Genomic DNA, 68841 nt, shown 5'->3' with positions numbered 1-68841 from the left:
AAAGCCTGTCACAACACGGTCCCATGCCTTGAGTAGGTTACGCTGAAGCATGCAAAAGTCCCACCATGTGTTCACATTCTGGGGAATCCCAGATGGCCAAAACCAGGATTTATATTACCCTAACAAAAGCACAGCCCAGGGGATTATACAGGGGCTGTAAAACACTCCCATGCAGGTAGTATCTCACCTACTATCCAAAAAAAAAACCACTGTGAGAACAAAAAAAAGGAGAAAAGTGCAACCTTTGGATGCATTCAGCAGCTCGACTTAAGTTGGAAGAGGAAACCTGAACATCTGTGATTAATACCTGTCCTGTCACTAAAGATAAGAGTGGTACAACCAACCCCCTTTTAAAAATAATCAGCCGGCACTTCAGGTTAATTCTCACTGGCTGTTGCAGCCCTTCATGGGGGAGGATTTGGACAACTGTTCGCAATCAGACTAGAAGAGGAAAGTTCACCCCCCGTTAGGGCTCAGTGACCTGATTCCGTACCCAACCACCCAACACACAGTGATCTGCAGTGTTATAGCCAATATTACCCATTAATTGCTGTTCTATACCAATATTACCCCTCTTACAGGCACTCTCAACCTGCTCATTTTGTTCCTTTGTGTCAGAGTGAATATTTTGACGCGTTGATGAAAAACAGACTTCTGAGGGAGAAACAGAAGTCAACCTTTCCTCCTTATTCCTGGACACAAACAGCATAATTCCGTCAGGTTTTCTTTCAGCAGACGGAAACGCCTCATACCTTAAACAGCATCTCTTGCAGTCCTGTTTTTAAGGCTATTAAACACCCACGACTCCAAATGAAGTTACCGGGTCCTCAATAAACTGCAAACCTTGCCGACTCAGCCTTCCTGCCCTGCCCACACCTACGAGCACCCAGCAGTTCAATGAAAGGGAGTTCAGTTTTCCTGCCGTGCACATTCTGCCCGTGTTCCGTACACTTTCGGGTGTATTTTCCCTCGCACGTCTTGTACATCTGATCGGGGCACTACAATCCAATTTAGGAACAGGGTAGGGGGAAGAACTTGCACCGTTCCCAGTCTATCATCTTCTGCTCTGAATTTACTGTAAAATTACTGTACATTTGTACTGTACAAAACTACAGAATTACCGTAAAAGAGTGAAATGAGCTGGTTTTGTCACCACAGGGAAAGAACGATTGCCAAATTCCTAAACATGGACCCAAGTGCTAATGATTGGTTTGGCTCAACAAGTTGGGATGCAGAGACTAAAAGTATAATGTAAAATGACAGCAAGTGACAGTCACAAGTACTTCTCCTTCCTGTCATGTCTCACTTAAACTTCACGTTTCACCGGTGAGGGATGGCTAAGAGGAGACTAACACCTCAGCCTATGATATTGAGAGTTTGCATTTTGGAGTTAAAATGCAAAAATATTTGGTACTATCTGCGTTGTGTGCGTATTTACACTTAGAGATTATTCATCAGAGGATTACAATCCACAGCCTGTATGAGCTGCCCTGGACAGACAACACTCAGGGGTTTTCTGCAGAGAAAAAGGGAGGATGAACCGGTTGCATTAAGATTATGTAAAATAAGAAGAGTTTTTAGGTGTTGTTTCAAAATTCGCTAATTTAATCTCCCATGTATCATTAAAAGACAAAAAGATTCAGTACTAACCACAGCAGAAAGCACAAAAATTCTAAGATCATCTCAGTAAGATGCAAGTTTGAATGATTATGAACACAATTTATATTGTACATTCAAGACTTAAAAATTAGGGGGTTTTTTACACTTTAAGACCCTTGGATTTCCACAGGCTGGATTTTTTCCTGCGTTAGACACGTATGAATTTTGTCAAAGCAGGTTTTGTTCAGAGCACAACGTCAGATCACAGAACTGTCAGAGGAGGAGGGCTGGGGTGAGTAAAGGCGCTGGGCTGCAGATTTTCCTTGTTTCAGAAGCAGCAGGAGACAAGCTCAGGGCTCAGCCTCAACCTCACAGGTTAGAGACGACTCCCCTGCCCTATGCCAGAGCGAGGAGGCAAAGGGACCCAAAGTGAGCTGCTACCTCCCCTGAGAATGGCCCACAGAAATAGCCAAGACAACTGAGAATTTGCATCTAAATATTGATTTCACGTTGAGAGGAATTTCAGATGCAGATTCAATTTTTAAAGGTACCTAATTTTAATTAACCTAGGTTTTAAATTAATGTAAACTAGCTAAACACCGTTTGGAAATATGCTTCAGAGGACAGCACTTAGTTCAGTAAATCTCTAATGGGAGGAAATGTGCCTCCTTTAATAACAATTTGTTTTGAAGAATCTGAAAAATCATTCTGTAGTGATAAAGCAATGCCTAATACCTTAATGCAGTGCTGTCACAGACCAGGGTTTTAAAATAAGTCTTTCTAACTGGTAGTACAAGAATGTGACTGTAGAAGGACAAATATTTGTGGCCTACAAACACATATATCTTACTTTTAAGGAAAGGACCGGAATGGTGACAGCAGTGGTTCACTTACATGTGGAGCCTCGCAAAGGAAAAGACATTGTTGGAAGCAGAGAGCAAGCTTTCAAGTGTTAACAGCAAGAGTGCTAAATTTTCCATACGCTTTAAATCTTGACAGTGAAAACAAACTGTATTTTGGCAGACAGCAGTTGGAGGCTCTGATTGCTGGGGAAGTCACTATTTGAATTTTCTTGGTGAGCAGCGAGATAACAGATTTTTTTCCCTCGTTGGCGTTCAGAGATTTGCACCCACTGCCCCAAGGTTTGTTCCACTGAGCTACACGAGGAGGTGCTGTGGCCGCAGCCCCGATGTCTCACTCCATAAGCTGCCCCGTCAGTCACATACAGGCAGTTCTGCAGCCAAATGACATCACAATAGATGAGAGGTGGTTGTGCTGAAAAGCAGCTGCACAAGCAGAAGCTTAAGGATGCCACTAACTACAGACAGGGCAGGGAAAACGCCATTAAACCGAGAGAGGGAAGACAAAACCCTTGCTTTAATGGCGATTTCACCACGGAACCAGCGTCAGGCTGAAGCCCAGAGCTGACCAGCTCCCCGCCGTTCTGGCCCAGCAAGGCGCTGAGCGTGTCCTAGAGCCCACGGAATGGCACCTCTGATGTGTGGAGCAAATGTCGGGGTTTCAACCCCAGCCCCAAATTCAGGCTGACATCGGGGTGACTCCCCCAGCCCTTCCCAAAGGGGGGTGAGGTTCCCTTTAGGCTCCCCCCAGGGTGCTCTGGCCTGGCAGACAGAGCCATGGGGTAAAGGAGCCCCAGGGGTCCCGCAGTGAGTAACCCAAGGTCAGGTGTCCCGCGCAGGGAGAACAGCCGGGACCCCTGGCAGGAGGGGCAGTGTCTGTGTGTGAGGGGGACGCCCTGGGCAGAGTTCCCTGCTGGGGAAGGGCCTCCCGCCTCCCTGGGCTGGGCTCCAGGCAGGTCTGGCTTCTGTAAACGCGGGCTGTGCGGAGATTCAGTGTGTGGCTTCCTTGGTCTGATGTGTTGGGCTTGTTGACCCGGTTGTCTCCCGTCCCTTCTCTGGGAGATGCATGTCACCATTTACCCCACCCACTGCTGGTCCTGCGGTGTCGTTGTTGGGGGCAGTGGGATTGATGTCCATTATGTATAACCTGACTGACTTGTCCGTACCCCCAGCGCTCACCCATGTGCTGACCCTTTTGTGTCAAATACAATCTGGTTATTGGATCATCTTGATGCTGGCTGTGTCCTTTAGGCTCGGCCTGATAACTGGCAAAACAGTGGAGCAAATGCTGCATTTCCCAGAGGGCTCTGCAGCCTTTCCTTCACTGCAAAGGTTTCAGCTTCCTTGAAACAGCTAATAAAGAAAAATCTTAATGGAAACAAGGCAGTGGGCTGATTTGCTGAGTGAGCCCCTCACCTCTAGACCCCTGTTGGGATACTTGGCTCAGACAGGCAATAGATCCAGCCCCTGAAGGCCAGTCCCCGAGCCTGGGTTTGGCACATAAGCTCTCCCTCAAAAGTGAGATCCACACACGATGTAAGGAAAAGCATCTCAAACAGACTATAAATCTGAAATGAGGGCTTTTTTATTTCATAACCTGCCTGCTTGGACTTGGGCACCACATTGAGCCACTTCTCTGCAGCCTGCTTTCAGCAAGGATTCAAAACCTGGGACTAGGCAGCTTGAAGCGTATCTTTTCACATAATGAACAAGAAATCACTGCTATGGCCAAAAGAGATGCCTTTATGCAATAGCACTCATCTGGGAATGGAGGGATTCCAATCCATTTGTCCTTAACCGATGGCAGTCAAACACACGTGTCCTCCCACCCAGAAGACCCACCAGGCTGTTGCAAAACTCTTCCCTTTCCCTACTGACACTGTACCCTTTGCAGGAAAAAAATACATGGTTTTGCCAACTGAAGAAGTAGAAAATGGGAACAAGCAATTTGGGATTGATTTGACTTGACTAGAAGGGAAGAAATTTGGATCATGATGTTCGTCTTCCAGGGCAAGAATGCAAAGGCTGCCGTGTTGCTAATGGATGGTTGAATTTCTCTGAGATACTTGTGAGGATGAGTGGGATATGACAGATTACACCTCCCAGGGAATTAGCACATAATATATTCTATGGACTAAAAACTAAGCTACTGCCAGATCTTAAAGCACAGTTGGTAGGCAGATGCTACTGATTGGGGCCATTTTTAAGCCGGAGACACTTTTCCCTGATCCAATGTTGTCTGCTTCTCTGTGCCATAGTCACATGTTTAGGTGACATAAAAATTTGTGAAGCAGTAACCAAGAGATAGAGGAGTTATCATTACAGGATTACCTGAGCCGCCGGGATAAATGGTTGCAACCTGACAAAATGTGTTTTGGTAAGACCAAGTGTTTGAGATCCAAGAATGGCAGCTGCTTATATTTACATGATGGAAGACTGCTCTGAAAAACAGAGCCCAGAAAAGGATTTAGGGGTCATTATAGATAATCGCCTCAGTGTAAGCTGTCTGGGCAACGCTGTAGCAAAAAGGACTAATTAGATTCTTGAATATAGGAGGGGGGAAATAAAAAAGTAGTATGAAACAGAAATAATGAAGGATTCCAGCAACTCTGGGCAGCACTGCCAAGACCCCTACTAGGTTACTGAATCCTGTCCTGGCGTCTGCATTTTAAGGAGGATTTGAAGACATTGGACAGAGTTCAAGTGAGTGTCACAAATGAATTCCCTGGCTTTAACAAGAAAAGTCCAAGCCTTCCGGCGCAATGGGTAAGGAGCTCAACGTATTCAGCTCGCTGAAGAGAAAGCACAGACGTACCTTCATCACACCACGGAGGTAATTGCGCTCGGGGAAGATACACGTGAGGAGCTTTCCAATGTGGCTGACAGAGATCCCATGAATAAAAGTTGAAGCTAGATAAATTCAAACTTGAAATAAGGGAAAAATTCCCAGCGGTAATGAAAGACAGAAACCGCTTATCGGTGAACTAGCGAAACTACCGTTACTTGCAGCCTTTTAGACAATGACAGAAGCTCTGACCACACACCTTTGTCCTGGTTTCTGACTGGATGATTCTGGTTGCCCTCACGAGCTCTGTAAGCTGTGAACCCTTGGTTGCCCCATGCACCCCGTCATCTCCCCAGCCCTCGGTGAACAGGACTGCCTCCACGGGACTCAACGCGCTTGCGATGTTCCCACGATGGCTGGAGTGACAGCACCGGGGTTACGAGTGCCCGGGAGGCAGAGGTCACACTTGGGGCCACACTGGCCTCGTGGCCAGGGAGAAGGGGTGGGAGAGAGGGAAAGTGTTCCTGCCTGACATGCACGAGACTGGAACCAGAGAGCGGCATCGGGCGGATGAACCATTGCTGCCTCTCACCATGAAACAAAGATCTCTCTTTCCTTTTACCTCGTGTCTTCTAACAGATGCACCCACGGTGCAGCCCCAGACACAGCTGCGTAGTGACAGACATCCCACGGGGACTTGAAGCAAATTAACCTGCCATACATGGGAGGTCAGACTAAACAGCCTTACAGTCCCTGAAGTTGTTTCTTTTTCTTGTATTACTCCAAGTATGCTTTTTCTTCCTTTCACAGTTCACTGGAGCAAACGTATAAAAAGAGGGAAGAAAAAGTACTCACTTGGAATGTGGTTTTAACCTGGTGTCCCCTGGGGGTGACTGAGTGAATGCAGCGACTTCCAGGCTACGTAAGGTAAGCACGACAAAATGAAACCCTGTCAGTCGAGCAAAATTGCTTGTTTGTGAGCTCCAGCTTCCTCCACCCTCCTGTCCTGTTCGGATACAGGCAGTCACCCCTGACAGTCAGTTCGGATTTTGATAGCAAGTGTTTGAGAGATCCTGATCTGTTCCTAACGTAGCGACGAGCAATTGCCACAGCAGCAGCACGGCCATTAACAACTCTATTTTGCAGATGAAAAAAAAAAAAAAAAAAAGCAATACAGTATCTGGGACAGGATAAAAACAGAAAAGCACACGGAGTGTAAAATTTTGTTCTTGAATAGCAGTGGAGACTGCTCAGCCCTTACGAAGCTAAGAAAGCTTTCCCTTACACGCAGCCCAAAACTGTTTTGAAATGTTCCACTGCTTTCTTCAAGCTCACTCACGGAACAGTTAGAAAGCAGAACACGCCACAGACACGGTCAGATCTGGTCCCCATGTGCTTGCTGAGGGGTCACACTACTCAGCTTCACTTGCCCAAAAAAGTTGGGAGGCACCAGGTCTTGTAGGGTCCCTCTGCTCCTTCAGAGGCAGCGCCCTCCGGAGAAACTGCACACGCTGGAGGGCACTGCAGGCACGCTCTGCTCTCCCCATCGTCTATCCCGCAGCGGGTGCCAGCACCCCTGCCCCTATCACCTAAAGGTGGCATTTGAAATCAAAGCTATACTGCAGCCATACTCATAAATGCAACACATGAAGCAGCAACGAGTTTAGACCAGAAGCATCAGTGGAAATAAACACCAAGGTTCTTGACTCCGGTGAAAACCCGCTCAGCAGCTGGAATTAGAAACTTTAATCCCATGGCACCGCCCCAGATTAAAGGCTCCATCTACCAGCAAAGAGCTGTGTAGCCACTGCTGGCTGAACCTCGGTGCTCTGAAGCAGGGTTGGGATGAAATGAAAGGAAAAGCCAGCATCAGCAGGACAAGCAATACCTTCGCGTGCCTTGTACTGCAGTCACCAAATAACAAACAGGTTTATTGGCGTCCTTCTGCAGTTCTTGCTGAGAATTCATTCCCAGCAGAAATAAGAGCATGACGAATGAAACAGGAATTTGGGACTCGAAGCACATCAGCATCCTATTGCCCATCCTGCACTGAGCGTTTATTAACGTCTTCTTGCTGTAACTTTTCAGAGGCCTGAGTCTGCCACTGACTTACCATCACACGGAACACTGTTCCTCAGGGCGCCCAAATAACGAACTACCCAAAGAGGTGGTGATCTCTCCTTGGGTGTCTTTAAATGGTGCTGGCTGAAAACTGTCTGTAGATAGGGACAAACAACAAGATAGCAACAAGAAAGAGTCATCCTGTGGAGAAGGTGTCATATGGTACACAAATCCCATTAAGAGGGTTTAATTGTTATTTTAAAGCCTACAGACAGGCAGGACTAGAAGGAGTCCCAGTCCAGATATTCAGATGCTGATTTTTGTTTACATTTTGGACACACTGAGAATGGGAGATCCATCCCTCCTCCTGCTGGCAACCATTAAACACGACTGAAAGAAGGTCGAATAACTCCCAGTCGCTGTAAGCAAACACCAGTACGCCAGTGCTGGGCGTTCCCTCTCACTGAGGCACCAGGCTCCTGCAGAGGTAGCAGCCAGCCCTTTCACAGTCACATCGACACCTTATCTCAGAGAAGCTGGTTCATCTATAACGCAGTGATGGGATTTTCCTGATTTAAAATTTATTTGCATCTCTTTTCAGAAGTAACCCACCCTCCTGACGGAGCCATAAGGCCAGGGCTGCAAATGGCATTGCTATTCATACTTTTTCTTTTTTTTTTTCTCCCCTCCAAGTGATGGAAAATGAATTAACTGGGAGTTCTTTCCAGGCAAGGTAACTGTACCGTGACCAAGGAGTAGTCCTGGAGCTACAGAGCTGCAATCTGCATCGGCTCCCCACATCCCAGCCTGGGCTTCCTCGTCACCGGCATGTTGGACGTGCCACAGAAGAGGAGCTGGTTAAGTGCTGCCTCCAGCAATCAAAAATAGCGGCAAGGCGGTGGCTTGTCAGACTTCAAGCAGTGGAAAAAATCGACCTCTGATAATGTATCCTGGCTGTTCCGTCAAGGGGATAACTGGAGTGTCTAGTTTTATTTTATTAAATTGGTGTATGGAAATAGTACATAATTTAGAATCACAGGCTTTGGTTAAAGCTCTGATTGCAAGGTTTTTAAGCAGGTCTGAAGCCCAATTAAAAAAATTAACTCCACAAAATTTAATCCATCTCTACCTTTTTTGCTTCAATGTGACTCTTGTTAGCTCCCTAAAATTAGATTTTTAATCTCAGATTGGCACCCCATACTCCGCCACTCAAGTATCACAAACAGTGAGAAGATTATGGCCACTTATGTAGTATCTATTTTCCTATAATCCTTTTAGCACCATAAATGCTAAATATAGCATCCAGTTTAAATTAGCTTTAACCCCAAGTTGACTGCAGTTAACTCTACGCAGAAATGGCCATTTAAAAAAAAACAAAAAAAAAACAAAAAAACAAAAAAACCACCCCCCCCAAAAAAAAATCCAGCAGTATCCCCACACTTTCAAAAATTGTGTTAAGCTGTTCACAGTGCATATAAAGAGATCACCTCAACAGCGTCGAATTCCCCAACAGCTTTCTGGAAACCTGGGACTTGCAAGCTGTTAGTCTGCCACAGGCAGGCGGGTCGGTCACAGCTCTTACTCTCACAGAGAGCAGAAGGAACTGGGGCTGCTCGTGCAGCTCCTTTAGCCCTCTGCAAATCTAGCCAGGATAACACCGAACACAGAAGCATTTCTGTGAATCAAACTCCCACCAGTCTTTCCAGAACAGCCCTTTGTAGGTGCCCTGAGACCTTCACGAGGAGAACTGATACGTCCCTCGGGGAGGGGGGGACCGTCACGAGGGGATGGTCACTAGTAAGAGCTAGCACAGGCTCACAACCTAGAGCAGGAATGACTTTGGTGAAACAACCGCAGGGAGCTCTGGCTTTCGCTCAGCAGTTGCTTCAGGAAGAAACACGCTCTCGGGACCAAAGCAGAGGTTCAGGAGGCTGACAGGGAGCAGAGGTCTCGCCTTCAGACAGGGACACCCACCGCAGGTCCCCCGGAGTCAGCTCAGCTCTGCAGTGTCAGCCAGGGCCAGAGCCCACGCCGTGGACTGTAGCTCAGACATTTACAGGCCACATGCTCACTCGTTACCCGCTACGTTCCCTTTCTGTCTCCGCTGCCGCACTTACTCTGCACCAACTACACTTTTGCGTCAGCCAGTTTGCCCGAGGAGTGTAACAGCGAATGAATCACAATAACCGAATCACCCTGAAGTCAACAACCATCAGGTGCAACACCCTTAAAATTACAGGTTCAGCTCAAGGCTTAGTACTGGATTTAATAAGGCTGCGAGTTTCTCCATGTCTTACCTCCGCCCTTCAGGCACCACAATGGAGAGAAGCAAGCCTGGCATTTTCTCATGCTCCGGGGACAGAATGACCGCCAAACTCTACCCTGGCATGGGAAATGTCATACAAATGCAAATTAAATATATCTGATTGTGTGCCTGTCCATTTTGCTTCAGCTTGTTAGGAACAATTAAACAGATGCCTAAAGCCGAGCAGTAAAATGAGTACCCAGGAGCTCTTCCCAGAGAGTTTTCCTCCTTGGCTTGGAGGATCGCCACACACACAGACTGTGATATCCTCAATTGTTCATTACTGAGATACACTCATCTGTTAAATACAGATTGGAAGGAGAGGACAGATAGAGCTGGTCAAAGGAGAAATAATGAATCAGAAAATGTTCTTGTGAACTGCCATGACCACCACCGAAACGTTTTGCGAGCTTCTGTTTAAAAAGCCGTGAAATCCCAGCAAAATAAACAAACACACTGTAAAAATGGTATCAGGGTTCCACCTCAACAGCAGAATCAAACTGGCTGTAACCATGAAATCCAGAGCCCACAGCAACAAGCGCAGCCCTCATGCTGCTTCCAGAATGTTCTTCCTTCAGAAGCACCAAATTTATTTTATTTTCTGGACAAGTCGTATAGTAGAAGAGTAAACAAAATATTTTCTACTCCTGGATACAAAACCAAGGAGCAGTAAGATAGTAATCAATAAGGGAAACACCAGGAGGAAATGTAAGGTCCAGGTATTTATTTTGAGCCTTGTGAAGTTAGTCTGAGCACCTCCTGGACCCCAACAAGGGCATCGCTGCGTTTGGGGCACTTGGTCTCACGGAGACATGAGGGAAGAAGCAGCACCATAGAGAGGAGGGGGTGTACAAAGAGGAAGGACAAGGACACAGGGGTAGAATTACATATTTAAAAGAGAAATTTCTTCATTTTTTTCACGGTCCCACTGGCAGCCTCACACCTCTTCAGGCTGGCTTTTCCAGAGGCCTGGGGGTGGCTGCTGGAGGGCTGGGGAGGCACATTCCCACGGTGACCAACCATGAAGAGCACACAGTTCATCCATACTAATCACCTGGAACCCAAGCTACTGCCCCGTAAGTGCTGCTGGGGGAAGAACCAGTGGCAGAAGGTACATGAGAGACCAAAGGGTGTGCGGCCATTTGATCTGCTCAGCCCGACCAACGGCAGTGTCACAGCTGGGGGGGAAAAAAAAAAAAAAAAATCACTTGGCATCTCTCGGTTTTGCTTTTTCTGAGAAGTCACCATCCCTACCATATTATTGTTTCTCTCGTTACAGTGAGGAGATCACAGAGCCCACGGCTTCGGTTCCCCCAGCACGTGCACAGAGCACTCCGGGGTGCACGCTCAGATGTACCAAAGGTGTTGGCACGGCCTCTCCCATAGCCACCGGGACAGGTTTACCACGCCTGGGAAAAGGATTTGGGATTAGTATCCACGTGCCACCGCAGAGACAGATGCTTCTCCCAAGGATGGCAGGGCACCCGATGGCCCGTGCTGCTGTTTGACCGCCGGTGTTTATTTGGCACAACCAGCTGAGCAGCACTGGCCAAGTACACCGAGAGAAAAGCCCTTCTCTCCTACCTATCCTCTGGAGGGGAAAGGCATTGACAGCTTCTCTTGTCATCGGCTTTCCAGGCTGTCCCTCGCTCTGCAAGCACACTCACAGAGACGTGAGCCAACGACAGGGAGCTGCACCCACCCGGCTATTCCCTGCTCCCAGGTACCCAGGAGCCACTTCCAAGTAATGATAAAATAAAATCTTTTTTTCCCGATAGACTGTTTTCAGTAAGGAATGCTGGTGAGAGCAAAGTGCTGGAGAGAGAACAGTCCCTGCACCGCTCGCTGGGGAGATCTGCTGTCCTGAGCATCCCTTAGCCCATCCGACAGAGCGACCTGTCTCCATTTGCTGAATTGATTTGGCATATGAACGTCTACTCTACCGACTGTATTTAAACTAATGGCTGCTAAAGCAGCTTATGGGACTTTTTAATCTAGATTTTTCATACAGATATTTGTGGAATGACCGTTTGAAAGGGAAACAGGCAAGAAACTGGGGCAAAACTTCCCCTGACAGACTCTGACAACGGTCTGACGTGGCCACAGCAATGCAATTACACGGGGGGCTTGTGGCTCCCTCATCGCCACCAGGCCACTTCCCCCACAGCTGAGCGTTTCCACAGGCCACCCGACCAGAGGCACCCGCACACCCTCCGTGAGCAGCTCTCAGACAAGCCCTGAGCAGGCTCCACTTTACAAAATTAATTTCATCCTTTGAAGCAAAAAATGCAAAATTCCCCCACCAGGCGCCTTGCGCAGGGAGAAAGGGGATGAGTCCAGTTGCCCGGCCAGGTGGCTCATCCCCTGGGCTCTCTCTCAAGGGTTTTGACTGTCATTAAGCACCGAAGCAAAAGGAGTGTTGGTCACTGACAGAGTTTCAAGGGCCTGCTGCAGCATGCAGAGACCAGCCCTGATCACAGAGCGCCGGGTTTGCTGAGCGGGTGTAACACTCTGTGCCACGCTATGCTGGAAGCCTCTTTGTGCCGTTTTCCCTTAGAGAAAATATTGTTGACCTCTTACAAAACACTAAGATCCATTGATCTGTTACTAAATATATCTCTATCATACCGCTTTCCTTTTTAAGGACTTCCACACCTTTTTATAATAATTAAGCACACCACACCAAAAATCAAACCAGTGCAAAACCATGTTTATCCCCAGCACGTCACACAACTCATGTGGTTTCAGCATATGATAGAAAAAGCCAATCAAAGGGCAGGGAACAGTCTTTACGACAGTAATCATTAGACTGACTGCTAATGCGTCACACGTGACCTTCTGGTGATTCCCCTGCTCCCGTCGCGCCGGCTCACCTGCCCACCACGCTGCAGGGCCCCACGCAACACAGGACCATGTCTCGGCATCGGGTGTAACCCACACCCCCCTCACAGGTCCTCTGCCAGGAGCTGCCACGGCTCTTTTAAATATGGTCAGTAAATTGGCATAAAGTTCGAAGATGAGCATTGCCTAAGCCTGCTGTTCTGATGCTGATATCTTCTTACCAACAATGGTACAGACTCTGCTTCAAAATTAGAGACAAAACCCCCCGGTCCAAGACGTTCTCCTCTGAGGGGACTGGTGCTGCCCCCCCCAGCAAACACAATCCACCCGCTCACCCGCCAGAGCCGGGGCTGCTCCCACAGTCACGGGTCCCCTGTTACTGTCCCGCTGCACCCACAGCAGCCAGGCAGCACAGTTTGAGAGCCCCTGCTCAGAGCAGGGAGCTGGCGATCTGAGATATAAATATAGGAAAATGAGCCAGGAAGGGACACATAACCCAAACACAATTAGTGTTCCTGGGGAATAAACATGGTCTTTAGTTTCCTAAAGAAAACTCTATTTCATCGGCACGACTCCAAAGGTGAACAGTCACTGCCATCACCTGTCACAGCAAGAAAAGAAAAAAAATCACCTTTGGGTAATCTCATCCTGGGGATAATCAAGTTGGCTCAGCCTGGCAGGCGCTGCAGATCCACGAGGCAGCCGCAGCATCATGTGGCCAGCCCAGCTCCTTCCGAAAGTGCCTCCACCCTGGGCGGCTGGAGCCGTGCTCCTGGCAGGGGTCTCCGCTTCCCCGGGTATCCCACGGCAGCGGCAGCACCCGACTGTTGCTGCAGCTTCCAAAAGCTACAGAAGAAAACTGCACGATCTACTTGAATCACAAGATTCACCCGGTAGTGATTTCCGAGCGATTATCACATACCTCAGGTTGTCTCCGGACTTTAACCACCCAAGAAGTGAGATAATCGCCAAAGCACACGCCCGGCTGCGGCTGATCAGTGGCAGAAACCAACAGCGATGCGCAAACAAGGAGTTGTACTTTCTACACATGCTTGGATCTGGCGTGAATCCCGGGAATCCCATGCCCTCTTTTGGGTCAAGTGCAGCCAACAGCTCTCTTCTGCCCCTGCCAGCTCAAAGGCCTGTCACAAGGGCATCTCCAAACACACCGCGTCAAATATTTGCTGACTAGATACCTGCATGCACAGCTGGGGGATGGAAAGGTCATTCGGTGCTGTGCCTCCTCTTGAGAAATAACATTATGTGGAAGAAAGCTGCTGAATATAGACCATCAGTCCCAGACTGATGGCACAAAGTGGCAGAAAGCTGAGCAGTGAGAAGGGAAAGCCACGGGTCTCTGAGATAACTACTCCTTCAGTTTTAGAAATTGCTTTGATGAGCTCTCAACGGGGGGTAACTAACAGTTCCTTCAGTCTTTCCTGAAGCTTCAGTAGAGGCGTGGGCTGTTCCGGTTTGAATTAGAGAAGAAGTGGACTGTATGATTCCCTGCAGAAAAAAGGGCGCCCTCTCTCAGCACCCATCCAGAGCAGGGAGGCTGGATGAGGAAGAACAGAACCAACGGGGTGTTTAAGCTCAAAGATGGCACCAGAAGGATGCCTGAACACACAGGAAACATTCTTTCAAAGAACCCCAAGATAGAGGTGCACCTCGGGTTGTAGCTACAGAACAGGTGAAGCGTCTAAAGCCCTGGCTGGCCCCTCATTCAGCTACCTAAGGAGCCCAGCCGCCGCCCAGCCTTTGCTTTATTTTAGACTTAGAGGACAGAGCTGACTCTGAGCCAGAGGGATGTTCACTGCCCGGTCTCTCCAGGCCAAGGGCCGCTGGCAGCACCTCGCTGCAGCTTAATCTGCGCTAAGCAGCCCGGGCAGAGCAGCTGCCCTTCGCTTTGTGCTCTTGCATAAATGCTGCGGATTTTACCGTGAAATCTGGATTTGGCAAACTGCGAGCAAATAAAGACAGCTGATGAGGATACCCAAGCATCTGAGCAGATCGCCCTCCACGGAAACAAACTCTGCCAGAAAGAAATTTGTTTCTCTAATAAACTTTTATCTTTAAGATTCACGTATTTGTTTGCTGTTCATCAAACACATCATCTGAATAACATTCATCTCCTACATCGTGACACATCTTCACTGACATCATCCTAATGCATTACTGATGTTGCAGTAGAAAGAAGAAAAAAAAAAAAAGGACAATGTCACAACCAAATTAGTCTCTTCTTTGGTTATAAAACAGTGTACCCATCCCCAGAGAGAGGAAAACTTTATGATAAATATTTAGAGAACACAAAACTAAGATTTCCTCATACAAAACTCCTGTTGAAACCAGTTAGCTTTAAGGTAATTCTTATGTGAGGAGGAAGAAATTGCTAAATGCTCTGTCAAGCACAAAGATACCAGAGTTTGTCAAGGAATGCGTCACTGATGACAAAAATCCTGTCTTGTAATTCTTAATTCCTCTCAAATAATTCTACCACTAAGCACATACCATCACCCTATACAGAAACCAGTGAAAGTGTATAACATCGATTTATAAATTTTCTAAACATACACAACAGCCATCAGAGTCTGAGGCGTGAAATCAGAGAGACTTGCTGCCTCTGTGCAGAATCTGGTGTCAGCACACACCGGCCAAGAACAATACACGTTAAAGCAGCAAATCAGGGCTTATACTGAATGAAGTTTATATATCAAACACTCCGAGATGCAAGAGGAAATATTCAATAACTGAGCTCTGTCCTGAAGGTGGAATTATTTTTTTGGTATGCCGCGATGATGAGGTTCCTTCTCTCTTCGGAACAGCAAGTCTCTCACATGCACAAGGTGGCATCAGACCTTCGTGCTAAGGAATGAAAAGGCAGCAGTTGCTCCATAGCTCAAATATGAAAATAAAATATGTTTTCACGCCAAAAGGCTCTGCAGAAATGCTGTGCTGGCAGTAACAGTGATATACTATCTAGCAAACAGATGTGAGTTAAAGAGAAGGAATCCAGGCCCCCGAGAGGCTCCGTCTCCGCCGGCCGCTGCCGCGTGTGCGAAGCGGAATGAATTTGTGCCGCGTATCACAGGATCATCTAGGCTGGAAAGGACCCTGGAGATCATCTGGTCCAACCGTTCTCCTCGCACAGCTCCCACCTACAGCGTGTCCTTAAGCTCGAGTGAAGCGCCTCGGTCCGCTCCCACCCCCCCGCCCCGACACTCCCCGTTTCCTTCGCTCTCAGACTGCCCTGAATGCTGGGCAGGAGACCCCCAGACCTGGGGCCGAGATGAAAAAGGGCTTTTCCCCCCCGCCCAGTTCCGCGGTGCCTTCGCACCCTCTGCTGGGGAGAGCCCCGCTCCCGCGCAGCGCTGCGCAGGGACCTGCGCCCCGCCCGGGTCCAGCTCGAACGGGCATCGCTCCTGACCGCGCCACAACACCTCCCTGCTCCTGATAACCTCTACTGCCCTTAGTTGTGCTTGGTGAAAAGTTCACACGTAGCGTTAACGGATAATAAGGGAAGCGCGTGGAAATTCCTCGGTTTATGATCGCCGTCTTGTAGGGCCGCTCAGCCCTTTGCTTTTTGTAAAGAAGGAGACCCCTTGTGCTGGGTAGAAAAGCCAGATTAATACCAAAAAACCTGTTAAGCAGCAACGTATCATTAAATAATGTGTCGGGAGGACAAAACATTTGCTGGGTCCTGAACCCCCCTTGGGCGCTGCCATCCCCAGAGCATCGCGGCAGGGGCGAGTCCTCTCCTGGAACCCTGGAAGGTCGGCGGCAGCAGGCCACACTATGATTACTTTACCCTTATCAGTGGTTTTGGTTAACTTAAATAGTAATCCAAGGGAAATCGTTCATCTCACTCGGTAGAAAATGCGTTCAAAAAAAAAAAAAAAAAAAGTGTTCAGGAAAGCTACTAGAGAAGTTAGGTATTTCGTTATTCCAGTTTATCAAACAAAGATAACAAAAAGATAACAAGCCCATTTTTAAAGAGCATCTCTGCTGTTGTATTTATAACCAGAAGGTGGCATTAAATCGCCACAAATCTGCTCCAAGCGGCCTTTGCTGCCTGCCACAGCCTAGCAAGGAAGAGTCCTGGATAAAGGGAAGCATAACCCCCGTTTTTAAAAAGGGAAAAAAAGAAGACGCAGGGAACCACAGGCCAGTCAGTCTCACCTCTGTGCCCAGCAAGATCATGGAGCAGATTCTCCTGGAATCTGTGCTAGGGCACGTGGGAAATCAGGAGGTGACTGGTGACAGCCAGCAGGGCTTCACCACGGGCAAATCCTGCCTGACCAATCTGGTGGCCTCCTGTGATGGGGTTACAGAGCTGGTGGGCAAGGGAAGAGCAACCGGTGTCACCTACCTGGACTTGTGCAGAGCGTCTGCCACTGTCCTGCACAACATCCTTGTCTCTAAACTGCAGAGACCTGGAGTGGATGGATGGAGCACTCGGCGGAGGAGGGATGGGATGGACGGTCACACCCGGAGAGTTGGGGTCAGGGACTCGGTGTCCAAGCAGAGCGCAGGGACGAGTGGTGTCCTCAGGGGCGGGTGCTGGGACCAGCACTGGTGAACAACTTCGCTGGAGACAGGGACAGTGGGATCGAGGGGGACCGACACCGAGCTGGGGGCAGGGACAGGCCATCCAGAGGGACCGGGACAGGCTGGAGAGGGGGCACCTGCAAACCTCATGGAGTGCAACAGGGCCAAGGGCAAGGTCCTGCCCATGGGTCGGGGCGATCCCCAGCACAAACCCGGGCTGGGCGAGGAGGGGCTGGAGAGCAGCCCCCAGGAGAAGGGCTTGGGGGTTGTAGTGGATGGAAAACTGACTGTGAGCCACCAACGTGCACTCACAGCCCAGAAAGCCCCCGTGTGCTGGGCTGCACCCAGAGCAGGGTGGGCACAGGGCCAGGGGGGGATTCTCCCCCTCTGCTCCGCTCTGGGGCACCAACAGCAGAAGGACACGGACCTGCTGGAGCGGGGCCAGAGGAGGCCACGGAGATGCTGGGGGGCTGGAGCCCCCCCTGTGAGGACAGGCTGGGAGAGTTGGGGGGATCAGCTGGAGAAGAGAAGGCTCCGGGGAGACCTTAGAGCGGCCCCCCAGGGCTGAAAGGGGCTGCGGGAAAGGGGGGAGGGACTCGTCATCAGGGGGTGTAGGATGAGAGGTAATGGCTTTAAACTGAAAGAGGGGAGATTCAAATTAGATGGATGGAAGAAATTCTCCCCTGTGAGGGGGTGAGGCCCTGGCACAGGCTGCCCAGAGCAGCTGTGGCTGCCCCCTCCCTGGCAGGGCTCAAGGCCAGGTTGGACGGGGCTTTGGGCAACCTGGGCTGGTGGAAGGTGGCCCTGTCCGGGGCAGGGGGTTGGGACTGGATGGGATTTAAGGTCCCTTCCAACCCAAACCAGTCTGGGATTCTATGATGTTAGCAGTGGAGCAGAGCCCCAGAAACTCAGGGGAGTTCCAGAGGAACAGGTTCCCGTGATCCTTACCACTTACTCACATCATCTCCAATGAAAACATCACACTATGGAAACTGGGGGTTTGGCTGCACCTTCTCTTGGTTTGCCCCACGTCCGAGGGCCACACTGCCACCTTGCCTCTCCCGCAGCGTTTCTGTATAACTTCAGGGACGTGTTTCATGGATCTCCCAAGCAGAGGCTTTCTCTGAGAGAGTTTTTTCAGTAACTGCTCCACAACCTGAAGCCCTACCCAAGCGCAGTGGAAAGCGCTCTGCACGCACAGATGGTTCAAGTTTCAGGAAGAAACCCCACACACACACTGACACTAAGTTCCCCCCACATGGTTCAGTGAGCAGGAGGCTCAATTCCCCCCTGCGCTGCTCCCCCGGTCCCAGGGCCAATACACACCCCTCAGCGTGGGAACCCTGGGGCAGGCGCTGCCTGGGCTGGACCACCACTGCCTGCCAGGATGCCAAAGAGCTGTGCCATGACATAAAATGAAGGGATGCTGGGAATATCCTGGTAAATCTGCTGTTGCAGTGAAGAGCGGAGTGTTTGTGCAGCACCAGACACACGCACAGGCACAGCTTCCCTGCTCCAAGCCGCCCCTTGGCGCGGGATTTCCAGTCAGGCTGCAGCAAAGAGCAGAGCAGGCAGCGCAGGAGAGCGGGGGTGCTGCTCCCTTGGGCTGCCGCATCCCCGCACCAAGTCACCGCCAGGTCCTGCCTGGAGGAGAGGGCTGTGCTGCCACCGCGACAGATAACAGCATGCGAACGCACGGTGCTCTGCGCATCAACGTTCCCATCCCACACAATCTCTAGTGTGCTGTCAGAAAAGAACTTTAAAAGAAAAAAAAATATATTTTTTACTAAGATAGCTCAACATGGTTATTTCATTTCCCATTTTAAATTTGTTCATTATTAATTTTTAGTGAAGTCTTGTCTTATTTTATTCTAGCGTTACCGTACCCCCACCATAAAAAACACATTTAGGAGAAGAAATTGCCATTTACTAAAAAGCACAACAGAAAAAAAATATTTAAGTAGGCATCCGAAGTTGCAAAATGAAAGGATCAACATTCAGGGTATTTCAGCTCTAATGCAGGAGGAGATGACAAGGTGAATTCTGGGACTTTTTTCTTTCTGTGGTTGTTTCCACACAAACGCAAAAGGAGACTCCAGCAAGGAGGAATCCAGGTGTTGAGGTTACTCTGTACTTACACAGAGTAAGTAGCAATTCTCCCGGTGAGCTTTGTCCTTATCTCAAAGCCTATTTGTAGCTTTGCTTAGGAAAGAAATAAAGAACAAGATATAATATTTTTATCTCTGTCTTTCAGATAAATAATTCAGAAGTTTGCGCGTTTGGAGGTTCCTCTGTTTTGAGTAGAAGGACGGACCCCAGTGATGGACAGGGGGTCTTGCCAATACCCTTGTGGCAGCCCAGACACGACAAGCATGCGTGTGCACGCAGAGAAATAAGACTCAGGGCTGGAAGCAGCCTTGCCGTTTGGGTCGCCAGTCACGGGGCTCAGCAGAGCCTTCTGCCAGCCCACAAAGCGGCTCTTCCTTTGCCAAGGGCTCGGTGGCCGAGGGGCAGGGAGGACGGACTGAGACCGACCCTTGGACCGACACCAGTTACAAGTGGCCGAGGGCCATACCTGGACCCACCATAAAAACTGGGGACTCGTGTTTGTGAGCCCTATTACTGCTGCTTGAGGAAACGCGAGGCCGGGAAGGGTTGGAGTGAGCCGGCGAGGGCAGGCAGCTCTGATCAAAGCTCAGTGATGCTCTTCGTAACGCCTGGAACTGCCAAAGGATGGAGAGCTCAGACAGGGGGAAACGCAAACGGAGCCCCTGGGGGGGAAGCATTTTTCAGCAGGTCATGAGCAAGCCAATAATGATTTCCACTTCATTTGTATGTGTGCTAAACATACTTGGCATTACTTCAGAGACTGGGGTCAAAAGTTCGATGATTATAGATCTTTGCCGAAGGCATTGTGCTGGAAGAGGCATCTGGAGAGCTGCCGGGGGAGGGTCAGAGCCAGGTTTGCACTAACCCTTACCCCTGCCCTGTCCTGGGAGGGTTTCCCAGTTGAGATCCATTATATAAGTAACCAGCACACTGGAAAACAGCCACAAAGCTTATCTTGGCCATTGCCTCCTGACGGGATGCCTCAAACCAGCACAGAGGAAGAGGAGCGAGTAGGACCAGCGTCACTCTGCATCTCCCAGTAGCCTCCCCACGCTGCCAGTCCCCTGGGCCAGCAAGAGCCTTTCTTTGCCCCAGGCCTTCGTCAGATCCGTTTTTGGAGGACATGCTAAGTACAGCACCACCAAAAATGAAGTCATATGAGGGAGGGGGGAGGACAGCTGTCTTCCCCATCAGCCGTCAGGGAAAGGCAGGTACATACAGAAGGACAAAGCAGAGCACTTTAAATTCGCCAGCGCCTAACAGAGAGTGCAGATACCCCCCCTTGCAGCCAGCTTACGCGCTCTTGCTCTCTCAGCGGTGCCTGCACTGCAGTCGAGACCCTCGCACACATTTCAAGACCCGCTGCTTGCCCACTACACAGCAGGACACCCATTTTCCAGGTACAAACACAGATCTGGTCTCGAAGGCATCCTCATGGGGCTTAAAACCGACCTGTCTGCTGCTAAAGCAAGCTCTGGGCCAGACTCCTTCCCCAGGGGCTGTAGTAGCAGATGCCGTCCCCGAGGCAGGGGCAGCTCGGCAGCCAGGCAGCCTCCCCCTAGCACCCCAGCCCCCGAGCACCCAGCTCCCTCACAACTTTAACCTCACCCTTTAGACTTCGGTGGACTTACAACACCAACCCCACACGCTCCAAGATAAACGGTGGCGTTCCCTCCGTGACCCCAGAGGGGTGGTCCTTACATCACCCCTCACAGCCCCAGTAGCACTTGGCTGTTGCATCTTGTGGGTAAGCTGAAGAGAAGGTGACCTGCAGGCACAGGTTTCTCTGCCTGAGGAAGAGAAAAGCTGCAACAAAGAAGAGGGTCAAGTACACAACCCTTTGTGTCCCTTCGCACCAGCTCTTGCTGTCTTGGCCCTCCTGCCTTTCTCCAAAACATACCCATGTGTCAGGCTCCCACGATCCACTGAGTTCCAGCACACACTTTGACTTTCTCTACTTTGAACTGGCAGGAAAGGAGATTTCTGTTGGCCCCAGGTGCATCACACCGAGCGTGGTTTCCAGCTGTAAGTAGCCTCACAGAAAACAGGGAAACCTCAAGCAGACTCAAGGGAAATGGAGGACCAGAGGCTTGCATTAATTTGCACAGTGCTTGGTTAAACTGGATTCAGATAACGAATACTGGCTGGGGAAGACACGGGTTCATTTTTCAAGGACTCCTGTGCACTTGTCTTGAACTTTAATAGGAGCTTGCAGTACGTGCTCTAAGGGTAAAAGCCTGATAGACACACATTGTCGATTTGACTTTTCACAAATGATGGGGGACAAAAAAAAAAAAGCTAAGGAAAACCAACCCATTTCTTTTTTAGAAACTCTCCCCCCATCTTTTTTTTTTGTTTGGTAATTAAATTCACCATAATAACCACTGCAATCTAAATGCAATAACAAGTCTGAATTTCTGTTTTCTAGGGGCAGCCATTTGCTTTATTTAGGCGACTCACTAAAGAATAAGAAAAATATTGCAAGACAACCTTCTTGAGTCAGTGGGTGAGAAGAAAAGCTTACCTAGACGGTATTAAATCACTAAAATTGATTGAGCCCTATTGCTTATGTTTCGATTCCACTGGCAGAAAAAGGTATGAGCTGGCTTATTCACACACACGTGAACTCATTCACACGCAGCTGCTTTCCACCTCGGAGCAATAAAAATTAATAATAAAAATAATTAAACCTCATCAGCCTTCAAGCATTTGGAGGCCCCAGAGCCCCATTGCCAGATCCTCTGAAAACACATCAGCCTCCTCACAAGAGAGATGGGGGCCTGGATCCTGCAGGGCTGGCTGCCAGAACCACCAGGGCGCCTGGTCGCCACACTCCAGCGACAGACTCTGCCACGGTACCCACCCCCCCTGCTCCGGGTTAATTCTTTTAATTGTCTCACCGCATCTTCTCCTATTAGGCTGATGTAAGTTGTTTAAGCATACACAGATTGATTTAGGACAGCACTAGGGATGTTCATCAGACGCCTGCTCTCCAGTTAATGCACACTCTGCAAGAGATGCAGGACAACAGCTCCCAGATGGGAGCTCTGGCCTTTTGCCTTGAAACCCAAGCAGAATTACACCGCGCTGAGAACCGGCGGCTTCCACCCGCGCCGTGGGCATGGCGAGGTCACCGCCCCCTGCTCTCAATTCTCAAGTGTCATCTTCTTTAAATACAGCTGTAATCCAGGAAATGGAAAATCTCTTTAGAAGTTCACTCTTCGGAAATTATCAGAGCCCACTGAAATCCTAAAACCTTCTCAGGAGGTAAAGGGCATCCTTCAAAGGCAGGCTCATTTGTCTCCAATTAAAGAGGCACTTTCCTTCACCGTGTGTGTTCAACACCCTCGAGCTCACTGCTGCCTGTTCCCGGTGTTTCCCTTTTGCTGAAGTGATAAGCACAGCGCAGCAGCCTGCACAGAACAGCCTTCTTTTCCACACATCCCGTTTAGGTCCCGCAATGCACAGAAGACCAGATGTTCAGATACTGTGGAGATAGTTGGAAAACAGAGTTCTTAATAGTATCAATAAAAAAATGAGAAGTCTTTGGAAAAAAATAGGACCCCCTGCAGATCCAAGGTGATCTTCATTCTATTGCTGTGTTCAGAATTAAATCATTTAGATACATTCAGTAAGAATGAAGCTCATCTGTAGGTGCCACCGTCTTGCTAAAAGTCAAAGAAAACTTGCCTTCTAGCTTTGTGCTTCTAGGGGGGAAAAAAAAAAAAAAAAGAAAAAGAAAAAAAACCTCCTACATATCCACTGTGTCAAACTGCTAAAGAAAACTGAAGTTCTGACTCTAACCGACATAACCAGGCACGCTGTGGGATTACGACTAGGACACCACAAGTCCCGTCACATTCTGACAGCAAATCCCATGCTTTTTCCCACCAGGAAGGTTGCTCGGAGCAGGAGCTCGCTCAGCTGGTTCTCCCAGGTGCTCCTCCTGCTACCCAGCTGGTCCTGCCTCAGGTAGCAAACTGACTTCATCCCCTCAGATCTGAAAGTCCTCCAGAGAGTTTTCAGTACAATTTCTAAACACAAAGTTACTGGATGTGCTGACAAACCTCAGCACTTCTTGAGAAATTTATTCTACTTACAGCCTACTCAAATTCAAGGGGAGGGGAGGAACTTATATAAAAATTTATTAAAAATTTCAGGAGTGAGCTCTTGAACCGAGTTCCAGACCCATCTCAGAGCCTTTAAACACAGCAGAGGGGGAGCTGGTTTGGGCATAACCCAGAAAAGAGCAAATACAACAAGGCCTAAAAGTGACCAGACTGGTGGCAGCAGCAGAGGCTTTGGGGAGGAGGAACATCCACACAGAGTCGGGACACGCTTCCAGAACTGAGTAACAGCAACACACCTGCCCTTTCATAGGGGTTTTTTTTCCCATCTCATCTCACTTTTTCTGCAGCCAGGCCGCAGTCAGCAATGCTCCTCCACCAGCGCCCTGGAGCCTGCGAGCAGCAGCACTGAGCCCCTGGGCAGGGAGCAGGACCCACCGCCCAGCACCCAGCACCCACCACCCCGCGGCCATCCCAGCGCCCGCCCAGCCCCTCCGGAAGCATCAGCCCCAAAGAGAATTTCCCAAAGCCTTGAATTGGCATAAGCATGCTAAGGATGAGACATAGGGAAGGAGAGGGGACGCTGGCACTAACGCTTCCAGCCCAGACAGGGGGGCAACAGGAGGCACAGAGCCCCCAAGAGCTGGTCAGCGCAGTCCGGGATTTAACATCAGGTATCTCACACTTAGAGCAAGGTCTGCGAGAACAACCGTCATGCTGAGAGTCACTCACAACATTTTTAAACAAAGTAAGTGAGACAGCTGTAAAAGTATCTTCAGATGATTCATGAACAAAGACCAAAACCTCCTTATCTATTATTAAGCATGGATTATTATTCAGCTCTATTCAGAAATACCAAAGGCTGCTTTGATAGATCTAAAAGCACCAGCAGGAGCCGCGGCCCTTTCTACCTTGCTGAGAAGAGCCCCCAGCTGACAAGGGCCACACGGACCATATGCTGCTCTGAAGCAGCACCAGAGATCTCAGCGAATACTCCCAGTGACAGAAAGCACCAGGAAATCACTACTGTCACTCCTCTGCCTCTATCCACGGTCTATCCCAGGCTCCCGCTCCAACAGCAGCTTCAAACCAACACTGGCTTGTCCCAACGCACAACTGCCCTTGCCAGTAGCCTGGGTCCATCCTCCCCCTCATAGGGTAAAACTCAGACTTACCCCTCCCTGAGCAGCCCACCGCGATGAACTCCTAACGTCCCTCCCTAAATTCGGGTGGATACTAATCCTACACACCTGCAAGTGCCTACACGGTGGCTCCAATCCCCACTGATTTTCTCTGCGCTGCAAAAAGAGCGTTTTCTCCCCTTGTTCTCAAGTGGTTTCAATCCTTTGAAATGCCACAGCCTCGCAAAATGTTAAGGCAAAGGATGAAAGCCAGAGAAATGTAACCTCCTACGAACAAAAAATGCAACGAGAAGAGATGGGCAAGACCAGTGATGGATTCTGCCACAGCCACACCTAACGTGCCTGTGTATGCACACGAGTAAACGTCTACGGCACTGAGGAATTATCTAGGTTTATCTTTTCTGACTCTCATAAATCCCGTGGAAAAGTGGGATCCGCTACAACATTGTGTTGTTTGTCTTCACACACTAACATCGATTTCATACGTTGCTCAGAATCGTCTCCTTTGCAATAATTTTGTAAAAAAGGCATTACAAAGCTGCCAGATGCCAGAGCTTGTCTCGACAGTGGAATTTCACTTAAATAGCATGAAGATACAAGGTGACGTGTATCCTGTCCCTGGGGCGTGCCCCACACAACACATCCTGCAAACGCTCTTTTATTTCTTTGCCAAGATATTTGCCTCCCCATTTAAGTAAAACATTCATATTCAATTCGTTCTGCCTGGGACAATGTTGATCGCTTTACAAGTTACCAAACCAAAATGTCTGACGGGTTATTTGAAATATCCTTTTCCTCTAGCGACACGAGGAGAATGCCCAGCACGACGGAAACCTCCGTTTACGTTGTCCGCAGGTCAGCCTGCCAAGCTGATGCCACTTTTAAAGCCCCAGAAACCCCTTGTGAGCGTGTGGAAGGTGTGTTGGTTCTGAAAGGCTGTGAAGCACTGAGGAGCTAATGAGGAATTTGATCGGGGCCACAGCAAAGCCCCAAGAGCTGAGCAGGCAGGAGTGGCGAGTGGAGAACCACGTTGAGATTCAGTGGCATCAAAACATTTCCTCAGCTCCTGCAAAACTGGATGAGAAATGAGTGCATGCATGAACTTGAGGGCTTTGGCAGCAAGGACAGAGTCTGTGTTTTTACAGTTGAAAAGCTGAAAAACAGGGTAACTTTGGAAAAAAGCAGTATTTTTATGGTTGTTTGGAGAACATTTTGACAGGCTCCCTCAAGAGAGCAAAGACAGACATGATAGGACAAAACCGATGCTGCAGTACTAGGAAGAGAAGCAGTCACTGGGAGGAGCAGGATCTTCCCAGGTCTTACAGCTGCTTCTTGCATCTCAAAGACGGACACAATTTGTCATCCTCATCTAGTCTGGGCTGACAGAGCAAATGTCTGAAGGATGCAGAGACAAGGGTGGTTTGAAGTGACACGCACAGTAGGCACAGGCATAGCAGGAACAGAACAGGAAAAGAAATTTCAAACTGAACGTTAGGAGACTACTCAAGCCGTGAATTTTATTGGACGGCCAAGTATTCTCCGAGGGGGGAAGTGGAAACTCCATTTGCTCAGCGATTTAGAAGTAGCGACGTGACTTTATCATCAAGAATACCCTGTACTTTTAGAGTCGGAAGACACACTGTAATTTAGTAGCTGTCTTTTAACTCTAACTGAACGACTGTCTATTACAACTAACAAGAACATCAACTATTGCTAGAGCTAACATAAGCTTAATCACAAACCCTGGAATTACTTTCTCTCCTCTCTTTCTCATCCATTTTTCTGTCTCTCTCTAAACATTATTGTCAAAGAGTAAAGCAGCATGAAGTATGGGTGCAACATTAAAAAAAAAAAAAAAAAAAAAAAACAAAGAGATCATTTACCATTCCTCAAAAAAAAAAAAAAAAAAAAAAAAAAAAAGAGTTATGACAACCATTTATAAAGAGCAGTTTCGCTTATTGAGCACAGCTTTCCCAGCAGTGGATGGGCACACTTTCACGTACAGTCCCATCCCTCGTCACACCTATCACAGATGCAGTTTTGACAGAGAATCACCCCAGCCACGGTCTCCCCAGAAGGCTCTGCCTGCTGCCCCTTGCCCCTGTCGCCAGAAGCCCCCCTGGCCGGAGGGATCAGGCTTGTCCAGCCAGTGCTGCCAACCAGCCCTGCCCAGCAGAGACCCACGGCAGGACCAGGGGCTCTGAGCCCTGCCTGGCCTCCCCCCGCCCGCGGCCACCAGCCAGGGGATTTGCCAGCCCCTGCCCGGACTCCCTCTTTGCTCTCCAAAGCTCCTGTGTGCGCCTCAGCCTGCACCCGTGTGTCTGTCTGCCTCGGGAAGAAAGATTGTAGTGCCCAGCAGGAAGGGCAGGCGGCTCCACTACCGCTGACGTACGGGAATACGTTAATGGCAAAGGCAAAATACTCCGCGTTTTCTCCATAACTACATTCAAGGCAATAACTCATTGGTTTCTCTTTGACAGCCCGACCATTTTGTGCACAAAAATGCTTCTGAAATGAAGTTGTTGAAAACGGACTTTACCTTCTATCTCCTCCTTTTGCCTCCACCAGGCTTCTAACGACTATAACGTACCTGCCAGGCTAGGTGAGCCTCTCCTATTTGGCGTGATCCGATTAGCAGGTCTTTTAATCAGAAATTAGAAAAGAAACACATAAATAGTTTAGCACTGAGGACTAAAAGGTACTGCCATACCCTTAAGAGGACAAGCTCACTATTGCAGACATTAAGTACGTACTCAGGCTATTAAGAAAATTAATATTTTGCAGACATGAGGAACTCTGACTCTCTGACTCATCGTGTTTGGTCTCCTCATGGCAAAATGTTTTCCTCCCATGGAAGAAAGACTCCAAAGGATGGACGGTTAACTGAAGTCCCTTCCTGACAGCAGAGTGCGTGACAGCAGTTGCTGCTTCTCTCTCTCTCTCCCCCTCTGTAAGATACAGCATCAAACCCAACTGCCATTCCCAAGTGCAAGGACTATCAATCCCGCAGGGAGCAGGGCAGCAAGCGCAGATTGTACACAAGTCATTTTTTCCCGTTTAACTACTCGGATATTTATTTTGATGTTTGGAGAGAAACCTTTCGCATTTTTTCCAAAATTCCCAACATAGGTAGGTCTTTCTTTTTTCAGCTAAAGTGGGTGTTCGAAGTGTGACCAACCGGTCATGCCAAACCCCACTTTCCCCTCGCGTTCAGCTTGAACCGATACAGTCATCAGTCGTGTGGGTTGATGTGCTGATATGTGTGCTACGTATTTTCTGTTGTTTCTCAAATCTTGACGACCCTAAACGTAATTTCCCTTCCTGGGCCCTGGGCTTTTTTTGACTTGAGAATAAATTCCTCTTTCTGGCAAAACAGTCCTCACGAGCTGCATTTTCCTTCATCTCTAGAACAAAGAAATGGGTAAGAAGTCCTGGTGCAGTCAACTCTGTTCTTTATACAGACCTAAAATCTTCTTCATCTCCCTGACATTAACAGTGGCTTTCCAGAAGCGCGTGTCCTGCACCGGAGGACAGATGAAGTACATTGCCTCCTCCGCATTCCCCCTCCTGAAATCAAGTGTCACATCTTTGGGCTTTGGGACAAAAGTACAAAATTTTTAAAGTCATATCATCTCACCCTGAAGTCCCTTTCCAAATATAATTACGAATTTCTAAGCCAAACACCAGGGAGGCTTTTTTTTTTTTTTTTTTTTTTACTTTAATTTACTGTGGGTCCATCAACTTTGGCCACCTTTGAAGGTACATTTTCTCCCCATTAGTTCTGTCTGGTCAAAGAAGCTCAGGTACCGATGACGCATCTCTTGCAGATAAGGGTATCCGCTGATTTGATTTACTAAGGAGGCTAAATTTATAATGCAACATTTTACAAGTACAATTCTGCTTTCCCTTGATGGTAATAAATTCGATATCAGCTCCCCTGAGACAAGAGAACCAGTCCCTTTATTATCCAGACATGACCCCCAGAGCCAGATTCCATTTTAGAGACGGGAAATGACCATATCTCTGATTAAAAGGGAAACTTTAATCAAATAAAGTGCCTCATCAAGCAAGAGCCAAGATTCCAATACTCCTGACTGCAGCACAGCAATGATCCAAAGTCATATCTGCCCCCAACCCATTACTGCCTGCTGCAGACGTGATATCCATCCCAAACAGGGCTTGCATCCTTCAGCAGCTTCCCCGCCGTCCTGGAGCGGCTCCTCCTGTGCCCACAGCCCCTCGCAGAGCCGTGCTCTCGGGCTGCTCCCCCAGGGTCTGTCTGAGGGACCAGAGGACGACGGACTTTGCGGTGTTTGGGTTGGTTGTTTTTTTTTTCCCCAACTAAATCAGTCTCGCAGGTGACAAGTGGCCCGAGCCACGCAGCCAAGCGCAGCAGCCACGGCCTTTAGCTCCATACCCCTCCGACAAGACTCCTCTGTTCTCTCCGACCCTTTCCTTCCAGGCTCTGAAATGATCTCTCGGAGCATTTAGGGTACTGCTTCTTCAGAGTCCCAGGTCAGGAGCTTTGTCCCTGTTGTCAGCGGTGTATTTCTGCAGCTGTACCGCGGGAGTAGCAGATGAATAACAAACAGGGATAACAGTGACAGTAGGGATGTCCAGGGGTATTGTTATTTTAAGTGTGCTTTAAGACTCCACTTGTGTGTAAGCAGGATCGGATCTGTATGCCACTCCATGCCGGGATCGTCTTAAAGGCTCTCTGGCCATCCAGACAGTTTTCTTGCAAGCTTCAGCTACTGACAGATAAATCATCTCCCTGCCAGCCACGGCAGCTCGGCTACGCAAGCAAATGAAGGCGCCCGAACTCCACATCTGCTCAGGAACCGCTCGGCTGAGAGATCCAGTTATTCCACAGAGCAGAGACCCCCCCCGGATCAGCCCGCGTGTCCCCGCTGCTACAGGAATACATTCACACATACCGGGATGCGTATATATATATATATATATATGTATATTTATCCTCTGCGTTATGCCAGGAGCATCTTCCTAACACCAAAGCCTCTCACCGAGCGAGGCTCCTTGCCCCGCCGGGCTTCCAGCCGCGGCACCGGCCCGGCAAACTGCGGGGGGGGTGTAATGCCCCCGCACCTGAGGGTTTATGTCCCTGCCCTTGGGCTGAGTTCTGCTAAGTGGGACCGCGGTCCCCGGGGGGGCACACGCCCCCCGAGGGGCACACATACCCCGGAGGGGGGCACACACCCCCCCGGTGAGGGGCAGCGCTCGGCCCGGCCCTCTCTAGCCCCGTTCCCGGTTATCCCGTGTCCCCCCGGGCGCTCCCGCGCCCTGCCCCGGCCCGGCCGCGCCGTCGGGGGGGGCGTCCCGGGCGTGGGGCTGCGCCGGGTGCTGGCGGCCGGTCCCGGCGAGCAGCGCTGGGGTTAGACGGCGGCAGCCGGTGGGTCCGGGCTGCGCCGCGGAGGCACAGGGCGGCCGGGGGAGGAGGGGGGCGGCGGTTCCTTGCGGTCCCGGTGCGGGGCAGGAGGGGCCTTTGCGGCTCGCACCGCACAGGGGCCGAGCCGGTAATCGCCGACTCCCGCAGACGAGCCGAGCTCCGGCCCGCCCCTCCGGGGCAACGGCGGCGCAGGGCCGCGAGGGCACGGGCCCGCTGCTCGCAGCACCGGCGGGCGCACGTCGGGCCCGGCCCGCTGTCCCCGCGCTGTCCCCGCGCTGTCCCCGCGCCGTCCCTGCCCCGTCCCCGCGCCGTCCGGGCCCAGAGGGAAACGATGGAGCGAGGGCTCCGGGGGCAGCCGGGGCCGCTTCCCGGCCGCCCGGGGCTCCGCGGACAGCCGCGCCGACGGGCCCGGGCCGCGGGGCGGGGCCGGCTCCCCGCCGCCCCCCGCCAGGCGCAGCCTCGGGGGCGGGCAGGGCCCGGCGGCTCCCCCGCCCCGCAGCCCCCGTTCCGCGGCCGGTGCGGCGGGGCGGGGCGCGGGGCCGGGCCGGCGGGGGGGGCGCGGTGGCGGGGGCGGGTGGGGTTTCTGTGCGCGGCGCTTATTAGTGTGGTGATGGAGGAGCGGCCCCGCGGAGCCGCCTCGCAGCGGCGGCGCGGGCTGGCGGCGGCCGCCGGGAGGTGAGCGGCGGCGGCGGCGGCGGCGGCGGCTCGGGCGGCGGCGGCGGAGGAGGAGGAGGAGGAGAAGCAGGAGGAGGCGGCGGCGGGGCCGCCCCCCCGTGCCCCATGCGGGCGGCGGCGGGGCGGCGGCGGCGCTGAGGGCGATGGCGGCGGCGGGGGGCGCGGGGCGGGCGCGGGCCGCCGTGGCGCGGCTGTCGGAGGCGGTGGGCGAGCGGCGGCGGCGCCTGGGCAGCGCCATGGGGGAGGCGCGGCGGCAGCGGCGGCTCCTGCTGCTGGTGGTGTGCGTGGCGCTGCTGCTGGACAACATGCTCTACATGGTCATCGTGCCCATCATCCCCGACTACATCGAGGCCATGCGCGGCGGGGGGGGCGCCGCCGGCCCGTCCGCGCCCGCGGGGGGCAACGAGAGCGGCGGCGGCGGCGGCGGCAACCGGAGCCTCCTGCCGGCGCGGTACCCGCCGGCATCGGGGGGCAACGAGGACGTGCAGATCGGGGTGCTGTTCGCCTCCAAGGCCATGCTGCAGCTGCTGGTGAACCCGCTCAGCGGCACCCTCATCGACCGCGTGGGCTACGAGGCGCCGCTGCTGGCCGGGCTCGCCGTCCTCTTCCTCTCCACCGCCACCTTCGCCTTCGCGGAGAACTACGCGACGCTGTTCGCGGCGCGGAGCCTGCAGGGGCTGGGCTCGGCCTTCGCCGACACCGCCGGCATCGCCCTCATCGCCGACCGCTACGCCGAGGAGCCGGCGCGGAGCCGCGCCCTGGGCACGGCGCTGGCCTGCATCTCCTTCGGCAGCCTGGCCGCCCCCCCCTTCGGCGGCGTCCTCTACGAGTTCGCCGGCAAGCGGGTGCCCTTCCTGGTGCTGGCCTGCGTCTGCCTCCTCGACGGGCTGCTGCTGCTGGCCCTGGCGCCGCCCTGCGCCGCCGCGGCGCGGGCCAACATGCCCGTCGGGACCCCCATCCACCGCCTCATGCTCGACCCCTACGTCGCCGTGGTGGCGGGGGCCCTGGCCACCTGCAACATCCCCCTGGCCTTCCTGGAGCCCACCATCGCCAACTGGATGAAGGAGTCCATGGGGGCCAGCGAGTGGGAGGTGGGCCTCACCTGGCTGCCCGCCTTCTTCCCCCACGTGCTGGGCGTCTACGTCACCGTCCGGCTGGCCGCCGCGTACCCCCACCTCCAGTGGTTCTACGGGGCCCTGGGCATGGCCGTCATCGGCGCCAGCTCCTGCCTGGTGCCGGCCTGCAGGAATTTCGGGCAGGTCATCGTTCCCCTCTGCGGCATCTGCTTCGGCATCGCGCTGGTGGACACGGCCCTGCTGCCCACCCTGGCCTTCCTGGTGGACGTGCGCCACGTCTCCGTCTACGGCAGCGTCTACGCCATCGCGGACATCTCCTACTCCGTGGCGTACGCCCTGGGGCCCATCGTGGCCGGGCAGATCGTGCACACCATGGGCTTCGCCCAGCTCAACCTGGGCATGGGGCTCGCCAACGTGCTTTACGCCCCTGTCCTCCTCTTCCTCAAAAACGTCTGCCAAATGAAACCCTCTCACTCGGAGAGGAACATCCTCCTCGAAGAAGGACCGAAGGGACTCTACGACACCATCAAAATGGAGGAGCGCAAGGGCGTGGGCAAAAGCCTCCGGCCAGCGGGCGAGACGGAGGAGAACGGCCTGGACTCCTACCGCAGAGACCTGGCGGGGGGGTCCGAGGAGGACTCGTCAGACTATGAGTACAGTTAGGCTCCCCCCCACGGCCCAGCCCCGGGGGCAAGGGGGGGCGTGTGGGAGAGAGGGAAAAGGGGGGGTGAAAGCGTTTCTGCATTATGTTCCTGTACCGACGTGCAATATATACAGTTTAACCTTTGTCATGATGTAATGGCTTTCTTCTTCTACACTTATTTTTAACCAGTATTTCCTTCAGCGTTCTGCCAAGGTGTAGGGGAAGGGGGGGGGGCACGATCCGGAAGAAAATGGTCTGAATAATGACTGGCATAAATCAGCGGAGGGGGGGGGGAGGAATCCTTCCAAAAAAAACCCCACCACCAACAAAACAAAACAAAACAACCCAACAGCCTCATAGCTGGGGTATAATCGTGCAGAGTTTTCTGAAGCTGAAACTGTGTGTGACATACTGTATATCTCTGTAAAAAAAAATATAACAAAAGCAAAAAAGCCTGTGTAAAATTTCGAATGGCATATTCAGGGACTTAGTAAATCTTGTGTACATATACTTAGATTTTCAGTTGGTTTCATATATTTAAGAAGAGCGACAACTATCACAATGTCTTATTCTTCCTCGGGAATAAACTGAAGTATTGTACTTTTTTTTTTTTTTTTTTTTTTCTCTCTCTCTTGTGCTGCTCTCTGGTAAGTGCAATATGCTGTATTATGTTGAAGTCCAAACTACAAGAATAATACGACCTGAATAAACAGAACTGAAGGGGATCGATTGCCTTTGTTTCGTTGTTGAGGGCTGCTGGAGGGAGGGAGGGAGCTGGTTGTGCTCGGTGTAAGCGCTCCGGGAACAATCCCTCATAACACAAACCTCACCCCTTACCGAAACCGCCCGGGAGAAAACCCCGGTACAAAACGTTCTCATTCCTTCTCACAACGTACATTACGGGGTCTGGGCAAACAGCACTGCCCCGCAAACGTGCTGCCGGCCACCTCGAAACCGCTCCTCGGAGTCTCGGGCGAATTTAAAATTCTCACGATCATGAATTTCAATTTTCGAATATTTAAAAAAAAAAAAAAAAAATGACGGGAGCAGCGGTTAGAGACGCAAGGCTGGAAAACGCCTTTCTTGGAGCTGAACGCGGCCCCAAGCGCGACGTGTCCGCCTCGGTGTACAGGGGTTCAACAAAACAAAAGAAGCGTTAAGGGCTTCGTTCAAACCTTTGCAAAAAGTGGAAAGCTTCGATTCAACCTCAGCGGAACCAGAGTGCGTATTCTGCCCTCTAGATTTATCTCGAGAGAAAATTAAATCGTTTATTTAAATTCCCAGCTCATTAGGAAACAAAATAAATTCCTTACAATGGTTAAGAGGGGGGGAAAATGGCTTAAACGGCCACGGGATGTATCGAGGGGCTCCCACCCGCCCCCGAGGAGCTGGGCGTCCGCAGGGGGACGCGGAGAAGCCGCTCGTCTGTTCCGCGCGGCTGCGCGGGCCGCGGAGCCCCACCGCGCCGGTCCCGTCGCCGCTCAGGCGGCGCAAAACTCATGGAAACGGCGGGGCTGGCGCAGGAGCGGTGGCCACCGCGGCGGGAACGATGGCCACCGCGGCGGGAGCCGAGCCCCGCTCCCCCAGACCGCGGCCGCTCTCTGCGGGAAGCGGCAGCAGCCGCGCCCGCCCCGGCCCCGTTCCCTCCCCGGCGCCGCTCCCGCAGAGCCCGGGGCCGCTCCCGGGGCCGCCGCCGCTCGCCCCGTTCGGCCGCGGAGCCCTCGGGAGCGGCTGATGCCCCGCGACGACGCTGCTCGGCGCTGGCGACCCGCCGGGGCTCCCCCTGCCGCCGCCGCGGAGCCGCTCGGCGCGCCCCGACGGCGCTGAGGGCGCGGGGCTCGCCCCCCTCTGCCGGGGCTCGCCGGTGCCGCCGCGGGGCGCGGCGCGGCCGGGCGCGGAGGGCGGGGGGCGGCAGCGCCTGTTGCGCGCAGCGGGCGGGGCCGGGCCGGGCCGGGCCGGGCCGGGCCGGGCGGTGCCGGGGAGGAGCCAGGCGGCGGCGGGGACGATCCGCGCTCCGCGCTCCCCCGCCCAGAGGGGACCGGCCGCGGAGGAGGCGGCGGAGCCGCGGTACCTCGGGCAGAGCCGGAGCCGCCGCCGGAGCGCCCCGCGCAGCAGGTACGGGCCGGGCCGCGGGGCGGGGGGGCGGCGGCGGGTCCCGCGGAGCGGCGCGGAGCCGGGAGGGGTCCCCTCGCCAAACCCCGCGGGGCCGCCCCGCTGCCGCCGCCCGCGGATCCCGGCGCGGGAAGGTCTCGGGGCGCGGCGGCAGCCCCCGGCGGAGCCCGAGCGCTCCCCGACGGGTCCCGCCGCTGCCGCCGCCCGCGGGGAGCTCCGGGCCCCTGGGAGCGGCCCAGCCGCGGCAGCGCGCCCTCCGCACGGCTCCGCGGGCGCGCCTCTCAACTTTAAGCGGAGATTCCCGAGAACTTTAGGCTCATCTTTCTGGTCGCCCCGAGAGCGAGGATGAGTGCCTGGGGGCCCCGACAGCTCCGCGCTGCCGCGCCCCCGGAGCGCCCGCCTGTCGCGCAGGGGCTGAGCTCAGCCCCTCTCCGCTGACGGGGAGATCCGCGCCCCTTGGTGCGGATCGGAGCCGCTCTGAGCCGCGGGGAAGGCCCCGGCTCCGCGCCTGCCGGGACGCGCAGCCACAGGCACCCTGCTAAGCCGCTCACCCTCGCCCTCCACTTAAGCCAGCTGTAAATAAAAACAGCTAGGATTTTTTTTTTTTTTTTTTTCCCTAATAACTTTGACAGTGCCCCTGACAGCCATCCGCCTGAGCAACTTTGAAGTCATCTTGAATTTCTGCAGGATTTTCGCTTGTGGCAGTTTCCTTGTCTGTTATTAAGCCGATAGAGGATTGGGCGTGATGCTAAGCTGCCAGCGCTCTAACCCGAGACAAAGCCTCGGTTCCTCCCCGTCACAGAGGAAAGTACAGTTCAGGCTACCACCCCCAAACTCTTTATCACCCTGATTTTATGGATAGGTGTGTCTGTTATTAGTAGCATTTCCCACAGACAGAGAGCTGGTATGGACTTGCAGTCAGTGTGACTCCACGTTGCAGTTTGACAAAAAAACATAAGGAAAGAAAGAAAGAAAGAAAGAACAAAAGTCCCAGTGAGGAGAATACCGACAGGATTTTTCCTTTAGCAGAAGACAGTTTCAGGGGCTCTGAAGACAAAATGGCTGTTCTGTATGTGAGCACAAGTGGGGAGCTGGGACCAGCCCATGAACAACTGGGCAAGCCACGTCTTCCAAGAGCTGCAGAATGTGTCTGTTACTTGAAGTGCCCTGACCTGCGTTGGTGGGAATCGGGCGCAGAGCTGAGGGGTGAGACCTGTGTAGCGCACGGGAGGGAGCGGGGCAGCGCAGCGCCTCGACGGGCCTCTCCGTGAGGGAAATCCTCTCTCACCTGGGTTGAAGGGGTGAGCAGATGACAGATCAACATGACTTTGCTGTCTGGCTCGCTGCAGGGCCCCAGGGGCTTCTCTCGACCTTATACAACCTACTTCACAGCACATGGCCCCGCTGGCAGGACGGGGAGGGGACGGGATCAACGCAGGGTGACTGCGGACACACGGCAGAGCCGTGCTGGGGCTCAGGGCTGGAACAGGCAAGCCCGGTCCTCGGGAGAGAGCTAATGCACCGCCACCCCTGCGCATTGCGAGCCAAACCACTTTCAGACACTGTGGGTTATTATCCAAAGGGCTTTTAAAAGCTGTCGTAGAAATAATTCCAGTGCCCTGAATGGATAGTCTCGAGGGTTTCAGAAAGGAAATGTGACATCTTTTCAACTTGGCCAATACATGTTGTCTTTTATATTTCGCTTACACACAGTGCAAAGTAATTAAAAACAAAACAAAACAAAACACAAACAAACAAGAAACCTATGATGTGTCAAGACCTGGCTGGACACATAGAACTTACTGTGCTGCAGTACCACTGTAGTTGAAGGACAACCACTTGGTGTGAGCACTGTTACACCGTGTCTGTGCCATATAGCTTATTCTTGGGCAGAAAAGGAATAAGAAGCATCTTTGGATGTGGAAACCACGATAAGCGCAACACTAGAGAGACACAAGCAGAAGTGTTTGCTCTGTCATAGGTGATTTCTGTGACTCCTGACAGGTTAAGGCATCTCCCTGGGTGGCGTGTGCTGTTTGGGAGGACTGCTGTGGGAAACGGTTCAAACGCAGCGTCTGCCACCCCTCCCAGTCCTCCCACAGCCAGGCTGGGCAGCTCGCGGCGGCCCCCAGCCCAGAGCTGTGCCCACAGCGCTGGAGCCCTGCCAGCCTCTCGCCTGCAGGGCAGAGGCACGTCTCCATCGAGTTTAAAGAACGCGGTGCTTTCATATAAAATGGTAAAGGGAGGACGTACAAGATCTTAGACAGAAAACTGCAACCTTACTATTGTCTGTGTCCACGTAAGTACATCAAAGTCACCTCTTCCTTCCAGCTAACGTCGCAGCAACACAAGGTGTGCGGATCACGGCACAATGCTTTGGGATGTGAATTACTGACAAAATAAACCATGCTGGGAAGGGACCATTTATGTGCATCACATAGTTCTGGATAAAGAAATTTATAGCAAAATGAGACAAACAGAACGTCAGAGCAATCTCCACAGGGCTCAGTTCAGCTGCTTTTGAACGTTGTACTTCTATTTCTCGTCAGTTTTGCATTCTGAAGCCTCTATGTATGCTTGCGCAGGGAATACTCCCCATGTACGTTTTGGTTATAAATAATGGGGACTGACTGGACGTTAAATCTTTTCTATTTCCAGAACTGAGGCGTGAGGCTCCATAAGTGCCCCCAGGAGTGGCTTCAATTTCTGTCCTCAACAAAAGATATCAAAAGAAATGCAGGAACGCCTGTCCTAGAAAAAAAAAAAAAAAAAAAAAAAGAAACAACATGCAGAAGAAAGAGAAAGATCCATGCCGTAAAGATGAGACGGTAAGTGACTGTTTCCGGGAAAACAAAAAGAAAAAAATGTTGAAGATAGATGACTTAACAGCTTTTAATGCTGTAAATTAATATAATAAATGTAAATCAAGCTCTGTTCCCGAGCTGATTTCTTCATTTCAGGGAACACTAGTTATCCTGCAGCGGTTTTTAATCAGGAACTTTGATCTAACATTAGTGCTTCTCATAGATAAAGACTCTTCCTCCCAACATCTGTGAATAATCCCAGTAAGTGAAATACTACTACACAACAGCAGATGCATTACTACACAGTCAGAGATGGCATGTAGTTATTTCTTAATAGTACAGAACTGTCAAACTATCACACATGATTAATTTTCAAGCTGGTTTAAAAGATGCCGGATGTGGATGCCTGGAAGTAATCCAGCCCTTGGGTTTAAAGCTTTTTGCCTAAGCAGAGTCATGAGCTGCACAGCAACCTTACCCAGAGAGGGGCAAAGACAGGTGCCAAAAAGAAATACTATTTGGCACATCTGTTTCCACTGACCAAGTAATCAATGACAGAAGAGATACGCCCTGACTAAACATAGCTTGAAACTGTAGAATTACCGTGCTTTTATTTCTGAGACCCAGGGTGCGTTACAGGCTAAGCTGGGTTTGCATTTCCATTACTAACAGGTCATCCTCTGGCACTTTTTATGGGTAGCTGAAATCTGTGGTTTCCACGTAGGGAAACCGAACACAGCACAGACTTTTCTGTGGGTGTCGAAAGGCCGAGCTGGTATTTGGGCTCAGAGGACACCCGTTCCCTGCCTCCAGTCGAGAGCATTTCCATCCCTCCCTCCCTCCCTGCCAGAGGAGTTTGCCGCCAGCCTTGCCCCGAGCAGCAGGTGGGACGAGGTGACTGCAGAATCCCTTCAGCCAAAACCACGCTGCGGTCCTGGGAAAGTGAGCATCTCTTCCATCGAGAGCTAGTAAAAACATCTGAACTTTACCTGCTTTAGGAGACAGGCGAAAATCAAAACAGACAAATAAACCCTCCAAAAGTTTATGGTCCACGCTAACCACTAGTGGGCAAGCACAGCTGAATTCGATGACTGTTCCTCAAGTGGGAGACACATCCACCTCCCCGAGGAGCCACGCTTGGAGCATCACAGCCTCCTGCAATTTCCCAGTCTCTCATGGATTACCTCCTTGCTTGGGTTTTCCCGCTGCCCCCATAATTCCTCTGGCTTTTAAATGACTAATTACACCTCACTTGGTTAATTCTGCATTAAAAAACAAAGGAAGCTTAGTTGCATGGAGAGCATGAGACTGTTTTCTTCCCAGATACTGTTGGTTTCCTGCTCCAAACAGGATAAGGATAAAGCAAGGATAAACAGAAATGCTTTGCCAAAGCCTTCTAGGAGGGTTCCAGACTGGCCCATAGCAGAGGTTTGGAGAGTAGAACACAGGTTTATTGAGGATTGTATGTGGTCAGTGCTAATGAACAGGTAGACCTGCAGGTTTTATATTTTCCCAGTTTTATAACCAGTCATGTTACCAATCAGACAAGTACTAACCCATGGTTTTGCTGATCACAAGCTAAGAGCACTTCTTTACTCATAAAATACCTTCTCCTAATGCATTACTTGATTATGCTGTAATGTATTTGAAGACTTCCTAGAGTCTAGCTCAGATGATGTGCTTACATCATGCCTATTCGCCTGTTTGCTGTAGGATCTCTAAAATTTTTACCGAGAAATATTCTGTTTTCCTCTAGTTTCCCGACTTATTCATTTGAAATCCTCATTGGCCAAAGGCCTGCAAGTAGAGCTGCCTACTAGAGGTACCGCTGCTGCAGCATTGCATACGACTGCGTATGCTGTCCTAAAGTCCAGGTACTTTAAGACCGAATGAAAGTCCTCTGAAGTCACCCAATTATGTTTGCAGTAATCGGGCATCTCAACTGCTAAAGCAGAATAAATGGATTTAAGAAGGGATACAAAATATTCCTCAGCAACAGAAGAAAAAAATAAAGAGGACAGTTGGGAAAAAAACGAATTATTGCTAATATTTTTTTTTCTTTTATGATTAGGCCGTGCCAAAACTTCCAGTCCCACCACTGCAGCAGACCTTACGCATGTACCTACAGTGCATGAAACACTTGGTTCCAGAGGAGCAGTTTAGAAAGACCAAGGGCATTGTAGAGCAGTTTGGAATTGCAGGAGGTCTGGGGGAATCTTTGCAGCAAATCCTCGAGGAAAGGAGGGAAAAGACAGCGAACTGGGTAAGCAAATGCAGATGAGAAAAATAATTGCTGCGTTGAACGATGCTCATTTACAAACTATTTGTGATATTCTATGGGTGATCACTGCTTTCTTTCAGTGGGTCAGTGCAAACAGGGGTCATGTCAGATTTACCAAAGGGAACGAGTATTTCAGACATTATTAGGCTAGAATCTTCAAAATGTCAAAATCCATGTCATTATTATGTTTTCAAATCAGCGGGTTTTTGACACAAATGAGGGAATTCACACATCTCAGGTGCATGCACCCAGGTGTCAGCTCTGCTTGCAGGAAGCGCTGTGTTACATCCTTTCTGTATGGAACGTCTACCTTTCCCTTTAATAACAGGATTGAGGTTTTGTTAAAATGAAAAATGCTTTCTGATAAGGCTATAGAAAGTTCCTTGTATGTGCTTCTACCCAAAGCTCTGATCCAGTCAAATTATTCTGGAATGGAATACTTTAGGATAGGAATTACTCCTTTTACATTAAATTGTTATTTGCCATTCGTTGTCACCCCATTCCAGTGCAGTTTATTCTGAAGTATTTTCTCTGCATACTCACACACATGTATACACACATCTGTCTATCACATAGAGCATGCTGGAACCTCAGCCTTTAAAAAAAGTCCAGCTTTCTGCTTCCCGAGACAGGAAAATGAAATAAGTTGTAGATAAAATAGATTTTACCATTCCACAGAGTCACAGTTCATCCTGCCTGCATCAACCACGTTAGAATACGGCAGCTGAAGGCTAGAAAGGCTGATGTTATTGAAGTCCTTCCATCCCAACAAGGACAAGAGACACTGAATGGTTTCACAGATTCAGGGGAAGCGTGCGGGCTTGCTGCTGACGTCAGGGAAGCGTGCTTCTCCCTTAATTTTTCAGTTGTGACCCACAAGAATACTCTATCAAATTGTTACAGTCAGGAAAAAAAACCTACAGCACCGGCAGGGCTTTTATCTGAAAAGCAGTGCTCGATTTCCGAACTGCTTGTTGCCACAGTCTGAGGGTCCCACTGAACGCCGCCCAATCTCGTTTTGTTATCCTGATTAGAACTTCATGGGCTTGGTGGCTAAATTACCCATCGCGTAAATAGTGTTCCTGGTCACAGAGAGTGTTCCAGGAGACAGCTCTTCACTTCACCTCTTGTAGCATGGAAATTACAGAGGAAGGATGCATGAGCGTTTTCTGAAATGTCTTGACTTTAAGGACTGGTTATTACATTTAAATACCTGATTCTTAAGCTAAACTAGAAATGTTTTTATTTGGAATTCAGCTCGCCAGGAGTATAGCTCTAGCCTGTTCTCCTGAAGGCTCCAGAGACCGGGGGGGAAGCATCTGTTCTAACAGCAATGAAATATCTCAGAGGAAAACTTTTTCAACTGATGCGTGCATTCGTAATATTTTTTTTTGCATAATTTCGTTGTTGTTTATAGTTAGTATATGCAAAGCATGCTCGCTAAATTCTGGAAGACCATTCGATCTTTTTATGAAAGCCTCCATTTTCCAAATAACGATTCTTCAGACTCAGACATAAAGGAATGCAGTTACCATACATCTGTATTTTCGATAAAAATGGTGAAAAATTTAACGTGTGTGTCTGTCTGGGTCAGGCATCAGTACCCTGCATTTGTGCCAGTGGACACAGAGGGGTTTCTCTAGGGGCCCTACCCATGTGCCAGCATCTGCAGGACCAAACCATTAAGCTTGGGAAATTGTCTTCCCGCTCTGTCTTGCTGCCAGACGGTATCTGATGGCAAAGGACAGAGCATCTTGGCATCACTGACAAGTATTTGAAGCCCCATAAGGAAAACTCTCACTAGTAAAATTCTGCCCATCTCTCAAATGTATCTCAGTCACTACTCAGGAGTCAGCAGCTGGCATGTTGTACTCAAACAATTGTTCGTGGTAGAGAGAAGCAAACAGCAAAATACCCGAAGCACCACAACACGGAGCTTGTTTACTTTTCAGTGGAACACACTGTAAATTGCCATTGATTGAAAGATGGGATTATGGAGCGGTGGCTGATTCCAGCTGAGCCGAGGTGGCGGAGCCCAGGCTGAGAACGCTGGGCAGCCCCGTTAATCAGAGCCCCGGCCCGATGCCAGGAGCCCAGACCCTCCTCTCACCGCCAGCCTGCCTTCCCGCATGCTCTTTGTGGCTCTAAGATTCGTGTCCCCTTCCCGCAGGTGTTTAACTACTGGCTGGATGACATGTACCTCAACAACCGCCTGCCTCTTCCAGTCAACTCCAGCCCAGCAATTATCTTTGCTCGTCAGAATTTCAAGGATGTAAATGACCAGCTGAGGTAATGTACTACGACTTTGCAGCTTTCGCTAAATGAAAGGATATTTTAAACGTATTGCTTTTGCAAAAGAACAATCAACTTTCATTAAAAAATAAGGGCTGCAACCATTAAATGATTTCCTACCAGGCCTGCTGACTGAGGGCAGTGTTTCTGGGGTTACTCGTACTGATACTCAGAAATGAAAGTGTCATTACTGTTACACTGATTGCACAAAAAAAAAAAAATTGCCATGGGAATGATCATTTTTTAAAGGAATAATTTGCAAAGCTTTTCATTGCATAATTCAAGTGAACCATTTTTGCGATGGAAAAAAAGAAATACTGATTTCTGACACGTTGTTTAAAGGAAAACAGTCTTTACCGTGCCATCGCTGTGACTCAGAGCCACCCTGCAAACTGAAAAGGCCACTCTGGCATTAAATTGTCCCTCTCAGGTGCCCAGAAGGGCACCAGAAACACAGGGAATCCAAGAATAACCGTTCAGAAATCATTCCTCCCCAAGAACGCGGCTTCCTTCAGGCCCATCCTTCCCAGCCCTGACCTGACCCTTCTCCTCTGAGCTGTTGGGGGCAAACACAATCATGTGAGAAGTGAAAAGGTAAGCGCGTAGCCAAGCACGGAATATACCTCTCCAGACACCCTTAAAACAGGATTCCATTCTTCAGCCTTTGCCAAAACATTTTCTCCTTTTAAAACAGTAAACCAGATCAAATCTACCTTCATATAGTGCAATTTCCCTCTTTGCCTTTAGCACTCTCTAGCTGCTCATTACCGAGCATGTGAATTTATGCTGTTATAAACCAGCCAGAACCCTGGAGCCGGTACGTGTTATTTTAACGTTTTGCATAGACAGCCGATGTATCTTTTTACTTTACTTTAAACATAATTATAAATGCTTCTATTCATTACTGTCTAAGTTTATTGTGCACACACAGCTTTCGAAAAACCTCCACTTTGCCTGTGCTTTAACAAGGAAATATTTTTCTCAGAGCCTCCCATTCACACGGTGCGAATGGGCAGTGTCAGGAAATAATATACCTGTCCACAGCGTGCAGAAAAAATATCTGCTTAGGACAGGAAGTACTCTAATAAATTGGACAGCTTATGAGTATTGATATTGGAACCCTTGTTAAGGATTCTATTAAATATTCAGCCTCTGCTCCCATTCTCTAAATAAATGCTTTCAGGCTTCCTCCCGTGGTAGTCTGTTTAACCATTTGAAGGAACCATCTCTGGGATTTCATATTTCTCGTGACATGAATTAGTTTAGGTGTTGGGATGAATCAGTTTAGGGTTTGGGGGGGGCAGGGGCTCTCCTTGCCAAGCCAGAAGATTCCCTCTCCTCAGGCTGTGCCATCAGTCATTCAGAGTCTCCTCTGCCTCTCAGAAACAACAGCCCAGCGTTGCCAAATGTCAAGAGGCTGATGTCACTTCTGTCTGCTACTTGCAGGTTTGCTGCCAGTCTCATTTCAGGAGTGCAAGACTATAAAGCTTTACTGGACACGTAAGTAGCCTGGCAGGAGAGCCGCTGCCTGAGCATCCGCGGGGCTTCTGATCCACGGGTGCTGTCCTGTGCCCGACGCCAGGCTGCTTGGCACCTCTCCACCGTTCGGACGGGGCTGGGGCTCCAGCATGTTTCGGGGCAAGCGCTTCAGCAATTTTTTAATGCACTTTCTGCTTTGTTACTGCAATCCAGCGGGTTGGAGAAGGATCCTCCTTTGATGCCCAGTAGTCATAAGTGTGCAGGGCAGCCCCAAGGACACAGGCGATGTGTCTGAAGGGGTTTTGGGGACCCCCAGCAGGAGGCCCGTGCTCCCCAGACCCGCAGAGCCGCAGCTGTGGTTGTGCAGCCTCACACCCTCCCTGGCTCCAGCCCCTGCCAGGGTGCTGCACCCCCTCCGTGGGCTGCACCCTCCGTTTGGAGCATCAGCTCCCCTGCCTCCCTCCCCCCAAAACAGAAATAACACACCCCGCCGGGTGAAGGAAGCCTCATCCCCGACAGCCTGGTTCAGTAGCTACTAAAAATAAGAAGTTACGTGGGCCATTGTCACTTTTGGCCTACGAACACAGGGGAAATCCATGCTGCTTCCTACCGGGTAGCTCGTGACAGCGTTCTACACAGCACTTCTTAACCTTTCCCAGTATGTTCCAAGTGCTGAAATCGCTGCTCCCCGAAAGGTAGAAACAGTGGAGAGCCAAGCCCCAGGGACGCACCACCCCATGGCAGGGAAGGGGTCGCTGCCGTATGGAAATCCAGGAGCCCGGTGTGATACGCTTTAACCAAGGCTCGTCTGGATGAGGAAGGCAAAGTCCGTGTTCAGAAAACAAAGTCCCTATCAGCCATGAATTAGATAAAGAGGAAGAGGCTGTTTGATTTTTCATTTCAAAAATGTGACAGCCGCTCAGAAAGTACAGAAGAGGTCCTGATTTAAGGACGAGTGCTGTTGTCCAAGACAGGCCACGCAGCGGCGTACGCGAGCCCCGGCGTGCTGTGGCATCCCCCTGCGTACCAGCGGGGTGGGTTTGGTGCATCTTTGCGGGACAGGACCCGAGAGAAAGAAACCACACTGCTCTAACAAAGGCTGATTTAAATTCTGGTTGTTTCGACCTCGCTAGTCTAGATCCAAAGACTCCTCCGATCAGATTTGCTTGCCTTAAATCAGTAACCATTTAGCTCCTCACTACTGGCCTCATATTGTCATTAATGTTTGCTTGTCACCCCTCCTGTCAATGCTGAGGACACCGTAACTGTAACACGCTCAGCGCCTTGTTGCTCCCAGGGGGTGTAACTGCTCCTCTCGAGTCACCCCAGCGCAGATGCACAACGCTCCAGCCCACACCCAGGCAGTTAGTTTTAACCGTACAGTTTTCCATTCCGCTCCATTTTCATTCCGTGCAGTGCCCAGGACTAAATATTTCAAACCAAGCCTGACTCACTCACATAAAGAGAGTTACAAGATCTTCCACAGACCTAATTCAGTGCAAGATTTTCTGGCGCCGTCAGAGTTAATAACCCCTTTCTTAACTGCTGTAGTTACAGATCGTCTTGTCTAAATCTGTGATGCTGTTCCACTATTTTTGCTCACGGAATTTTTTAATCACCATCATTATAATATTATGCCGCGCTATTTTTGATCTCATCTATCAAAAATCTATCATCATAGATGCTCTTTAAAACTGTTAAATATAAGCAGATTTCTGCATTATGCAAAATGAGGGAGGAGGAGAACCTGTTTTGCTGATGAGGAACAAAAAAATGAAGCACCTGTACAAGGAAATAAGTGATACAGAGAGTTTGAGAGCCAGGAAGTAAAGTGAATATCCCTGGTTTAGAACTGCAGCAGTTCTGAAGAGAAGGTTAAACAAGATAAACTAGTGTAAAACATTTCCCCCCCCCCGTCAGCTGCGTGACCGTAACCCTCCTCTCGTGCTGCTTTGCCCCTGCCCCTCTCTGGCAGCTGGAAGCTTGCTCTTCTCTTGCTGAGGGGAAACCTTTGCACCCCCAGATCTGCTCCCTCCTGTGGCCTCTGAACTTTCAGCCGTGGTGCCAGTGGGATGTTTTACAATCTATAATCATAATTGCGATAATTATTTTTTTTTTTCCCCTGACTGCTGAAGAAGCCTATAGGAGGTGTCGTTTCCACATACCTTCCGATAAAAATAGGTTTTCAGCACGCATTCCCCCGTAGGTCTAAGTGAGGATGAGCACATGGGAGGCTCCGTGGAGAACAGAAGTGCCCCCTGCCTCGCCCGGGCCATTCCTGTTCATCAGGCAAAGCCCCCTCGCACGCTCGCCACTACAGGGCCGCGGGGATTTGCAGCGAGTTTCAGCAATCACTTTTTTCAAGGTTTTTTCCAGCTGGTTGGCTGACTCCTGTCCTGGGAAGGGTCTGGGGTCCCCTCTAGACAGGCTTCCCACTCACGCTGCAGAGACCTGCTATTCTTTCCATTCCCACTGATAATGCAATTGCTTAATGAATATGCATGAAGCTGCCAGGAATGATGTATTTAACTGTAGTATGGGAATTCATTTATTTCCTTTATACTGTAATCTCGTTTTATTATTCAATTTGTGTTATACCTGATCTAATTGTAACAGAACAAAGGACAGATTAGATTTCTTTTCCTTTCTGTCTCTCTCTCTCTCCTCTCTTCCTCTGGCTTTGTTTTTCTCCTCTCTCTCCAGCCATGCTTTACCTGTTGATTTTGCTCATGGACAGCTGTCCGGTCACCCCCTCTGTATGAAGCAGTACTATGGACTCTTTTCTTCCTATCGTCTTCCAGGACACACCAAAGATACCCTCGTGGCCCAGAAAAGCAGCGTAATGCCAGAACCAGAGCACATTATTGTTGCTTGTAACAATCAGGTAAATGAGTGTTCTTCTTTTATACCTTTCTATATTTCTTAGTTTGCTTAAATTCACTCAAGAAAAGCCTAATATAATCACTGTTCAAAAACACAATTAGCGTGCTGGGTATGAGCTCACATCTTACCAGGCTTTCACTGTCAATATTTCCAAAAGATGCTTCTGCAGCGTTTTTGTCCTTAGCCCACATCATGTTCCAAGTGCAGTGATGCAGAAAGGAGGAATGTGGCAGAATTCATTTGCTTCCTCATTCAAACAAAAATGTTTATTAAACAGAGATGAAACCACGGAGAGGAAAAAAAAAAAAAAGTCTGATGAGAGTGCATTTGCTGGAAATGCTCTTCTCTTGACAGTCAGGTGTTGGCACACAACGCGTGGCATGTATGTCACCATCCCATGTCGGGGGCCACACGGTGCCTGAGGAGATCAGCACAGGTGTGGGCTGGGCACAGTAACTTCCAGCCCAGCTCAGGTATTCCTGGCCCTGGAGCTGTGCCCGCAGGCCCCTTGGAATGGAGGGGTCGATCCCAGAGGTCCCTTTTCCAGGAATTCCGTTCTTCACCTCAACGGGAAGTTCTCTGGATTCTCTAGGTTAATATTAAACAAATAAGACCATGGAAATTGCTTACATACTTCCTGATTTTGTCTCTTCAGGGGTTTTTTTATTCTTATTCAAATCGTGTACGTTTTATTTGAGCCCAACACACACTGTAAGTCCCCTGTAGCAGCGGGGGTGAAAGCACGGGAGGGCTGAGCCCCGTGGTTTGTGCCCCGTTGTGTGGGGGCTCCGCAGGCAGGACTCCTGCATCCCAGCACCCGGCCAGGCGAAAGCAAAACCTTGGACCGGTAAGGAGGGTCCAGCCCCGCTGTGACTGTTCGTCTGACTTCTGTCATTTTTTTGCAGTTTTTTGTTTTGGATGTTGTCATTAATTTCCGTCGTCTCAGTGAGGGAGATCTTTTCACTCAGTTACGAAAGATAGCCAAAATGGCAGAGAACGAAGAGGAACTGCTGCCTCCCATTGGCCTGCTGACAACAGACGGAAGGACAGAGTGGGCAGAGGCCAGGACGATCCTTATGAAAGGTTAGCAGCAGCCATCCCAGCTTTCTCCATCATCTTCCTCCTCTTCCTCCTCATCACCATTGCCTTTCTTTGCTGGGAGTGAACGTTACAGCAAATATAGGACCGAATGTGCAACTCCACTGCTGAATTTTTCTAGCAGGAGGAAAGCCAATACCTGTAAGTGTTGAGGTGTGCGTTTCCAGGGAAGCAGCAGATACGGTTTGACCCTTTGGCTTTGTATGTTTAAGTGTTGCGTCATGTAAATAGCTCTCACTCCATTCTCTGTTTTTCATCACATAAATTACATTACGTCAGATTTTGTGATTTGTCTCTTTCTTCGCATCCATTGCGTACCAGTAGGGATGATGTATCCTCTCAGCTTTTGGCAACTGTTCTTCATCTCATCTAATGAAAGCACTGACAAGTTAAACACCTATTGAATCTAGATGTGTGCTCTCTCTGGTCAGTGGAGAAAAAGAGGCTGATTCATCCAACTTTTAAGTAAGTATCTAGGAAAGGTGACACCACGTTGTCTGGGGCTAGTTCTCTCTCTCCTCCCACCACAGGCAGCATTTAGCTCTCTTGGATTCTGAACTCAAATGCCTGACTTTGAAACAGATGAAAATAAAGGGTGGGATTAGTCATTTCTATCACTTACACCTGAGATATTTAGTGATGTAAACACCCTCCTTTTGACATTTTAGATGACTTAGGTACTAATTTTTCCCTCCTGAAAAAAACGTTAATTCATCTCTATCCTCAGTTCAGCCATGCTGCAGAAAATATTTCTGTTCTACCAATGTCCTGGAACGTAGGAGAGTTGCCAATAGTCGCAAAATATGTTTACCATCCCAGGAAAGATCCTCACTTTTGTTATTCAAATTTACCTGTGCTTACAATAACTTTATAAACACACGCACACAGAATCCTGGCCATTATTACAGCGTTATTACATGGCACCAGTCTCACCTTCAGGCTTTCCCCTCCCCTCCCCACCTTTTCTTTTTAAAGCAGGGAAAAAAAAAAAAGAAAAAAAAAAAGAGATTCCTTATTTTAATGAAAACGGAGATAAACACCTAATCATTTATTTTCATGCTACACTTTTAAGTAAAATAGTGAATACCTTGAAACCTGCAGCAAAATAATCTTTGTAAACCTACATCATCCAAAGAACAAAAGATAAATCCACAAAAACTGGCAGAACCATCTCTATAGTGTTTTTTGATTGCCTGGCGTTTGCCAAAATACTGATTTTAATGAGGAGGCGAATCAACTCAGTTATGCAGCTGAAAAAACCAGCTTCTGCATTAGCAAATATCACAGCACTGTGAGGTCAGCCTCCTCTAATCTGGGCAGGATTGTCCTGTACCGTGCGTGTTAGCACAGCTCCTCCCTAAGGTGTAATCCACTGCTGTTACACATACTACAGATCACGAACAGCCCTCCCTTCTCTCTTACCTGTGGTGAAATGTTCATGCAACGATAACTAACAGAGGAAGAGAGAAGCCTCTGTGGAGCAGCGCGAGGTGGAAGGAGCTGCTCCACAGTTGTTCTGTGCTGGGCAGGGAGAGATGCTTGGGGACAGAGGGGACAAAGCTCTGCAGAGGTTATGAAGGAAACACACACATGGGCCTGCATTGACCTGCAAGTAGAGGGTGGGTCTTGTAGGTGAGAAAATTCCATAATTGGAATATAATTACAGCTATGTAATAATATTAATATATATTATTATATAAATATAATAATTGTAATAAATAAATTGTAATAAACCCAGCCATCACTGACTTATAAACTCAGCCGGTATTTTAACAGCATTCAGGCTGCAAAACTCCCTCCCCTAAGTCCAGTGAGTTAATTCCTGCTCCACAGGAGCTGCTGTCCCATGCATCCTGTATCTGAATTTGGTTCAGAACTGTCTTCTAAAACCAAGAAACCCAACTCAACAAAAGCAGACTGGCCGATTCAACACAATTGTGTGCAGTTAGAAAGGAAGAAGGACAAGACATGTCCTGCAGGGCTTTAGGCTTGTCCTCACACTTTTCCCCTCTTTCAGCTCTTTCTGAAATACTTTCCATCCCAAGTCACGGTTCATGAGTTCTTGTGCAGTTCATCACCTGCTTTACATGATAATTTTTTCAGTGTTTGATCAGCTCTCTGGACGTGTCTGTTTCTTTCCGTAAGGGCATCATTCCTCTGCTTTTCTGTCTCTAGCTGAGCTTAATTTTATTCACTCTAATACCTAGACTCCAGCTACCCTGAAGCCATATGTCAGAATAAGGGCTTCATATCTGTCAAAGATGTGTGGGCAGCAGCCACAATGAAATATCTAGAAGCCTATCAGACAACGTAAAGCAGAACGCTGAGCAAGCTGTGAGCAGTTTGTAAATCACTACCCAAGCAGTTTTTCCTTGAAGGTGCCTGTCCACAAATACCAGCAGCTGCTGTATTCGGAGCAACTTCCATTCACGAGGATCTTTTCAACCTTTGCACTGATGCACCCAGACCATCACTGGAATAAACACCCCAATTCCAGCCCTACAAGTGCCAGACACGAGCTCTACAGCCAAGTGGACAGGGATGTGTCTTCTCCCTTATAAAGCTTCTGAGGACGGTTCAGAGGCACGTCGGTGTGCGACGTGTCGCGGGGTGGCACGGATCGCTGGCAGAAAGGTCAACAACCAGTCGCAATCTCCCCTCTCAAGTCCTTGTAGGAGCTGGCAGGTGCCTTCCCTCGGACTCTGCTTCTGTGGGCGAGGGAGGGCAACACGCTGTGCCCTGCCCCGGTCCCACGCGGCCTTACAGGAGCCAGACTGGCCACCCCTGGCCCTCGGGCCACAGCTGCCAACGCTCCCTCGCAGGAGCCAACAGGCAGCAGCAGTCAGTACCCTGCCACAACTTGCACGAGGTCGCAGCTCCCCCTCGTCCTTCCCAGCCATCCCCATCACTTGTCTCTCCTTCTCCCAGCACCTTTTTTGTTTCGTGCGTATTTGCAGTCTTTTCTACTACACAGAATCTGGAGAACAAACCTGGATGATAACAAGCATCTGGGGTTTTTTTTCTATCTCCTCACTACCCTGTTACTCATTTTGAGAAAGTACATTTTTTCTTCTCTTGAGAAATGCCATTCTTTCAGAGGATGGAGCTGCTTTTCACATTTGCAAACATTAAAACCACGCACATTTTGAAACGGGTCTATATTTCAAAAGCAAATCAGAATTGTTTCATTTTAAATATTTTTTCCATTCTTTCAGCTAAAAATCATCTCCCGAATTGAGCACAGAGTTGTTGAATTTAGCACAGACTTGCAAGAAGATTTGATCGATCTGAATTCATATATTTAGTTAAGAACGTTCTGAAAGGAAAAAACATTTCCACCAAAATCTAACAGTACCAGCAGATCTGTTAAGAATGGAAGGAATTTTAAGTTGATTTTTGAAAGCCCTTTTTCCTTTGATCTTGTTAACAATCATTTAACAGCAATTAATGATGTTGTAAGCTTTTGTATGAAACAAGTTCTTGTTATAGCTTCCACACTTATCTTTTCAATTAAGAGCTGCATTAAGTGCTCACTATTAAATATTTCCTATGCCTCAAACTGGGCCCTCAAAAGCAAACAAACCTTTACCTTCATAATATTTCTGAGTTAAAGAAACTGAGACAAAACCCCTCATAAATACACTATAAATGAGGAGGAAAGCACTGAGGACAAGGCAGAAGCAAGAGTGACAGGGTAGGGAAAAGAAACAGAGATAGAAAGCCAGAAAAAGCACATTTTATTCAACAGTACCCTGCTGATAGAAGAGAGTTGGAATGTGACAACCCGTGTTTTTGGCAATATCGTCATCACAACCTCACCCGCCGATGTTCCCTCGCGTGATGCAGGGAACGTGCCCAGCCCAGGGCTTATTTCTGTGCAGTACGAGAAATGTCCAGGGTCAGGAGGGAGGAGAGGATTTTAATAGAACAAACCCAACACGGGCCCTGCTGTTCCTTGTCCAGAAAAGGGTTCGAATGGGAGCAGAGCACAGAAGCAGCACAGGCCCTGCGGTTCCAGAGCAGGACACTGCAGCCGTAGCGTGAGCTCTGAGATTCTCTATTTTTTTCCCTGTTGTCTCTGTAACTGTTATACAGAAAATCAGTAAGCACTGCTGGCTTTAAGAGGAAAATAGATTTATTTTGTAATATAATTACTTCAGGAAATGAAAGGCAGAAAAAGACGGTGATATTATTGAATCCCATGAAAGATAACGCAGAGATATCGCAAAAGTTAACACAGGAATGGACGCCCTGGCGTAACGCTGCCTCGCACCGGGACGTTCTGCTGCCAAGGGCTCTCAGACACCGGCTCACTGTGGAGCCAGGGACAGATTTTCGGTGCTCTCCAGGGCAACAAGGTTCCCCAGCCGGTCCTGCCCCACGGGTACGAGGATGTGAACATCTCACTCTTTCATCCCCAGACTCTACTAACCGCGACTCCCTCGACATGATGGAGCGGAGCGTGTGCCTGGTGTGCCTGGACAGCCCCGGCGGGGCGGAACCCAGCGACACCACCATGGCTTTGCAGCTGCTGCACGGCGGGGGCTGCCGCAGCAACGGGGCCAACCGTTGGTACGACAAACCCATGCAGGTAAAACCTGACGGTGCTCTGATACCACCCGCACGTGGCGAGGGGCTCCAGCCGCCCTCGCGGCGGGGAGCTTCGATCGAATCAAGGGGGAGGAGGAGGGGAAGGTGGTGGTAGGAGCTGCCAAGGCCGGCCGGGGGGAGCAGCCCTGGTCCTCGCAGGGCAGGGGAAGGACATCTACTGCCTTGCTGGTCGGGGGGGGCCTCTCCACCTTCCCTGAAGTTACCCTTTGCGCTTGGGGAGGTGGACAGGCAGACGGACGATAAAAAAGCCAACCCCCCCAGCACGTGTTTAATTCCGCTCTCTCAAATGAAATAAAAACACTGGGCCAGCATCCCAGAACAGAGAGGAAAAGCACAACAGCTTTCTCTTCTCACACATTTTCCTGATGTTCTAGAAATCCTACTGCTTATAATTTAGCGTGTGTTTAAGTTAGTATTAAGTTCTCACTTAACAGACTGTTTACTCATTTAACGGCATCTTTCTGGAGGCATCCCTGGATGTATTGATTTCTCCAGCCCTTTTTCCCCAATCAGATTTTGATTGTCATATTTGTTGCACTGTTATTTTCACATTTTGCAGTAGACCCAGGGTGAAGCAATGTTTTAATCTCCAACTGTCAACAATGTTGACACCTCATGAAAAATTGAAAAAAAAAAAAAAACCAAAACCCAAACCCTGATACATTGCTTGCACAATGCTTGTTGCTCTTGCCTTGTCTAGGGACAGCAAAATGAAAAAAGAAAGCACTAATCTAATCTCACTTGCACTGAGTTGCCCCAGTGCAAATACATTTCAGTCGTCATTCCTGATTTATGCCACTGCAAATGACATTATTAGCAGACTTCAGTGCTGTGTTTTTAAAGAGCAAATCATTTGTCTTTAGTTAGAATCCTCTGTTATTTGCAGGGCCACTAGTTGAGATGTTTCAAGCAGATGAAAATAAACAAGATTTTCTTTTTGTTCACTATCAGAAGGTAGCAGAAAGTGAATAAATTTGCATAGTATATGGGAGAGCTTCATCTCTCCAGATATATTCGGGCCAGAAAGTAGTTCAAAGGCAGAGAGAAATTCTTAGGGGAGGAAAGATCCCATTTTCTTTCATGCAAACACAGGTTGTTTAGTAAGCTGTTCTCACAGCAGGACTTGTTCTTTCTCTCCATATTCCCCTTCAACTTTGCAGGAAGGCATCAGAAAACATCCAGGTAAACTTTTTGTATCATGCTTACTTTGTGAAAACCTCATGGGAACGAGGGAGGCAAGATGGGTATGTGTGATATAAACCCAGAGAGTGAGCTGAGCTAAGGACACTGCAAAAGAGGTGGGGGAAAAAGTCCAGAAAAAAGACAGAAAACATGTGAGACAAGTATCTTGGTCCTGGACATCAGCCTTTTTTTTTTTTTTTTTTTTGAGATGCAGAAGTAACCAATTGCATGGGGGTATCATAGAAGTAGTGTCACAGATTAAGTGTCTCCAGTTACACCATGTATATGCCATGGAATCAGGAGTGAAGACAAGTAAGAGGGAAGTAAAGAAAACACCACAAATAAAAGGTAAAGGGGAAGCAGGACAGTAAACCAAGCTATGAGAAAGCTATCAAATAAGGATGAGCTTGCTCATTTGAGACAGTGTGTAATAAAGCGTGAGCCTAAGAGACTTTCCAGGTAAGAAGTTGCGTTGCCCCCAGATGTGGGAGAACCACCCTGGCCTGTCATCCCAGTGACAGGTTTCCTCTGCCACCAAGCAGATGGTAAATCCAGTTTCTGGACTCCGATGGGAAATGCTAAAATTTACATTCTCACAGGACTCAGTCCAAAATAGATAGCAGCATGAAAGGGATCCAATGCAACACCACGCACAGGACGATAAAGTCTCTGACGATAGATCTGTAAGTCACCCACTGATCCGTAAGCCAAGGACTTTCCTGATGGGAGCAATAAGGAAACTGCAGGAGACAACATCTCCTGTGAGGTCGCCATCGCGGGTAACTTACCCACAACAGGATTTATTCACCATGTGTCTTGTGCTTGTTCCTTTCCTTGCTCAGTTTGTGGTGGGAAGAGATGGAGTCTGCGGAGCGGTGTGTGAACACTCCCCTTTCGACGGCGTCGTGCTGGTGCAGTGCACTGAGCGCCTGCTGGAGCACACGTGAGTGCCCTCGGCCCGGCCGAGGCCCCTACAGCTCCTGGAAACCAGCCGTTTACCTGCTAGAAAAGCAGTGTTTAACAGCTGGATTGTTCCTGTGACCTTAACGGCTTTTATCTCGCGTACTAACAGGAAAGAAAGCTCCAAGAAATTAGTCCGAGCTGATTCCGTGAGCGAGCTTCCTGCTCCCCGCAGACTAAGATGGAAATGTTCCCCTGAAATTCAGGCACACTTGGCATCAGCAGCAGAAAAACTCGAAAGGTAGAACAAATGCCTCTTTTTCCCCGCCCCCCCCCCCCCCGACAACAACCGCGAGCTGGGAACTCCCCGGCACATTGTGTGCAGGGATGGGTTTCCCCCTGGGGTGCTCTCCCTGCCCTCCTGCGCGTCCCCCCAGGCTGGACGTGCCCAGCAGCTCTTTGCATGGTGGCACCCTCGGGCTGGAGCTACTCCGCTGCATCCAGGAATTGCATCACCGTTGTTTTCCTTCCTTGTAAATATTGTGAAAGCCAAAGACCAATGGAAAAACGGTCGAGTCCTATTTGCACGGGATGCAAACAGTGCAGGTCCTCTGTGTTTGTGGATGGACTTTATGGGTTTGACCTGACTGAAGCTGAAGCCAGGGCAATGGGGATACATATAAGGGACAGCAGAATACAACTGGTTTGAATAAACAATTTGAATTCAGGACTGTAATTCGTTTGCATCCCTATTGCTCCTACAAAGGTTAGTTCTTTTGACTGTGTTTCCAGACTGTAAAGGATTTGCATGATCTTTGAGGGTGGGGGTGGCAATAAGAGATCTTCTTTTTCAAATTATTTCATCTCAACATTCAGGGCTGTGATGTCTCTGTAGAGAATTAACACATTGTCTGCACGATCCACCGTAAGTGCGTAAGCAGGAACATAGGACTGCATGAGATGAGACCTCGGAGTGGCTAGAAGCATACATGACAGCAGGGAAACATTCAGGATGCAGAGTAATTCCTTTTTGTTTTTAAATAAAGGTAGTGGTCCTCTAAATTTGAACTTGCAAGGAGCTTACAGCCTTCACCAGGCTTTAAATTCACCCATTCCTCACACTAGTAAATCTCAAAATTTCACGAGAACAAAGGAGGTCCTGGCTTAGGCTTAGGAAATACTAGGTTAAAAAAAAAAAAAAAAGTGCTTTACACAGATGAACAGAATGACCTGAGTGCGCAGCTTATGTTAAGACTGCAAACAACAAGCCCAGTCTGGAACCTATATGAATAGAAGTTGCTGACTAGGAGAAAGTTCCCAAAGGCCAGGACTCTGGGTGGAACAGGAGCCCGCTCGCCTCCGAGGGGGTACAGGCAGAAAGTGATCTCCGGGTTTTATTCGCAAATGAAAATGGAACGTGAGATTCTTGCATCTCCCCCCCACCCAGTAACTGTCTCTGCTTGTTTTCTAGGATAGTGGAAAATCTGGACTTTATCGCCTACAAGTTTGAGAGCTACGGGAAGGAGTTTATTAAGAAACAGAAGTTTAGCCCCGATGCCTACATCCAAGTGGCGCTCCAGCTGGCCTTTTACAGGTAAGGGAATGCAGATCGTAGGAGCCAGGTAGCACAAGAGGAGATTCACTATTTGTCTTTTAGAGAGAGGGTCCATTTTTTCACTCAACATCCAAACAAATGCATGAAAAAGAGTTTTTAGGCAAGATCACGCAAAGTCAGACATGATAGAAATTGCCACCCGGTTCTCAAACACCACACTCCTTCCCTGCACTCCCTTCCCCTCTCCTCGCTCTACCTTCCCATCCCCGACCTCCCCACCACTCCCAGCCAGTTCCCTGCCCTCAGCTGTCCCTGTGCTGGCACCTCCAGACCCCCTGGGCAGCCCCCAGACCCCCCTGGGCAGCCCCAACCCCGTCTGGCTGCTGCGGGGAGCTTGGGAGGAACCGTGGCAGGAGCCCACAGCTCTCCACATCTACAGCCCTTGCACCGCGGGACGGAAAGTGCTCCCAGGGACAAACACTACAGCAGCTCATCAGGCCAGAGTTCCTACACAGCACAGGAACTACTGCTGCTGCCTTCTTCACAGACAGCCCAAGGTTTGATAATATCCTCGAATTTCCATGGCATTATCGAAGTCAGGAGCTCGTTTGTACCTTGCCAGAGCAGCTGATGCTCGGGGCAGAGAGCAGTTGCATGGTTTCCTGCAGAACAGTCTATTACACCCATAATTCTTTATCATGTCAAATTAAATCCCGAAGTGGTCTTCACCTCGACAAAACCAGAGATGCCTAACGCATTTTGTGTACCCTGTTAACATCTGTTAACCGTGCAGTTTGCATATCCCGTTAACCAAACTCCAACAGTGACCTGGTCCAAGATTTTAATCCGGATCCCAGCTGTGAAATAAATCCCACACCTGCAATAATAAACCTTAGGGGACGGTTGTGTTCCGAGAGCCCTGCCTCACCGGGAGGGCACAGTAGGTCTCCTGAAGCAAGGAACGGTAGCTATACGCCTGGACCCAAATTAAACAATAGTCTTCATGGTTCTGTTTGCTACCTGGGTTTTTATTCTGGCTCACAGTCCCAAATAGTAGCCTTTTCCCCTTTTATTTTTCTGTTTTTCATTCAGACACAGAGTGCATTTTTTTTCTTGTTTTAAATAAAACATATTTCAAGCCCGTAAGTAAATGATTAATTACACAATTATTTTATGATGCAGTACAAATAAAACATTCCTTGAGATCTTCCAGTAAATTTTAGTTTTACTAGCCTTGTTTTTATACAGCCAGTCATTTTTTACTGGCAATGCATAACTAAAATGTATACGGCTGTATGCAGCTCCCCATATTACAAAGGAGTGAGCATCCATCTTTTTTAAAGTTTCTTATAGAATTCCATCAACATTAAGATGAATACTATGCAAAAAAATAAAATCACGTCTGTAACAATAAAATGTACCAAGCCTATATTTCTTTTAGTCTTTATGACTCCTTGAAAATAATTATTCCTTGTTTTTCTTCCTTCCTTCTCTCAGACGCCACAGGAGACTTGTCCCTACCTATGAAAGTGCTTCCATACGCCGGTTTGATGAGGGCAGAGTCGACAATATTAGGTCTGCTACCTCGGAAGCATTTGCTTTTGTAAAAGCAATGACTGATGACAAGACAGCTCTGTCGGTATGTTGGCCTGGCTGCCTCTGCCTCCTTTGGCAAAACACTGAGCAAATCACACATTGGTGATCCCCAAACTCTCGGTTTTTACCTGTTAACTAAGAGCGTAAAGGCATAGGGCAGGGTAGCAAGCCTTACAGGATTTTCCTTTTTTTCTTTTGTGCAAACCAACCATTAAGCTAAATATAAATATTTCCTCGTTTTTATTTAAGCATCCGAAAGATTCAGAGGTGCCTAAACATGACATTATAAGAAACAAACCATCTGATTTTAGAGTTTGTACCATCTTCTGAATGATCTGTCATCAGATCCCGATTCAGCTCCCCGAAGAGATCTGGCCTCAACGTGCAAGGTTCAGGATCATTATACTGTTACCCCAGGGAAATCGCCTGGCAGGTCCCCTGCGGTGGGGAGCTGCTGCAGACTGCCATGTGTGAAGTGAGATAATTCACAGGCTTTGATTTCGGGATAAGGTGGGTATGTTCTGGCTGATCTTTTCCATTTTAAAGGTACGTTTCTAGCAAATAGAGTTAGCTTTATAGGATCCTCAAGGGGGCTGAACATTCCATGATGAAAAGTCTTCATCAAGCTAATAACAGAACTCTCCAAACCCTCCTGACATCGTCTTGCAAAAAGGAAAAATTAAATTGCTTTTCCTTGCGACACCGCCGTCTGTTTGCCAGAAGCGCGAGCGCTGTGCAGAGGAGCTGTGGCTGCAGAGAGGGACAGCTGAGGCGATGCTGCACTAACAGCGTTGTGCGCCGTCCCCAGAGAACCTCCCTCGGCCTCTCTCTGTGCTGCTTCCACCCACTGCACTTCGCTGCTGCACAGGGAATTTCCAGGTGGCTCTTTAGATGCAAAACGCTGCCACAACACAGATTATTTTGCACAGTAAACCCACTGCAGTGGCAACAGCCCACGTGGCTGCTCTTTAGACTCTAGTATAGCATTGCTAGAAGTATTGCTGGGCTGTAGGTTGAGTGTAATTTAATGGAATATTGTAAACCAAGCTCTGATGTCCCAGAGGATGAGGAAAATGTGCCCAGAGGAGTGCTCTGCTCCTTCAGTCTCCTGAAGGTTGCCATGTCCAGGACTTAGCTCATGATGAACAAGACTCAACTAAGTTCCACGTTAAAATGGTAACTCAGAGGAAACCTGAAGTAGTTCCCTGTGCTGAAGACAAAGTGGTTCTTAATCGTATTTCATTAGAAGCTGCTGTCATCTGTGCACACCTTCCGCCCTACACCTGGGCACTCGGGGTTCCCCATCGCTGCAGGCTGGCTGTACCCCTGGGAGGAGCCAGCCTGCTCCTCGCCACTGCCTTCTTGTTCCCTCCAGCGATTTCTTCCTTCCTTCCTTATTCCAACACTTACCGACTTCAGCAGCTCTCCCAGAGCTTCAGCACTTCTCCCCACATTTCCACCCAAACCCGACACTGTGCCCACCTCTCACAGCATCCCAGACTGCACCAGCAGGCAGAGCAAGGCCGGGCATGCCTGGGGTGAGCTCAGCCTCAGCCCCCAAGTCTTTGCCTTGGCAGTGCTGAATGGGGACAGTGACGGTTTCATTCCCCTGAAAAACCTGCGAGCATAATGCAAACCAACCCACCAAGAGTTTTCCTGGATTTTTGTCCACTGAGAGACGCAAAGAACGTTTAAACTGATCTGCGATTGTGCTTTCCCACAGAGTTCTAGAAATCTTTGTTTTAATGTGAGCATCTTTATCTTTCAGTTCAGAACTACACACAGTATTACCACAGAATCATTAGAAGCAAAATTCACTTAACACAACCCTAGTTCACGGTGATTTCTTTAGACCCACAGATTGCCTCTGGATGTGAAGGTGTTAATTCTATTTTTTGGACAAATAGATGCATCACTTGAGTTTAAGGAGACTTGAACTCCCCAAAATATTGTTCGTTAATAGCTATTAATCCAAATCAAATTTAAAACCATTTTCTATCTGATGCTAATAAAAATGATCTTCAAAGGATAGCATGAACAGTCACCAAAGATTGATCGGGTCAGATTGATTCTCTAGCAGGAGAAATATCTCATGCGTTTGACAGTTGCTGTAAAAGCAGCAGCAAGTGACACTGCAGAGATTGCTTGAGTAGCTGTAAATTAATCAGACTTAAAGACTGCATTTGGTAATTTAATCTGTATAAGGGAACTAAGGCCTAGCTCTAAGCTCTATGAGAAAAAAAATAAAACAGACTCTACTTTGAAGGTCCCTGATGGTGGCCTTGAATTGCTTCTAAAATGAAATCTTCGTTCAGAAGATCATTCATCGTCCATAGGAGCTGAAGGTTCCCTGTTTGTCTGGAGACCCCGTCCCTCCTGCTGTGTCAGGGTCTCCCGAAGCTGCAGTGTCGGGGTTGATGTACAGCGTGGCAGCACTTCTGAGGACCCTTCCCTGAATATAAAAGGCTGCCATTTGACAGGAGCCAAAATTTACTGGCTTGTTATGTGAAATGCAAGGCATCTGAGGAGGGTAGAGCAGCCTTGGGAAAATTCTAGATGCCCATAGATTTGCGTGGGGGAGTAGTTTTTTGGCTGTCAAGTAAAATATCAGTAATGGCTTTCATTAGCATCACTGTCATTGTCCAGATAAACCATTCTGCAGAAGACGCACTGCCTGGCTGTTCGGAAAACACTGAATTACACTCGGCAATTATTTTCCCTACTTCAAATGGAGGAATTCAGTTAGTAATAATCTACGCCTCCAAAATTCATGGAAGGAATCCACAAAAGGGGCTTCGAGTCCTTCCTGCACGTCAGACCAAGCACCCCACTAAACCTGCTCAGCCCTGGCACAACCAGGCACCAGGTGATCAGGACACTGAATCTCTCTGGCTTTTCATCTGTAAAGAGCCCTTACACCTGAGGCAGAGGCAAAGGGCATTTGAGAGTGCTTGTGGCTTGGCTGCTGGGTAATTGATAGAAGATGCTGTTTCTCTGAGAGTTTATTCAATAACAGATATGTTTTGGTTCCCCCAACAGGATTCTGAGAAGATGCAGAGATTTAAGGATGCAATTGCCGCTCAGACTAATTACACTATTCTGGTAAGTAAAACGCTGCTTTGTCTGAATAAGGACTAGTTAGTTTTTTTCAAGAAAAATACAAAGATACAATCATTAACTATTTGAGCACCAGAAAACACAGGCATCTCTACATAGGAAAGTACCTGCTATGTCACACTTACAAAAATTTCCAATGACCCAAACACCCTCCCAAGAGCCACATTCAGCTAACCTCAACTTAAAAATTAGTTCCTGGAAAGCAAGATAATAAAATTCTGCATTAGATATCAGCGGCAAGACTGTGGTTCTTGGGCATTAGCTCTCTTCTCTAGAACTGTCATGGAACATGACACTCGGTATTCAACATATTCACAGGGAATGTGCATCTGTGAAAACATTATGGTTTATCTCTGTGTCGTTATTAGGAGTCCCAGCCACAAATCAAGATTCCACTAAGCTTGGCGGTATACAAATTAACAATTCAAAAACGGCCTCCGTCTTAAAGAGCTGGCGATCAAAATTTAATAAAGGGATTTTTAAATAAACGTTGGAAGGTTTGCGAGGGAGAACAAGCAGCCAGATGAAATAAGCCTTTACTCTGTCTGCTCAGTGACCAACACGAAGTGTGAGCCATGAAGACAGCCGAGAAAAGTGGCGGTGGGGTATTCCAGTGGGGTATGGCCAGGGGGCAGCTGCTCACCTTACCAGGATGAGACGTAAGGGAAGCTCAAAAGCAGCCAGCTTAGCTGCTGTGTAACCTGCACGAGAAATAGAACCCCAACTGCAAAATTCAGGTCCCCCAAATTTACAGGTATTTAGAGCCATAAGCTATAACGTTACAGATAGGCTCAAGACAGTTGTAACACATCAGGAACACCCCCACCACCCCCCAGAATTAATCATTTATGCTTTTTCTTGTGTTTCCTTTCCCCAGAGGAGAGAGGCCCCTATCTGGGACCTGAGCCTCAGGGGAACTGCTATTCCCGTGCATTCTGGTGTTCCAAAGTGCCATTTCTAATAACGGTCATTAACAATGATAGAATTATTATAGTAAGTTCTCCTTTAGAGACCTGAATGCAGCGTCTAATAAAAGCAAGAGATGCCCTCCAGTGAAGAAATCAGTTTAGTATCAAATACAATTTACTTTCTGTTGACTAAAAATGAGACAATTCAGCCCGGGTAACACTCTACATCCCCTGTGCCAAGACAAAGCACAGACTTGCTCTGGGAACAACCGAAGTCAGACTACTCAGGAAACTGATAAATGTTAACGACCAGCTACATTAAGTGAATTTGCTCCTATGGTTTTGCCTCAGGCCATCGCCTAACAAACCCACATTGCTGATTACTGTTTAAATATTCCTAATATTAAAGAAATCATTCATTTCCAGAGGTGGTTTCAGAGGTATACTCAGAGCACTGGAGAAGTGCTGCTTTCAGGCAGGATTTGTTCCTAAGACTGTGAAAGAAAAGGAGCAGGGAAGAAAAACTGTGTTTCCAGCCTCGTGCTGAGAACCCACCTCTCAGAAGCTGAGACTCCACATGGTCTGTAAAGCAGAGGCAAGTCTTACATCATGGCAACTGTCTCACCTGAGCCATCTCAGGGTTAACTGCACAATGAACACAACATACTGTAGGTCTACTGGGTCACAAGCAATGGCATTGCTGTACCACATCTCTTAAAAAAAAAAAAAAAAAAATTTCCCATAAAATTCCCCCTCCAAGTCATTTCAGTTCCAGAAACTGTCATAAAATTCAGCCTCCGGTGTAGCTCATGGGAAAATATTAAGATCACCATTGAAAAATTAATTTATCTTTGAATTTAAAAAGGTCTCCAGGTATTTCTACTCACTGAGCTCCCCTTGCTTTCTCAGAATTCCAGCATGTAATTGTTGTGCCTTTAAACTATGGGCAAGACTTACACGGTCTGACTAAGCCGTGTGTAGCAGACTGAAATGGAATAGCTCCTAACAAAAACAAAGAAATCTACTTCATAAAACAAAAAGCAATTTAATGATTTTATTTCCCCTTGTTAGGGCTTACTAGTAGCATTTGCTATCTTAAATGTGGAGCTCTAAGATTCGATTTGGCAGAGTTTTTTCCTCCGCGTTGACTCACAGTTTATTTCGTTAGCCCGTCTCGGCCTCTCTTCAGCCCTGACATTGATCTATGTTGCAAAAATGTCATTGCTAACAGCCTTATAAATCTTGTGTGATAGCAAAATATTTCCTTTGATTATCAAGTCGGTTCCCCTCTATGGGAAAAAATAACATAAATACTACCCTGATGTATGCTGCTCCTTTGCAAGCCTCCTCGCTCTGCCGGGGCTGAACAAACAGCCCCTTTACCCGTGGGTGCCTGCTCCTTAATAAGCCAGATTATACACTCCCAGCCCCCCCGCATCAGGCACTTATTAGGGCTTAAAATGATTCTCCTCTAAAAAAAAAAAAAAAAAAAGCACGGTTGCTTTTTCTCTTTTTTTTTTTTTTTTTTCCCATTTCTCCCCTTAAGAAGAAACCCAAGCTTGTGCTCTTTTTAAACCTCTGCCTTCTCTCTCTTGCTGGCTTCCCCGTTACAAGGGCCCTGTGCCCCGGGGATCTCAGCTCTGCTCCCAGTACAGCCCAGTGCCCCTTGTTCCACGCTCCCTGCCTGTGTGACTTCAGCTGGTCACTGGGCTGGACTGCACCCCAGCCCTCCTGACCAGTGCTCCTCACCGGCTAGAATAAACTTACACCGAAGGATTTGAAATGCACTTTTTAATCCGAGGCAATTCCTGCCTGGTTGGAACAAATTCTGATTTGGTTTCCTAAAGAAACAAACTGTAACGACCCTGTGTGCCCATCTCCCACGGCTGACTTGTGAGCCCGTGCTCTGCCTTCAATCCCATTTGCTAGCAGGGCAAAGATCCTAAAGCTAAGAAATTCCTGAAGTCTACAGCATTAGGTAGCCGGACAGAGCACAGACCCAGGCACAGCAGGCTGATGGCAGAAAGCCTTAGTGCAGGCTGGCCACCAGTTCCTGCCAGCTGGCCACCAGCCTGGCCCTGCTGTGCCCTTCAGCCACTGCACGCGCTGCCCATCGCCTCGCCCGTAACCGTGAGGTCTCTCACTTCTCAAGCACGTTATTCTGCTTCGTTAAACCCCGTTTAATTTGATTCTAGACTCAGGGCACCTGGACTGCGGCACAATCCAGCTGTGCTGTCCTACACTTACTGTTTTCGATCCCATCCGCAGGGTGAGGGTTGAAGTCATGACTGTCCCCGAGATAATCCAGCTCTGCAATTAAACCAGCACAGGGAGTGGTGGAGGGAATTGGGGTATTTGGGCAGTGAGTTAAATTGAGAAGGCATCACAATTTAGCATTTAACACACAATGTTAACATTTAACGTCACCCCCTTCTCAAGGGGTGGGTAGGCCGGTAGATCTGTCACAGAGCACTGGCCAATCTCCGTTACTCTGTGATCGCTGTCACATCTGTTGCAGACACCTACCAGATCTCTGGATCGAAATTCTGTGCAGTGACACGTGCTTTACCTGCCAGGGTGTGATGCAGGCAGCAAGGCAATGAAAGATTCATTTGTTCCCATTCGGAGGTGTTTTGGAGCCTCCCATCTTGAAATATAATCCGAGTAATGCACAGGGAATTCCAAAACACACTGAAGAGATTTCTGGTGTCCCACGTGCTGCCCTCAGCAGCTTTGGAAGCCCATGAAATTCAGCTCTGAGAGGTGGTGAATACCCAGAACGCCAGACAACATCAGCACATAATACATCTCAAGACCATCACCTTCCTAATTTTTATATCCTCAGAGCACCACATGGGTGTCTGGTTACTGATCATCAGCAAAGGACACACTCCAGATGCTACAGGCATCACGGCACTCAGGCCAAGTTCATCAATTCTGACCAGAAAACCAGGCAGTGGGAGCCAGGACAGTGTCTCTGTAGTCGGGTAAATGCTGGTGTCTGATGTTGTACGCAGGCTATTACTGGAATGGCGATAGACAACCACCTGCTGGGGCTCAGAGAGGTGGCACGGGAGCACCTGAAGGAACTGCCAGAGATATTCACGGATGAGACGTATCTGACAAGCAATCGATTCATCCTCTCCACCAGCCAGGTGAGTTTCTCCTGTTCACTGGTGTTGCCCAGCAAAAGGCCAATTCATTTGTGCTCTGCCAGACCTTGTAGCTCACAGTGAGAATGATGTTAAAAAAAAAAAAAAAAAAAAAAAAAGCTGGTACCATGAAGAACCATCAAGAAGGCTGCAAAATTCACTAGATTTTTAATCCAGTTTTGGTTCATTCTGCAAAATCAGCACAGTAAATGCTGACTGGAGTTATCACGTCCCTTGCAACATCCCAAAGCCCTCCCTGGCAATGCGTGCAAAAAGCCTCAGTAAAATTCACATGAGGGCTTAGTGTTCCCTCACCTTCCAAACCACCTGTCGTTCCAGTCCCTTTCCTCTCCTCCTCACCCTACGGTGACAGCTCCAGGGGGAACTCTCAGCCACAAGCCAGGCAGGCTGCCACCCTGACAGACAAAGGCCAAAGGCCACCAGGAAATTTTACTCTTGAAAGTATCTGTGTTTGAAATCTTTGAGAGGCTTCAGCTGTTCAGAGTAAGACCGCAACCCGCGCAGGCGTGCATCTTGGATTTATAGACACTTTAGACATTTACAGACATTTATGGATTTACAGTTATTTGCAGCTATACTAAGATACTCTAAAACATCAACACTCCCTACATTTAATGTTCTGAATGAGGAAACATCTTTAGAGCATACAGCCTAAAAATTAAACGTTTCATTGCATGTAGTAGCAGCCCTAATGAAAGGAGATATCTACATAGGAATTCATTTACTGAACCACCGACCCAACTGTACAGATTAGGACCATGCAGCAAAATAATATCATGCTACAGCATCAGACCTGAGTAATTCGATCTTCTCATACCGTCTGTAGGCTTTCAGACACGAGTGAACGCAACCAACATACCACTGCATAAATTCTCCAAGAAACTATCCGCGAGCAGAGAGTGCTCCTGAATAGCTTTATGGCCTTCGGCTGTTGCACAGCAAATTTATCTGACAATTCTATGGCTCTATTAGCAGGACTAATGGCTTGTTCTACACCATTAAAAAGCCAGATGTCATTTGTGGAGGCCCGTGTACACAAAGTCTGAAACATATAGATCCTTACCGCATCTTTTCTTTCCTGCAGGAGAAAGTGTTTCACTCCTGTGTCATGCCATGATTAAACTGAGGTGTAATAGCAAGATTAAGTTTTTATACAGCACCACAATTATAAATGATTATTAGAAATGGCCAATACTGCCTTCTGTAATTGATTTACAATCTTCACATTACAAGTTTAACGTAACCTTAAGAAATTAAAAACCTCAGAGAAATTTTGTGTATCAGAATTAAATTTCCCTACCCATCAGTAACAAAGCTCACAGCTGTTAAAGTTCTATATAAAGTGAGCAAAGGAATGTGTTATATCCACTTCAAATGACACCAGTTTTCAAACGGTGACAAACAGAGCAGCCAAGCTATATACTGAGATCAGTTTTTACTTTCCAAGTGTCAGCTCGAGCTCTGAACTCCTGAAGGAAGTGACAGTCTGCAAGGGGAACCCACCACCTTTCCAACACATGTTTATCTGTTTCCTCATTCCAAAGCAGGTGGTTCCAGGTGCCCTGATTAATCAGAGATCACTCCTTACTTTCTCCCTGCAACCAGGTTCCAACCACTATGGAAATGTTCTGCTGCTATGGGCCTGTGGTGCCTAATGGCTATGGGGCGTGTTATAACCCCCAGCCAGAGCATGTGTTATTCTGCATCTCAAGCTTTAAAGACTGTAAAGAAACCTCCTCGGATGCGTTTGCGAAAGCTGTGGAAGAAAGTCTCCTAGAAATGAGAGATCTGTGCAGCAAACGCAACTCTACTCCGGCCAAGTCGAACCACGGAGCAGCCACAGAGCTGCAGAGCGACTCCAGACGCTGAGAGCCCGTGGGAATTATTCTCCTGAATCCACCTCAAGAAGAAGCAATGACATAGTTGTTCAAAGGCAAAATAGTACTAGTAATATATTCGTGTAGAACAAAAATGCCATTTGTTTTACATTGCTGTCAACATTCAACCCCTGTACGTACTAAATCTCCCATTGCTTGCTTGAGAGTCAGCAAAAAAGGTTTGGTCTCGTGGCTGAAATGGAGTAGGAAGTAATAGGAGCATGTGTCGTACTACCAGTTCTAACCAGAATTACCTTATGCCATTTTATCACCTCAAAAATTGAGTAAGTTCCTATATGCCATGAATTAAATGCTAAAGCACGCCAGTTAATGAATATTCCCTGCAAGTAGTTCTAAAATATTCACATCGATTCCTGCAAGATTTGCATGTAAAGAAAAAAAAAAATTTCCTACATTGGAAAAGTTCAGAATAACATTATAAATAATAGGCCGATGCCATTAAATCTTGAAAATTTGCATGAAGAGTATTTAATACCACCGCGCTGTTTAGGCTACGAGAAGAACAGATCATTTTTAAGAGTAGCTGCTGTGTGTTTTCACAAACGGAGTTTAGGAAGGTTACACTGGTGTTTGCATGTTCCCCAATTCAGAAATGCTGCAGAGCTAATTTCGCCTTTGCTCTGGCTTGCGCTGGCCTCGAGCACAGCCCCGTTTTGAAAGCAGCGTATTGGAGGTGAGATCCATCGCAGAGAACTGGGAGAATTTTGTCTGTAATGAACTGACTTAATTATTTCTATCAGTGAGGAGAATCCAGCCTGACAGAGAGGCAAAGCGTAAGTGCAATTCAATCCTACTTGAGACCTTTTTTGTTTGCACAAGGATGAGTTTAGTCCCCGGGACTAGCAGCAGAGTGTGTGCAACCACACACAGTCAAGGAGCAATAAATAACGAGAATGAAGATGCAAACCTGCAATATAAGGAAGTCTCCACGCTAGAGCTATAAATACCAGTTTAGGAGTACTGGTACTCACATCAGCTTTGCATCATCCCGCCTGGGCGGGATTCATATTTTATATTTTTTAACGGTAGATGGAAGGCGTCATGTTTTGCAATCTACAGGAAATTCGATCAGGAAAATAATGTAGTATCTGCTCATTCCCATATTCTGTGAATGTTATCCCCAGGGGGTTCCAGTATCTCTTCCATTCCCTACAGATCCTTCCAAGGACTAATATTTCCATTACTCTCTCTGGAGCTGAAGTCCGTTGCCTTGCTGCGGGGCGTTGAGCCGTCGCCGTGAGGACACGGCCCGCTCCTGAGCGGGGCAGGCGGCAGCGCCCAGCAGCCTGGCAGGGGACTGCTCCTCGCCCTGCAGAACGCGAGATGTTTCTTCTTCCTCTGTATGCTGAACAATCCCGGACTCACACTCTCAAGCCTAAAAGTCGGAGAATAGATTTATTCCAGCGAACTAGAGTGCAGGTATGTGTCTGCCTAAGAGCTCTCGATAGGATTCTGTAGGTTACGTGGGTCCATTCTCATTTTACTGTCTCCTTGGAGTTGCACAGATGCAATCCAGCTGGGTTGGGGCTGGATCTGCTGGGGGAGGGCTGTCCACATCCCCACGCAGGAAAGCACAGTGGGCCCGATAACCAACGGGAACAAGTCAGCTATGCTGGAGCAAATCGACTATGACGATTTGCAGTGATTGAGAGCTGGGCTCATTTTTTTTTTTTTAAAGTTAATGCATTCATTTAAAAGTATCTATGTTTTGTTACTCCATGAGCTGTGGTTCAAACCAAAGATGAAATCTATTTTTAGATTATATAAATAATGTTGTGGCATAAAAGCTGCCCCAAAGTTTAAATGTAAAAAAAAAAAAAAAAATTAAAAAAAAAAAATCAAGAAACCTGTTAGTCAAACCAAATATTCACTTAATGAATATACTGTTCAAAATATGACTTAAAATTGTTCCTCTACTATAACTACAAAAATTACTTTGAAACATTCCAGGTAATTTTGCTTTGTTCTGTCTCCTGTCACCACAAAGGCATTCTGCATTTTTAGCATAAATGTAGCACTACAACCTCAAGATTTTTTCATAGAATTGTATGTTTAAAATTATAGCCATATTTTAAGGGTATGAAAGTGCTGTGAATAGTTATCTATTTATTAATGTGCTTCTAATGAAATGTATAATTTGATTTTGTATCCCTAGTTCCGCGGGTACTGATATTTAATTGCAAATATCGTGTTTTCGTTTTAGTTTTTTGGCTGGAATTTTATCAGTCGCTCAGAAACTGTGCTCGACACACAGTCACTGAGAATCCAAGCAGAAGCTACAACCAGACCTGAAGTTTTAAACCAACTCACCCTTAAGAGCCCCTGACGTGTCTGCAGGTGCCGTGAGAGGTGTTTGGGATTCCACACACTTGAAACTGTTGGAGTGGTGGTGGAAGAGACCAACACCATTATTTTTACTCGAGGAAGAAAGCAGTAACCACCCATGCTTCTGCTTTATTTAGCTAACGATTCCATCCTTGTATCTTAGATACTGATCTGGGTTTAGGATTCGCCCTGAATGAGCAGCTCCTGTGAGCTCAGCCCCCCGGGGAGCATCTGCAGACTCGCCTTGGCCATTGCCCACGCTAAAAGTCGCATCTGCAAAGCACCTCACTTTGTTCAGGAGATTTCAGCCTCAGTTCAGGTATGTTCAGACTGGAGTGTCCTGGTTAAATTCATGGCACAGGGCACTACAAACTCCTCGGTTTGCCAGCAGGAGCCTCCTGAGGGGCTGTGCTGTTTCTCGAGTCACAGAATCCCCCACACCTCTGTGGCACCATCCCATGCTGCAGCCGTGGCTGTGAAGGGTTTCAGGAAATGGGTAGTTTTCTTCAGTT

General features: G+C 48.8%; 2 protein-coding genes across 2 annotated transcripts; both read left to right on the top strand.

Annotated features, from left to right (window-relative positions):
• The first annotated feature begins 30539 nt into the window (after positions 1–30539).
• On the top strand, positions 30540–32332 carry SLC18A3 (solute carrier family 18 member A3). Its single transcript, XM_074924324.1, has one exon. The coding sequence runs from the start codon at positions 30540–30542 to the stop codon at positions 32133–32135; it is 1596 nt and encodes a 531-aa protein (XP_074780425.1). The 3' UTR covers positions 32136–32332.
• A 4656-nt stretch (positions 32333–36988) lies between these two features.
• CHAT (choline O-acetyltransferase) lies at positions 36989–67813 on the top strand. Its single transcript, XM_074924322.1, has 14 exons — positions 36989–37055; positions 39103–39294; positions 41483–41601; positions 43051–43104; positions 45787–45967; positions 46872–47049; positions 51486–51655; positions 53700–53800; positions 53930–54058; positions 55229–55351; positions 56810–56951; positions 59948–60010; positions 63951–64088; positions 65712–67813. The coding sequence occupies exons 1-14, from the start codon at positions 37014–37016 to the stop codon at positions 65973–65975; spliced, it is 1896 nt and encodes a 631-aa protein (XP_074780423.1). The 5' UTR covers positions 36989–37013; the 3' UTR covers positions 65976–67813.
• Positions 67814–68841: the final 1028 nt, after the last annotated feature.

The sequence above is a fragment of the Athene noctua genome, chromosome 21 (assembly GCF_965140245.1).
Source record: "Athene noctua chromosome 21, bAthNoc1.hap1.1, whole genome shotgun sequence".
Taxonomy (NCBI): domain Eukaryota; kingdom Metazoa; phylum Chordata; class Aves; order Strigiformes; family Strigidae; genus Athene; species Athene noctua.
The sequence above is the reverse complement of the archived record's forward strand: the minus strand, read 5'-3'. Positions and strand labels throughout refer to the sequence as shown.

Coding starts and splice junctions, on each gene's coding strand:
- SLC18A3 (XM_074924324.1), top strand. CDS start 30,540: ATGGCGGCGGCGGGGGGCGCGGGGCGGGCGCGGGCCGCCGTGGCGCGG.
- CHAT (XM_074924322.1), top strand. CDS start 37,014: ATGCAGAAGAAAGAGAAAGATCCATGCCGTAAAGATGAGACG. Junction 43,105..45,786: donor TATAAAGCTTTACTGGACAC/GTAAGTAGCCTG, acceptor CTCTCTCTCCAG/CCATGCTTTACCTGTTGATT. Junction 45,968..46,871: donor TTGTTGCTTGTAACAATCAG/GTAAATGAGTGT, acceptor ATTTTTTTGCAG/TTTTTTGTTTTGGATGTTGT.